Source organism: Cupressus sempervirens, chromosome 6 (genome assembly GCF_028749045.1).
Source record: "Cupressus sempervirens isolate cs-2001-9-10 chromosome 6, ASM2874904v1, whole genome shotgun sequence".
Lineage (NCBI taxonomy): Eukaryota > Viridiplantae > Streptophyta > Pinopsida > Cupressales > Cupressaceae > Cupressus > Cupressus sempervirens.
Genome location: NC_143123.1, coordinates 509,387,689 through 509,459,777, shown reverse-complemented (window position 1 = coordinate 509,459,777; position 72,089 = coordinate 509,387,689).

Sequence of the window (72,089 nt, the reverse complement as noted above, 5' to 3'; positions counted from 1 at the left end):
AATGATGGAGATTATAGAGAAAATTCAAGAGCAAACATCCATACATTGCTCTGGTATAAAGGGGAAGAAAACCGAGAACCTAGAAATTCAGTTTTGACACTTGGGGAAAATTTTAGATTTTTTTGGACTTGCTACATAGGTGCAGAGGTGTGCAGGTGCATTGCTCCAAAGGTGTACTATTTCAAAGGTGCACCAGAAATTTTGAAGAAGTCAGAGGTGCGCCAATAGTTAATTGCTAGTTCAAAATTTAGAGCTTTCCGTGCACCAGAAACACATTTTGACGACAGTTTAACTCCTAGAAACATTCAAGAGAAGGCCAAGCTTCCATTTTTAGAGCTTCTAGTGGCTCCTAGATCCTCTTACAAATTCCTTCTTCTTATCTACTGCTTCTTTCTTTGTTTTAAGACATGTAAAGGCTCATGCACCCATTAATTGATATAAACAAGGGTGGTTTCCTATTTTAGCACCATTTAGAGAGTCAATTTGTACATAATTAGATTTGTTTTATTAGTTTTAAGCATATATTTGCATGAAGAGATCTCTCACTGTCAACACAAATTGAGGAGCTGATTTCTTATAGATTGAGGAATGTAACATGTATTCCAGGCTTTTATTTTGATGCAATAATATATGCTATTGGTGCTCTCATTTTGAGTGTAGTTATTCTTGTCGGAGTGTGTTACTTTTGTGGATTCTTGTTCATGATAATAATGGAGCCAATAGTTTTGTTGTGTTGATTTGATTGCAATATTTTAGTTCTAGTGTTTGCCACGTGTTGACGAATTTTTTTGACGTACCGAGTTGGAGAAGAGATCACCCTATTGTTTCTACATAGCTTCTCATCTCACATGAGCGCACTCTCCATGGCCTTGCGATTTGATAAGAAATGAAAAATCTTTTGGTTTTACTAAGTTTCCATTGACGATTGCATCAGTAGATTTGAGGAAGCACTTTTTCATTGGTTTCCTACCCAATCTTTTCAACAATTTAACTCACAGATGTGTTGTTATTGTGGTTTATGTCTATTAGAAATTTTCCTTTTATGCTATTTACTTTCATCTCTCGTTACCTTATCTTTGTTATTTTCTTTGCTAACCATTGGTTAAATTAGGAATTCATATAGTTGCATTGTTAGATTGCATTCATTCAAAAACATAAAATACTAAAAATATCTCTTTTTGTGGTTAATTTTGAAATAGCAAGCAGATTGATCATCTTGTCCAAAATTGGTTTGAACCAATAAAGACCTCTTTGTGAACAAATACATTTATCTTCAACTAAGCAGATTCCAGTAGGTTACAAGATCGCTCAGAACCTTAGAGTTGATCCCATATTAGCTTTTCAAGAGAGGAGTTTGAAAGGATTCTTGTTGTTAAGCATCATGCAAAATGACAACTCAACACCACTCTATCAAATAAATTCCAACCTGTGATAGCTGAACTAAATGTGTTAACACTTTCATAAAATGGCTAGATCGTTATAACCTATAACATAAATATCATCCAACATATTTGTAAGGGGTTTTCTTTTGAAGGCATGGCCTATTGAACAATAAAAGAGATGGATAATTAAAGGGAACTAAAGGATTTTTGTTCTTACAACTCTAAAAATACATAATACAAGAAGTTGAATATTCTCTGCAGTGGCAACTGCACCAAACCTACCTTATTTCATGTAGGTTTCTAAGGCCAACCCAAATGGCAATAAAATCTCTCTAGATTCACACTTTATGGATGAAAAACAAATTTCCCTGTATCACTACCAAGTCAGGAAAATACAAACAATTACTATATACAATCACAATTAATAGCTTTCTATTGGCACTCCAACACAAAAAATAACAATCAATCTTTCACTATTTTGAAGAAAATAATATAAGGTTAGATCATCGAGAGGAGAACTTAGTATCCTTCATGTTACTAAAATGAGTCCAAATCACTATCTAAAATTTCGATTGACTTCAGTCCCCTTGGTTTCTGCAGAGTATAAGAAGCAATACAAATAGTGCCATCACTTCAACAAATTTGTAAAGATGATGGATTCAATCAAAGTAAAGCATTCTGAAGCAAGGAAAAGTAACAATAAATAAGGGACATACTAAATGTAGAGAAAGATATACTTTCTCAGTGAAAGTGTTTCCAAAAAGGCTCCACAATTTGGGGAAAAAGAAAACAAACCTTCGTAGTACACTTCTTCTCTCTAACTTCATATCATCCCCTTCTTAAATCAAAAAGCCTGCAAATAGGAAAGCAATTCAATAAATACAAAATGATAAGCATGTTAAGGACAATTATATCTTGATTTTATAGATCTACAAAAAACAAAGCAAGAAAAACATGAGAGCATTTTGTTAATACTTGTAAAACCCTCTCAACATTCTTTGATCATTTTTTAGGTCTCTGGAATAGTTTGGCACCTTTCATGGCAATAAAATCATCTTTTATTTCATTGCTAGATAATGATAAAAAAATTCTTGACCATTCTAATGTTTCCATATGGACTTTCTTGGAGTTGCATGAGCCTTTCCTTTTGATGATGTAGATGTAAACCATTGAATTAGTTAATGTACCATTCCCAAAAGCATTAAGATTGAAGCAAGAAAATATTTTGTTATGATTTTCATGACAATAGGTAAAGATAAGATAATATAAGATAAATTTATTAATGTCCAACAAGAGACCAACGAGGGTCTAAGGGACTGGAAACAATACAAAGGGCAAATGCCAGCAAGAGGGAGCACCAAACGGTGTTCACAAAAAGAACATGAAAGAAAAACAACAAAAGAACCAAGAAATGGGAAGAAATAACAAAAACTAAGAACTCCTCATAGGCAAGAAGTAGTCCATAATGGAAAGGTGGGCATTAGAGAAATCAGGTACTCTGGAAGGAAATGCATATCTATATTTTCACACATAGTACTGTTGAGGTTGGCACCATTCACATCTTCCCAATTCCTTGGAAAATATATTTTCTACAATTAACATCAACCCCCTCAAAAGGTAACTAAGCATGCACAAGAAGAAAAATCTGAAAGTTATAGAACAGATAATCTTATCAGGCTGTGGTCTCCTGTTGGACATTAATAAATTATCTTATCTTATCTCATCAATTTATGTTCAAACCCTCAATTGACCTTTTTTGATGGAGATAGATCTAGGAGTTGTCAATGTCATGGTTCTTAAATTGACATTTACTTGAGATTCTCAAGGGAGTTTATGTTCTTAGGCCTTGTGGCTTGTTAGTTGGTGCAATTTTTTTTTGGTGGGGGAGTGGGGGGCAGGGGGGGGGGGGTTGCCGGGTGGGGCAAGCTAAAGTATTCCTAACACTTCTAGATTTTGGGTTATAATTCCGAGCCCTTTTATTCCATTATAAAAGCATATACACCTTTTAGACCCCTTGGAGCTAAATACCCCTCATTAGACTTCTAGAATGCTTCCAGAAAGGATATTGTTGTTACCACTTCGAGTTTCATATTCTTGCTCTTTAAAAAGATTAATATTATAGAGACACTCATTGGATGAGGATCCTCCTTTGAAGTTGAATCTTTGCAAACTAAATGTAAATTTGCCTTCTTAGGAACCTTTACTAAAATCCATGCCACCATTCTCAAGAGCACTATCCTTCTTATATATTTTTAGATGCGACTTCTTCCCATCGATAGGAAGATGGTGCAAAACTTCAGAATTCAATATTCACATCTTGATACATGCACATATATAAAATGTTCATTTATGTGACTTGTTGAAAATGGAAAATCCCTAGGATGGATCACTTAGAATAGTACAAATTCATAAGTTATACAACTCTAATTCACAACAAATAAAAAAATACCCATAAAACCTAAATAACTTCTTTGTATAAATCCTATATGCAAAACTCATCCTAAGATCTTCTTCTATGCAAGAAAATATTACTTACTTTAATGGTGCTTTAAAAGATTTTGTTCAACAGAAAACCCACAAAGCACATATCCACAAAACTAAAATTTTACCCATACTATTACAAAATTCTAATGTATTGCCATTGGAACGGATGCAAAATTCTAGAGGCCCATATCCAACATAAATGTAGCATAAAAGCTTCTTTCTTCGTTCAATGAGAGTTCCAAGACAAGAATAGGGGTTCAAAATAGGCTCTAAAGGACTTTAAATTAAAAGACCCTCAAATTAAATGTTGGTGAGATCAATCTCATCTATGGTAATAAACCATTACAGACCCATGTCTATACAACCAAGACCCAATAAAAGCCAAGACCCCAAAAAGAGGCCAAAAAATTAATAGCACATTCTAGGAAAATCTCTAAAATGATTACAAGAAAACTAAAAGTTTCATTACTAGTAAAATTAATCTTACACAATATTAAAAAATAGGCAAACAAATAAGTATTTCTAAAAACTTCAAATGAAATAGTTTTGTTGAACGGACTGCTTTATGCACATATCAAGTATTTCCAAATCAAATCAAGCAAAGTTTTGTTAAAGCAATTGTACTGGAAACAATTTTATTTATTTATTTGGCTAATGTTGCCTCTGCACTGCTTCTCCCTTTGTTGGCCATTAGATAACTTTAGAAAACACAAACAAATAAGATAAATGGATATGCATCCAGCCACATGAATTGTTTGGAAGTTTCAAGCTGTTCGTAAAGGTTTCCACATGTCCATGATTCTTAAGTGCGTGGATTGTTAACCTTTTTTCCAATTTTGTTAAGTTAAAAAATAGAAAAGATTACCAAGAAAAGTAGCCATAGCCAATCATAAAATAGGAATAACAATATAAAAATAGTTTTAATAGAATTATTTCCCAAGACCAAAGGCTAAATGAACTGAACACAATTTTCGAAGCATAGATTAATTCTAAAGAAGCATATGAAAACTATAGTCTCCGCCTATATAGGCAGGTTTGATAAAGCTTTTCATATACTAATACATATGTGTAGACACCTGAATTTGACCATTAAACATTTGAAAAAATTAAATGACAATAATCTTTCTTCTAATAAATAATTTATCTATTTAAGTAATTTCTCTTTTTGTCTGTAGTCCTCCCAAGTAAATTAATTAAAATACTTTTCTTGCAATGTTATCCCTTTAAATTAAATAAATACATTCATGCGTTTATTTTAAATCTTTTTTCCTCTATTTTGAATTTAATTTAATTTAAAAAGTCAAATTTCCCTTACCCACTCGTACATTCCTAAAAAGCCCACTTGCATCATTAGTCCTCCATTTGATTAACTATATCACGTTTTTAACTTAATTAATCTCTTTCTCCCACTTCATTTTAAAAAAAAACTCTACTTGTTCTTTTTCCTCCCATCACATCCTTGTACTTTTTAATTGGCTCTTTAACCCACTTCATTAAAGCTAATCACCTCCATAATCACTTGCATATTTCTAATTCCAAATATTAGGTGTAAGACCCCTCCCCTTTGTACTTAATAAAATTCTTTTTTTGCGAATGTGCCCTTGTTAAAGGGGTTAAATGATTAAGTATGCGAGACGAGATGTTTCATTTGAGAGGTAAGTGATGGATTTCCTTGAGAATATTGTTGTGAATCACATATCATTTCTCCATGTGGAAAATTTTCATAGGGATGTCATTAAAAATATTTATAGGATTTCTTGTATGTCATTTCCTTCATCAATTGATAAATTGTTGGGAATCTATTTGAGACTAATATAACTTTTAATCTATTTTCATGATTAGATCTCCCATTTGGTTACAATAGGTTGATGTGTTTAGACTTACTGAACAAAGGATTGATGTGTCATTATATTAGAGAATAACTTAGGTTGAGGGCTTTGTGACACTTCATGCTTTATTAGAGATTATTGATGGTAAGTAGGGTAGAATAATTCAACATTACCTTTGAGAGAATAATTAAGAATTATAGATGAAATTTACATTAGACTAAGAAGTGTTTGCATGATAAGATTATTTAAAAACATAATGTTAGTGTTAATTATTTAGACTATATTGGCAACAAAGGATGTAGTGCTCTCACCTAATGGTTGATTATCAAAATTATGTTGAATTCGTTATGCATACATCCTGATGAGATGACCTAATTATTTCTATGAATTATGCACCTTATTATGTTATGCTTTACCTCCTGATTCTGATTGAATATTTTAGGTGATTTCATGTGATGTGAGGCCCCACTCTGAGCCCATCGTAGGATTCGATACATTTTCATATTAGACACAATTTGTTGATATATCATGTTGATGATTAATGGTTTGGACTACAATGACAAGGATTGACAACATATGATGTGATGTTTTGACATTATGATTGGCTTATATTGACATTATTATCCATGCATCCTAATTAGCTGACATGTTTGATGTTATGGTTATTTATCCTATATTTTGATGCCTACCTCATGATGGTACCATAAGCAATTTCATGATGGTTGATTTGATTGAAAGTGTATAATTTTGTGATGAATATTTTCTATATGATATGATTCCTATAAATAGTGAATTAAGGTAATGTAAGTTGGTTAATCATTTATGTTGTATATCATATATTGGATAACACAAAATTGAATTGAAGTGGTTGAATGATGATTTGAATTATGGGATGTTACGATTTATGTGCATTGTTTATGTATATGTATATGATTTTTTGGGCTGATGATGTTTGAATTGAGATGAGAAACACAGTCCATGGAATTAATTTTAGAGAACTAGGATGATACGTTTGTGAAACAGTCAGCCTAGGTTGTGGCTATTAAAGAGACAAAACCTCGTTCGTAAGAATGTTTTATTCGTAAATGTGTTGCTTACATGTATGTGTAATTGTTATTTGCTATGTGTAAATGTGTAATTTCTTTGTGGACATGCTATGTTTGCTTTGATGTGTCTTTGTGGTGTCACTTGACATATGTGACGTGTATATGTGGCACTGACATGTCTACTTAGAAACATGTGAATCCTACCTTGACCATAGTACCTTTCTGGAATTCCCATGCAACCCATTGGTTAAAGAGCCTTAGGTTGGGTCAAATCACTTAGAACCTGTATGTAAATTTTAGGTGGTTTTTGGGGGATCAAATGAGCATTTAGGGTTGAGTTTAGATCACTTTTAGCAAGTCCACTTGATATACCTATGAGTAAGGGTCATTTTTATCCCTAGGACATTCCATAGTTGACTTGGGAGACCTTCCAAAAATTGGTTTTCTAAATGGGCGAAAATCAACTTTTGGAAGCATGACCTTGGAAAGGCAACCTTCCACTTTGATACAAAAGACTCTTTTCCCATTTCAAAGCCACATTTTTAGTTTCTAGTTTTGAAAATCTATAAGGGGTTGGGAAGAGGGACCAATAAAGCTCATAATTTTCCCAAGAGGATTGTGGAAAATGTGTCCATGGTTGGCAAGGTGTTCATCCACTCTCCCACTTTGGAGACATTCTAGGTGTTAGAGAATTTTGGAGGATTTAGAAGGAGGTTCTTCGTCAACTTCCTTTTCCATAGCTTGGATCAAGGTTGGTTTTCCTCTCACCTTGTGTAATTTATTTCTTGTTGAAATTGTAAATGAAAAGAGTGTTGTACATGTTTTGTTGTCTTGAGAATATGTAGTATTGCAACAAATTGTTGCGAGTTATATTTGTTATCGTGATTTTTTTTCTTCTTGTTGTTTTTCTATTTTTATGAGTGTTTCTAGTTTTATCTCCTCCTTGAGAGGTTGCGATGGCCTTGAGGGTGAATGGAGGTGACTCCATTAGAGTGTAGAGTTTTCCTCAAAGAGGAGAAGGATGCAACTAGTATGTAATGGGATCCTTGTACCACTTTGCAAATGGGGGGCATGAGGGGAATTTATGGCTAGCAAGCCTTATTGGGGGTCATAACGGTTTTGGGAAAATATATGAGATAGTATTGTGACATTGGTGCCTTGTGAAGACATGTTTCTACTTGGTATTTCATGAAATTCTCCTCAATGAGATGTCTAAGTTCATCCCTTATGTTTACCATTGAAGGTCTTTGCAAAGCTTGAGAAAAGGGTGTTATTTGTTTGTAAGAAATATAGCTTTGTTGTTTTATATTTTGTAGAATGTGTGTGAAACCCATTCGGGGTCTAGTTCTCCTAGTTTGAGGGTGGCCTAGTACAAGCCTATGACTGGGAGGTGAGCTTTACATGGCTAGTATGATTTTATTGGAGGTTATATGCGAGGTTTCATTAAACTAGAAGTGGAGAAAGTGGTTGTTGTTGATGTTTATATTTTCCTTGTACAAGAAAAATACCTTGTTGTAAAAAGTGTGGGAGAGTCTCCCCTCTAAATCTACTTTCTGTTTTATGTTAAATGTTAAGGGAAAAGTTCAAATTTCAAGGATTGTTGTAAATGAAGAGAAATTTGTTGTTTTATTTATAGATATGTGTAAGTAAGAAGTAAACAAAAAATCAGTTTTAAAAGTTGTAAAAGTAGAGTTTGAGAAAAATTGATGTTAGAAAGTATTAAGAAGTATTCTTACTACTAATTTAGTATAAAATGAAGGATATAAAGCATTAAAATTTCCTTTAATAGTACCCATATTTTTCTATTCATAAAAGTTTGACAATAGCTCCTATGCATTTTGTGTTATAAAAAGAAATAGAAGTTTTGTTTATGTTTCTTGCTAAAACATTGTTGTTAGCTAATTAAAATCTGAACTTGAAATGTGAAAAGTTATTGTGAATTCAATAAATGCAAGTAATACACTCGGCATTTTCATTTTAAAAAAATGAGGTTATGACATAAATTTTGGGGCATGACATTAGTCACTCAAAACCAGCTTTTCCATCACATCATACATATGGGCCTATGTACTGTCACATGGGCTTGTCCCTTCATGTTCCCTAAAGAAGATCTTAATTTCTTTTATTAGTCCCTACCTATCTATAGGCAAGGAACTAATATTTTTAGTGATGGTCTAAAATTAATTTTTACAAATCAAAATTTAATATTTTCTAAAGTTTAAAATCGTTTATTTTTTAATTTAATTTTAATAAACAATTCTTAATTTTTGAATGGACAATAGCATTTTTTCCAGGGGTAAAATTATATTTTCATTCAAAAATTAGAAGAAAAATGTCACATCTCCTACATCCTTCTACAATCTTCCACCTTCTACAATCTTCCATGAAGCATCTAGTAGTTGCTTATGTTGTTATGCAGCTTGTTGTTCCCAGAAGAAATGTTGATCCTATTGTCTCACGCAATCACCCCATGCTTATCGAGGCTTGAAACAAAATCTATACAGAAATAGTATGCGTACTCACAAAAAAATCCATGCACTCACTCTAGAAAACAGTGGCAGAGAACAAAATAGTAGTAATAATAGTGTGACAGTGAGCATTATTATTAACTATATTGAAGGAGGCACATGGCTAAACTAGATTTGTGGCAGGGTTGGCCTTTCATGTCATTGGACATGTATTATCATAGCTACTTCTTCCACTAACATGATATCATTACTAGTTGCCAGGGCTCAAATTTGTTTATATACATCTATTGTGATCTTGGGCAAGATAATTTGTGCACAATAATTTCTATCTTTTTGTCTTTTTCGGTGCTAATCAGACCCCAAATTCGAGATATATTGCTAAATATCGTAACTTCCAAAACACATATTAATATTATATAACAGATTTAATAAGTAATCAAGTCTTGTCATTAAATTTTCTTTATTAGATATATTTCTTGACATATAGTTTTGCATATAGTGTATGATTGTGATTACAACATTGATTGATTAAATAGAAAAATATATAAATAGTAAGAACATAATTCATCATTTTATATGACTCACCCTCCATGCATAGTAGCAATAGGAAAAGCTTGGTGAAAGATACTAGATATCTTAAGTTTGACAACAAACAATTTATATTTTTACAAGGTTTTGTTTCTATTTGTTTAATTCAAATTTTTAGAACTATTATTTTAGATGTTTCTGAATTTTAAATAAATCATTATATATATAAAATTATCTTGTACAAAATTTGAGATTTAAAATAGATAGTTAATGGTAACACAATGTAAGAAGAAAGCTTATTAATTAAGTCGATAATCTTGTATGTGAAAACTTTGCTCCCTGATTTTACAATTTATTACCGAAAATTGTCAACCCAGATATTTTCGATTATCATATGCTGCTTTTTGATTATTTTATAATTTTAAAAAATTTAGAACATTTATTTTTATTTGCATGAGATTTATTTTTATTTCATATCTCTAATTTTCCCTCTTCCATTGGATTCCCTGTATCAAAACATTTCCTTAAACTTGATCTTTCCTTCCTAATGCAAAATCTTTTTAGGGTGCCAAAATATTTGTTGAGTTTGCAACATTTATGTTTTAGTAAATAGTTTTAGATCAATTTGTTTAAATGGTGATTTAACTCAATGCCTTTTTCTTGAACTGAGTAGTTCATTTGTTGCAGATGTGTGATATTCAATGTGAGTTTTTGGCCAGATCTCTTTTAGGTTCTTAGTTTGCAGGATAGATTTTTTTGGGATAAGATAGATTTGTTATTTTCATTGATTAGTTTGTTAGCAAATAAATGGGCCTTTGAGGTATAATTGTTACATATCCGTTATCTGTTAAAAAATATATATAATAAAATTCTTCTTAGAAAAATAATAGTTATTTGGTAAAAAATATATACAATAATATTCTTCTTAGAAAAATAACGACGTTTGTTACATTTTTAATGGTCTTGTGGTAGAAATTCAGCATATATGCACTTTTTAATAGTGTACAGGTATTAGATTCACCAAATCTACCAAGTTCTTTATTTGGGTATTTGTAGAATTGTTGTTTTTGAATTTGAAGTAAAAAGTTGCATATCAAGAGTTTATGGATTGTTGTTTACTGAACTATGAATGGCCATTTTAGAATGATTTTTGTGTATTGATAGTTCTTATTGTGTTGATTGAGACCTCTCTAGGCACCCAATGAAGGTTAGTTTGATCCTCAAAAGAAGTATTTGAAATCTCTAATATAAGCTCACTACCATTTTGATATTTACTAATATCCATGCATAGTTCTAAATCTCGTATAAAGGTTGTAGAGTTTGATTCCAAGGGATTGACACCACAAAAAAAATGACGGGGTAACTCATCTTTGTTGCACACCGATTATGTTCAACATAGTTCTCAACTAGGAGTCACCATCGGTGTTGTTGTGTCTAGTTCATGTTTTGATTGGCAGTGCTCCATGGGCTCTAGTAGTTGCAATAAAATGGAGCCCATCGGTTATATTGCAACTCATGCCTACGGGCTTACTGAAACCATCAGTCTTGTGTTGGTCTATGAGTGGAAGCCTGAATGGGATGGGTTGGATGCTTAAGCTTGAATTCAATTTTTAATTAACACATACCTGCCAACTGAAACTAGCACTTGTACCTAATAGGTCCAAGGGTCATGCCGATTGTTCAGCCTCTTTGCTGACTTCAACAAAAAAGCCAAGAAAAAGCAGTCATACAAACTTGGCATAAACTTGGATCTAAAATAGAATGATAAGGACATCTAGTTTACAAAGCACAAGCATCACACTACAGACAACAATTAAAAAGTAATTACAATTTAAAAATATTAAAATTAAAATATCCTATCCATTTATCCATGAAGTCATTATAGTTTCATATTTGCAACCCAGAATCACCCAAGGAATGTCAAACATGATGAGAAAAATCCAAGGTCATGTTGACACAATGTTCAATAATTTATGTGAGTTTGTGTGTCTCTATGTTTATTAGATTCTCTCTTGCCCCATCCCCCTCTCCTACTATTTCTCCCCTTCATCCTCCTCCTCTTTCAAAAGATCATTCACTCAATATTACTTCCCAAACTACTATGAACACAAACAAACAAATCACAAATGTCACACTAGATACAATAAAGGTAAATAACTACCAAATCTGACTAGCAACACATAGCAACCACAAAACTTGTATAGAAAGATGTATAAAAAGTTGAGCATTATTATTTCTAAGATATTAATGTGAAATCTTCAATTTCTTAAAGGAATACTTATGTAAATACTTTAAATCACTATTAGATTTAAATTATTTAAATAAATAATGATTATGATAGAGTATTGTCTTACCATAATATGTTCTAACCTAATATCTCTTTAATGAAATAAACATTAGTTATTTCTTCGCTTTAAATGATATACTACAACTAATCAAATTAACATCAGTTATTTTTGGGCTCTAAATGATATACTGCAGCTAATCTCTTAGATGCCAATGATGAAATGAAGTGACCAGTTGTGGAAAAAAGATTTCATCTTTGAGTGGAAATGAGAAGAAAGTGAATTTGAGGGAAAAATTATGAAACTTGTCGAATTTTGGGTAAACCATTTGATCTGTTCTTCTTCATTGCCATTTAGAGGAGGTTTATCTAAGCTCACAATTGGATCTCTTAGACTCTTGTATTCAATGTTGCTTCTCTTCTTATGGAGCTCCATTTTCAATGAATCTCGTATTTCCCTTTGTTTTCCCTTTTCTTTTTCAATTTCTTCTTGATATTTTCTCACTTCTAAATCTTTCTCCACATAGAGAATGAAATTAGTGTGATTATTGCCCAAGCTCACAATGTGATCTCTTAAAACATTATATCCAATCTCATTGCCCTTCCTTGTTTTAGAATAAATCCCATCTCTCTTGTTTTCCCTATTGCTTCTTCAATTTGTTCTTGTTGTTTTCTGGCTTCGAAAACTTTCCCAGAGGAACTAGAATTATTGTGATTTGTTGAGGAAGAGTGATGATATAAAGATTCTTTTCTCTAATAACCCAATGATGGGATGTTGTTGCTTCCTTTTGAGAATTTTTTTTTGAGGATCTTTGGTTGAGAAACTTAAAGATTTTCTTATTGATTATGACATTGGGTGAAGCAAAGTTGGGGATGAAATCTTAGCTAACACAAAGAGGCTCTTGTGAACTTCTTGAAATTCTTTTTCGAAATAAAGATTTTGTAAAATAACACAATCCGAACATGCAATCATCTTACCTTCAACTTATGGCACCAAACCATGTGTATTTTATATTTACTCTATAGTGTATGTATTTTATGTTCCATTCCAACTTCTTTAATTTGACTGTGGAAATGTGAGAAATTGACCATAAATTACATCAAGTTCACAAAATGAAAATTCCCTAGCTGTAATTTCTATGATTCTCATCATGGAAAAACCTTGTTCCATTCGCAAACCCCTACAAGCACGAATTCCTATCTTGTCATGCCTTTTTTAGTACAATTTGAAACATTTGTATCCTTCTTAATTTATGATTATCCAACTTGTGTTTGCACGGTTTACGATTTTCATTTTACATCTCATTTGGCCTTTCAACATAGGTTTTACATTTTCAAGTAGCATCACTTGAGTTCACAAATGGTCTTTGAGGATGAGTGAAGTGAGAAAGTAAAGAGTTTCTTGCATTTAAAACCTCTATATTTTTACTATTTTGATTTCATTGGCAAATATTTTGACCATAACAACTAGAGGCTTCTAGAATATGTACTCCTCAATAGTTCATTTGTCAATGCTATTAGCCTATTCAAAAATTTGATATCATTACCTATAAATCCATTTGGGTATTACATATAGTTGCTTCAACCCCATATACCACCATTAGTATTGTAGTGGACCATCCAAAAAATGATATAAAATGCCTATCTAGCTCACAAATATGGGAGAATGGAAGGCATAGTGACAAAATAATAGTTGTAGATCAATCTTCAAATCTAACAATCATGATGAAGCTGAGACATCTACATAATTTAAGACTCTCGACCAATCAGGGCTGGCCACCTGTTCACTTTTGACACACAGGACCTACAGCCCTACGATCACTATCATTTCATAACTTCAAGGGCTTTACAATACAACTCCACGATCCCACAATCATTGACCATATCGTAGCATCGACATGTTCTCTTTTTGGTTCATGATCCTGTGATCATTATGATGTTACAACCATATGATCACATGATAATCTGATGGTATGACAACACTATATTTTGTGATATCTCAAGCCATCAGCATAGCCTTTATGATCTTACGAGGCTCCTCATTATTTGCACCTGTGATCGCTCAACCTTTCAATGCTTCGATAACTCGATGCTACGACCACCCTTTAAGTCCTTCATATCTTCAAAACCACTGGTGTCTTACCTAATGATCTCACGAGCAACAGTTATCATCTGGTCAGGAGCCTAATGAACTACTTTATATGATCACCCGTCTCTACGATGTTACGACAACACTGACCATCGTAACATCAAGAGACCCTAAATTTGACACCATGTTCCTCTACCTTGAAGATGCCATGAGAACCCAATACTACGACCACAAAGAAAATCATAGGATCGTAACCTTGAAAGCTCATACTGGTGATACCACACAAAAAAAAGATCAAGAGATTGAGAGACTCAGCACTTGAACTTACAATAACCCAATAACATTATACTTCATAACATCGGGAGAGGTAGGAAGAAAGCTTATGACTGGACAATGAAACCCTCGATCGTAAGAGTAGGACTCTTGACAAGGAATATGAAAATTTGAAATATGGTGCGAAAAGCTAGGGTTTAGCAGATTTTGACCAACAAGACAATTTTGATGCCATGAAAGGTATCTCTTATTGGATTTTTATGATAATGTCAAACAATGAAGGGTGGGGGGGGGGGGGGAATGGAATTGGCTAATAGCTTCATTTAAGAACCTTTGGAGATACAAGCCTATTCTTCTTGGAGAACCAATATGTGACACCTCCTAATCCTTTGACTATGGATTAGATGGTGGATAAAAAGAATCACAACACAATGATGATTGATATTTGTTTTTGCTCTCAATTATTCTAAATTTGATGAAGTCAAAGATTTTCCCACTACCTATGATATGTGGAACAAACTAGAAATAGATATATGAAGGAGATGATAATGCGAAAATAACTGAAGTAGAGAGTCTAAGAGGCTAGTTTGATTAGATGAGAATGCAAGAAGATGAAAACATTGCAAAATATAATGAAAGGGGAATCAAAAGACAAGTATCTGCACCTAGCACACCTCAATAGAATGACATAGCAGAAAGAAGGAATAGATCCATCATGGATTGTGCAAGAACATTAATGATAGATACAAATATTGCATCCAAATATTGGAAAGAAGCAAACAACACATCAGTTCATACCTTGAATCAAGTTCAACTAAAGAAAGAAAAGAGTGAAGAACAAAGCAACAAGGAACCTAAAGACTACAAAAAGTTTGTTTACCTTGAGCCTAATACTTTTCCAAAGGTACAAAAAAATGTGATTGGTCAACAAATGTCGCTACCTAAGTCATCTAAGTCTACAATGCAACCTGAGTTGTAGTCAGTACAACCCGAGTTGGAGACATGTTGAACTAAGTCCCATAAAGAGGAACCTGAGTCACAATCAAAGGAAATTGAGTCTTAGATAGTAGGACAAGAGAAGAGTTAAGAATTTTACAGAACCTTTGGGCATGGTGAACTAAGTGAAACAAGTCGAGAATCTAGAAGAAAGGAACCTATACTTGCTATATATGATAGAAGGCATCATACACCTAAAAAAAAAATTAGAGATCAGACAAGAGGCATAATGACAAGGAAAAACTAAAAGGTACATGTTTTCTTATCGAATTTGAACCTAGAATTGTTAAAGATGCATTGAATAATGAAAGTTGGATAGAGGCAATGAATGAAGAGATTGAGAAAATTGAAAGGAGTAATACCTGGACTGTTGTTCCTAGATGCAAGGAAAAAAATGTAATTGGGACAAAGTGGGTATTAAAAAACAAATTGAATAAAAATGGCAAAGTATCAAGGAATAATGAAATGCTAGTATGTAAAGGATATGCTCAAGAAGAAGGTATAGACTATGGAGAAATATTTTCTCCTATTGCTAGACTTGAAGGAGTTACCACTTGCATATGTTGCATTTAAAAGATTCAAAGTATATCAAATGGATGCAAAATCATCTTTCTTGAATGGAATTCTAGAGGAAGAAGTTTACATTGATCAACCTGAAGGGTTCATTGATCCAAATAAAAGAGACATGGTCTGAAAGTTACAATTTTTTTTGTATGGTTTGAAATAAGCTCCAACAACATGGTATGAGAGGCTACATGGATATCTGGTAAGTGGTTTACAGAGAACCAATGATAATAGTAGTTTGTATGTTAAAGAAGGAACACAAATAAGATATTGTTAGCAGAAATATTTGTAGATGATATACTATTTATAGGTCATGATGACTTATGCAAGTCATTTTCTGAAGAAATGAGGAAAGAATTTAAAATGTCAATGTTTGGAGAGATAAAATTATTTGTTCATTTGTGAGTTCCTCAAATGAAGGATGACATCTACCTTACTCAGTCAAAATATATCAAGGAGATACTAAAGACCTTTGGAATGGAAGATTATAAACCAGTTGGAACACCTATGTCTATTGGACATAAACTATCAAAGAATGATGATCCAGAAAAGGTAAATTAGATTGCGTACAAATCCATGATTGGGAAAATTTAGTACATTGTTCACATAAGACCTAATATTGCATTAGCATCTAGTATAGTTGCAAGGTTTTCTACAAATCCTAGAGAAAATCATATGATGGTAGTCAAAACAATTATGAGATATCTAAAAGCAACTTAAGACTATGGGGTATGGTAAAAGCAAGGAGGAAAAATTTAGTTAAAAGTATTTACTAATGCATATTGGGCTGGAAGCATTGATGACAGAAAAAGCACCAGTGGAGGAGTATTCTTTCTTGAAAAGAGGCTAGTGTCATGGACTAGTAAGAAAAAAAATTGCATCTCTTGGTCTACAGTAGAGGCAAAATATGTTGTTGCAATAGTTAATTGTTCAAACACAGTTTGGATCAAGCAACTATTGTCAGGAATAAAGGAAGAAGTCAAGGACCCAATGGTTATCTACTATGATAACACAAGTGCAATCAACATATCCAAAAATATAGTGATGCACTCTAAGACAAAACACATTGAAATCAAGTATAATTTTCTGAGAGAATTAGTTCAAGATAATGAGGTTGGATTGGAATATGTGAACAAAAAGGAGTAGGTTGCTGACATATTTACTAAACCATTACCTAAGGATTCACTTTTGTATCTTAGAGGAAAGCTAGGGGTCATTCCCCTATTTTGTGCTCACTAGAGTATAGATTAGTGATGCATCAACTACATTGAAGATCTATCAAGTTGATACAAAGAAGTTAGAGCTCATTACATATCAATCAGTACATTAGGTACATTATAAACTCATTGTATAAAGTCTTTGGCATTTGATTTCAAAGAGGGAGAGATTGAATATGTCATATCAAAAGAATTGAGGGAGATTGATTTCATCAATCAGAGGGAGATTAGTTAGAACTTGATTAGATGGAGTTTGAAGATAAGATTTTAGAGGGAGAATCTCAAAGAGAATTCTCATGGATAAAGAATTAGAATGAAATTAAGGATATTATTAAATATTATAAATCATTTTGATAGCTCTAAGATTCATTTGCTTATGACATGTTGGGTTGTCATCAATGCCAAAGAGGGAGATTTTTGAAAACAATGATTCAATTGTATATTGTCATTGATGTTACACAAATGATACATTCTAACTGAGCACTACCAGTAGTAATGAGCTTAGAAGACTCCAGTATTAGTCAAGAAAAAGTTCAAAAGAAGCCAAGTTCAGTGATCAAGTGTTAATCGAGCTAGTTTGGTCATTAAAGGATTCTAGTATAAACCAAGTCAAGTCGATTACCAAAGGGGTTTAGTGTAAACCAAATCAGGTCGATTACCAAGGAACTTAGTGGTAACTAAGTGACCCAATTTCAATGTTAGCTGACCTACAACAGAACAACTTTGTTTATTATTTGGTTTATGCTAGTGGATTTTAACTATTTATTTGTAAAGGTATTCAAGTTGACTTGACATTGGTTTTTATATATATGAAAGGTCAAGTTATGGATTGAAATATGGAAGTTGTGGAAGAAGATAAGATGTGAATAAATAAAGATATCTTATTAAGAGTAGAATATCCAAGGAGCTACGAATAATATTTTGATTAGGAAGAATCCATAGGATATGCTAGAACAATTATCTAAATCAGCAATTCATTTACTTCATTAATTAGGTCAATCATTTTTACTCTCTAACAATTGTAGCAATGAAGAAATCTCTCAACAGATTTGACTTCACAGTCATTTTTGTAAATCCTCTAACAAGGTAGAATTTCTAGCTTAAAGTGTTTTAATACCTCTAACAAAGCCAATCCTATCAGGGTGATTCAAATCCTTTAACAGGGTCACACCTAACAATGTGTTTTGTAACCTTTAACAAGGTTGTCTCCTAACAAGGCTCACTTCAAAAGAGTGAAAAGTTGTAACTAGTTGCATTGGTGATTTTCCCAAATTGGGTTTCCATGTTAAATCTTAGTGTCTCTTCTGTTCATGTTATTTTCTGACTGTTTTATCTTTCTGCAACTAAGTTACTAAAGGTTAATACATATTAATATCTCAAGATTTCTTTGTTAACTGAGTTACAATGAATATCTTGTTCTAACCGAGCTGTGCAAGGATCTAAGTTAATAAGAAGTCTGTATTGATATCTAAGGGATTTGGAATTGTTTTAGTGGTAACTAATTCACCCCTCCCCTCTTAGTTACTCCTCTTATATTTCCAACAACTTCATACATGGGAGAGCATGTACACATGTCACATTTTCATTTGATAATCACAACTTGTTACATATAAGACAAAATGTCAACATCCATGACTTTGTAAAGAAGAAATAAAAGAAAAAGATAGTTAGAAGAATTATAGCTGGTAGTTCGAGTCTTCATGAGAAGTTCCTTGTTTCTTATGTAGGTGTATCCATAGTGAGTGAACCAAAAAAGTAAGAGACCCTATTTAGATAACTACTTACCCTTTTTGGAATTTACTATTTGTCTCCATTTTGATGTCTAACTGTCTTTTGCTTCTGCTTGGGTAACATCCATTGGTGGAGATATAACCTCTTACGTTTTATCCTAACCTTGTTCTTGATCACTAATTGCCACCAATAGATTTTATTCTTTAGAATTTTTTCTTTTTACCCATTCATAAAAGAACTGTATCAATGGGAAATTAAATTCAATAATCTCTTGTTCCTTTACAACAATATCCTTCCGCCTCGCCCTCAACTATTTTATTTCAAGGGTGAAGGAATTTAAAAATATCTTCTCTCATAATATCTTCCATAGTTGTTGTGAACATAAAATTATCCTCATTATTTATTATATCATTCATCCTAATATTGAAGATAGCACTCAATTCTTCTTCCCATTCTCCATGAATTTTTATGCTATGTTAATCTTTTATGATAAAAGGGAAAAGGTCAAAACCTTTATTCTCATACTTAGAAAAATTGAATATTACCCTTCTCTGCAAAAAATCCTTTGTAATATCAAATTCTAACAATTATTCCACTTAATTATATGTTTTTTCTATTAGCTCCTCATCCTATGATCCATCTTTGGTTATTTTATAAATCTTACCTAACTCTTGTTCTTTCTTGATCCACTTATCTAAGACTTTTCTTAACATATTTTTACTCTTATTAAAAGAGTTCCTAATACTTATGAGATTTGATATCCAATAATGAAGAGGCATAGTTTCAACAACATATGCTACCTATAATATTGTGTCTTTTACTTTCTCTTCTGTTAATCTCAGATTGGTTTTGATGTATGAGTGACAATATACTTAAGTCATTTACTCAGTTCATGTTGAACAAGTAATATATGCTGAGCATAAGTTGTCAGATAAGTATATGTCGAGCAACAAATATTTAGTATGTGTAGAGTAATTAGTAAGTGACGAGTCACTCAAGTGCCGAGTAGATAGTATGTGCAAAGTTATTCAGATTCTGAGTGAGTAATGGATGTTGAGTCATTCAGAGGTCAAGTTACAACATTGAAGTTACAGTTGATGCCAAGCATCAGGGACTTCAAGTGCCAAGTAAGACAATTTTGACATAGTTGTTTGTAATGGCACAAACTTCTATGTAAATAGTTTTTTAGCAGACTTAAGGATTTTTTTGTGATCTTAGATGATATAGATGAATCTTAATTGATGATCCCTATGCAGCACATGCATCCAATCATAAAAAGGGAAGGATTAAGTGGAAATATGGGTGAATCACAATTGTTGATTCATACCTAACCCTAAGTCACTTAGGCCTTCTTAAGGAGAAAAACCCTAAAAAAATTATGAATGTTTAAGGAGAATTGAAGAGAAGCTTTCATGTGCAAACAGAGCATTCATGGTGACTAATGAGTTATGATTTGAGATACATAAAAAAATTAGTTAGAGGAGAATAGAGGAAAGGAATTAGAAGAAAATAGAGATACATCTGATCAAGAAGCATCAAGTACACATTAGGAAAGAGGTGATCTAACATCAAGCAACAAAGTGCTAACTAAAGGATCATTTTTGAAACATTCTAACAAGTGAATCAATTAAATCTCTTAATAGATTAGTCTTAACAGGTTGTTGTAAATCCTTTAGTGGGTTGCTTACTTCATTGTCAGTCAAAGTCCTTTTACCAGGCACACTTCTAACAGGGTGTTGAAATCCTTCAACAAGGTAAGATCTAACAATCTCGTAAGCCTTTAATAGGGTAGACTAGGGTAGATCATGTTTCATGATCAAAACATTGTAACCTTCATTAGATACACTTTATTACTGCAATAGTGGAGATTTGTGGGTGTCATCCCCACCCCAATTTTACCTTCTCATTGGAGGGTTTCTGGGTAACCAAATATCTTGTGTCATAAATGTGTTGAATGTTTTTACTTTCACACTATGGATGTATATGCTTGATTTGGTATTTCAGCTTACATATATGAATTGTGAGATGGATGTGTGGTGAATGAATTTGAGGTTGAAGTTTTAAGTGCTGATTCACCCCCCCCCCCCCCCCCCTTAGATTTTTCTTTCCTATTGTATTTCCAACAATTGGTATCAGAGCTCAGTTCTCTAAAAGTAAAGCTTTGTAGCTTCAATGAAAGATCTTGAAGATGGAGGTCTACAAGTTGGGAAAGACTATTGAGAACCAGAAGATTGAAATACAACTTTCCCTACATCAGCTAAATGAAGCAAGAGATGAGTTAAAGCAATCATTGAAAAGAAGGAAGGAAATAGCTATTTAAGAGAATGACACACACTACCAAGATATTGACAATATTGAATTATTTACAGATGGAAACACAAGTGAATTTGATGCAGCAGTTACATATCTAATGGAAAAGAATGGAATCCTAATTGAAGAGGTTAGAAATCTCAATATAGAACAAGAAGTCCAATCAATATTGCTATGTGAAGTGACCAATTAGAAAAAGAAAGTTGAAGAGGAAAAATTCATGATTGGAGATGACAAAAGAATACTGACCAATAGACTAGAAGAGAAAACATTAGAGGTGAATACAATTGCTCACATGCAATTGGAAACATTGAATCAAATGATGATTGCAAATCATGAATTGAATGGAAAAGATACTGAGATCATAAAACTAAAGTTGCAAAATCAACAAATTAGAAGAGATCTAAAAAGAGAAAAAGAATTTTTTTAAAGCTTCAACAAACTTAATGAAGCTATCAAGTACTTTGAGAAATTGATGAGATCTCCTAGATCCAATAGTGATACTACAGAAACGGGTTACACTAGTATTGAAGAAGGAGAATCGTTTAAAAGTGGTGAACAAAGAAGTAAGAAAGGTAAGAACTCCAAACCTACTTGTCATAATTGTGGTGAGATAGGTCATACTGCTAATGTTTGTAGAAGCAATACTGCAAATTAGAATCCTAAGCAGAAGTTCATGGGTCATTGCCACAAATGCAACAAACAAGGACATCAGGCACATGAATGCAAAACCAAGACCATAAGCACACAAAGATTTGAAGGATATTTCTATAACTATCAAAAGTATGGACATAGAGCATATGAGTGCAAACCCAAGCCTAAATGGTTATCAAACAAGTAGACAAAGGCAATGCATAGTGACAACTCTTATAATTAGGATTATAATACTAGGTATAGTGGTCACTATTGTAAAGAGTATGGACATGTTGCTAAAAATTGCATATGAACACATTTTAGAATTGACTACAAAAGATGGTTGAGTCAAACCACATGTTTTAGCTATTTAAAGATTGGTCAAATAAGTAGGAATTGTAGCACATCAGGTTCAAATGAGCTCAGTTCACCCAATGAGTCAAGTGATCACACCACCTCCAATTAAGAAATCAAGAGGTATGTGTGGGAATAATATTTAAAAGACATATTATACACCAGTTCCAAGGATTTGGTTCTTAAAATATTATATTTGCATGAAGAAAGATGCAAAGTGTTGTTAAAAATCTAGAAGAAATCTTTAAATTTTGTTAGTTTTCATGTTACTGTCGTGCATGAAAAGTTTCACTATTGCTACTGAGTGAAATGTTAGTTGATGCTAAGCTATTGCAAAGTGTTAGTGTTGGCTAAGCTCATAGTGATTGTTGAGCATGAGGAAACTTCATGGAAGCCAAGTGAGTTGAAATTTCTATTGAAGCAGATCTTACAACTGTGTAAGCACTGAGCATTAAATGTGAGGTTTTAAGGTCTATATGATTGATTTCTAATCATTTGACATCATTCCAATTTGAAGAAAAGCATGAAGAGCTAAAGGAAAATTGAAGGGATCATTCCAAGCATTTGCAAATAGGATTCAACAATTGTTCGACACCATCTCAACAAATTTACAAAGGTATTTATCGTATGCCAAGCTATGCAATTTGAATTTTTGAAAACCCTAGTTTTTGTAATGGTGTCTAGTTCTTTAATTGCTAAGGTTAAAGAGGTTAAAGAAGATTTGAATGTACAATTGATAAAAAATGAGATCAACCAACCAAACTTTAGAGCTATTCCTAATATTGCTTACAAGCAAGATCCATTTGGTGTGTTATCAATGATACCACCACAAGTTTTGATGATTCAAGATGTGATATGTTGCTACACATGAAAGGTGGGTAGCATAGGAGACATGGAGATTAGAGAAACCTATGGAAAACTATGTGAAAATGGAGTATTGAAAGATGAATTCAAAATTGTAGAGAGAAAAGGGTTAACCTGTGCCCTAGATTTCCCTAACATCTTAAAAATATAATGGATAAAGATAGTTTTGAGTAGAATTCATGATAATTATATATGGTCAGAGAATGGACTAGTGCAAACCACAAAGAAGATTGTACATAGAGTAATAGGGTATCCAACCCTAGATTGACCTAAAACAATGAGTGAAGTAAAAGAAGTTATTGAGAAGAATACAAAGGTAGTGTGGAACAAAAAAGAATGACAATCGACACTATCTCAAATCCCCTAATTTCTTTTGTAGTGAGGATTATAGCACACAAATTCTATCAATCCAACAGGCTCGATAGTGTACCTTGTATTGCTATTGACATAGGCTACAAGATAGTTAAGAAGGATCATACTTATGACCTTGCTAAGTTGTAGTTGTGACAGTTGTCAAAAAATTCAATAGCAATAAGGAAGACCAAGAGTGCACAATGTAAATTTGGTTCAATTCTTGTATGTATATTATTCTATGTACAAAATACAATCCCTACTTTTGGTAAAGTTGCATGGAAAAAAAATAGATCTATTACACTGCAAATAGGTAAATAAAGATGGCAAAAAATAGATCTATTAAAGTGCAAATAGGTAAATTTATTTAACAAGTTGGAGAGAATTTTGAGTCTATAATGACTAGCTACTTTGAAAATTTTAAGCAGGAAATGAAGAAAAGACTGAGGATACTAGTTTCACTAGTTGAGAAACATTTCAATGATGTTTTCTTTCTAGTTGACACTAATTTCACATATGTTCAAGCGGCTATTCCAAGGGTAAGATGGTTAAGGCCATTAGGATATGAGAACAATGTGGATGAAGCCTCTACAACTATTACAACATTACTTGTAGAAGATGTAGATCCTAAGGCCACTGCCTTTGGAAATTATGATGTGGCTAAATCTAAAATTAAAATGGATTTAAAGACTGCCTCAGTTATGATAAAGAAGAATAAAATGGTCAAGAAACTCAAGGAGAAATTTGGTGAAGGAGCAGAAGAAGAAGATGATGATGATGATGATGAAGATGAAAATGTACCTGCTCAAGCACCATTGGCCATTACTTAAGGTCAAGGTGAAGACCAAGAAGAAGAGGTAGAAATTGAAGAAGGTTCCAAGGGAGAAGAAGATAGTGAAACACCTACAACCACTAAGACAAAGAAGAGAAAAGTCAAGGCTCTAACAGTGAGCAAGAAAAAAAAGGTTGCAAAACCCACATAGCCTAAGCCTACAGTTCCTACTACTAGGGTGAGCACAAGGGATGCTGCTAAAAAGGCTCAGGAAGTAGAAAAGCCAAAAGAGAGGAGAGTTAGATCAGCTAGTAAAGAAGAAAAGTCTGAAAAGAGATAGAGGAGAAAGTATTTAGCTCCAGTTGAATTTGTTGAAGAGAGGACAAAATCTAATGGCAACAACCAATTCCAAGTGGTAAGTCACAATCCTTCTTCAGATTTAGACAATATATGTGAAAACATAATCTGGTTTTACACATATTGAATTTGATAAACTTTGTGAAATTGAGATGAACCAAGTAGAGAACTCAATCTATACCATGATGGCAACATTCAAACAAACTCTGATTGAGATTTCCAACTCATTACCAAAAGATCTATATGATAGAGTTGAGAAAAAGTGGCAATATAGTCTCAATATAGAAAGACAAACCAATGAACCAAGTAGAGAACTCAATCTATCCCATGATGGCAACATTCAAACAAACTCCAATTGAGATTTCCAACTCATTACCAAAAAATCTATATGATAGAGTTGAGAAAAAGTGGCAATATAGTCTGAATATAGAAAGACAAACCAAAGAGACTAGACTTGCACAAGTGATGCCAGAATTGGATAGGGCATCAATGAAAAAGTCAATAAAGAAATTTGTATGGGAATTTGCACCTAAGTACAGGGAATTCATCATATTGCAGAATAATATTGAGGATGTTGTACAGAAGACCACCTAGTTGCGGAAGTCATTATATGGTTTGACAACACCCAAGGAAAAAGAACAGACACCTATTGAGCTAGGAGAGGACAAAGATGAACAACAACAAGTAACTAAGGCTATACAAGTAGAAACTAAAAAGATACAATTGTGGAAGGCACTGAAATAGACATAGACACATAGGCACCAACTAATATTGAGTAGCAAACATAATAGAGTGCACTAGATACACTAGTGCTGAGTGCCAATCCTCAACATGAGTTGAATACAAACACTGGCATTGTAAAGATTAAGGATTTTTTTGATACTATCACTCAAAAGATCAACTCCCTTATAGAGGAAGAATTGAAGAAGATACTGATAGAATCCACTACCTAGGAAAAACTTTGTGAAAATCCTATACTAGTAAGTGTTGATGAGATTGAGAAGGTAGACACGGCATCTGCAGGGGAGAAAATTTAGACACAAGAGACATCTACAACCCCTCCTCAATTCACCATAGTACAAGCTACATTACCTATTGTAGTATATCAAAGGAAGGAGACAACAACTTCTACTGTTAGTAGATTGGTACAAAGTACTCCAATCTCTGTCAATGTAAAGGAAAAAGAAAATGACAAGGATGAGACAAAGGGAGAGCAAAAAGATGAAACATAAGAGAATGAAGAAACACAAGCACAAATAGGATAGGATGCTACTCTTTCACCTACAACACAAGATCAAGGTGCAATTGAGAATGTAGAGAAAGCACAAGATAGGACTAAAGAAGTAGGATTGACTACAAAACTTGAGGAGCAATTAGCAATACAAACACTAGCGACTTTGCTAGAAACTGCTAATCCTCCAAGTCAAGCTCTTCATAGGCCAAGTATAGAAGCTATACCTTTACAATCATCAAGGCTGAGTCCAAGCACATCCAAGGTAGATGAAGTTATATCATTTGGTGATATCAACTAGGATAAAGTGATTGAGTTACCAAAGTTTGATCTTGAAACCATCACTATTGAACAAATAGGCATACTTTAGGATGCACTTGCAAGGAAAAAGGAACAAGAACTACTCAGAAGGGAGCTTAGGTAGAAGCAAGCATTACAAGAAATCAAGGATATCTTTCTTGATGCATTTAGCCTACTAGCACCAGAAGAAACCAAGCATATCATAGAATAGTTAACCAACATTGTTGAAAAGGTTAATGACACAAACCTAGATTCAAATTTGAAATTACTTGAATGGTTAATCTTAGATTGGTTTTGACATATGAGTGACAATATACTTAAGTCATTTACTTAGTTCATGCCAAACAAGTAATACATGTTGAGGATAAGTTGTTAGATAAGTATATGTTGAGCGATAGATATTTAATATGTGTCAAGTAACTAGTAAGTGTCAAGTCACTCAAGTGCCGAGCAAATAGTATGTGTTGAGTTATTTAGATGCCAAGTCATTTAGAGGCTAAGTTACAACATTGAAGTTACAGTTGATGCCAAGCATTAGGGACTTCAAGTGTTGAGTAAGACAGTTTTGACATAGTTGTTTGTAATGGAAAAAACTTCTTTGTAAATAGTTTTTGAGCTAACTTAATGATTTTTTTGAAAACTTAGATGATAAGGACAAATCTTAATTGATGATCCTTATGTAGTACATGCATCTAATCATGAAAAAGGGAAGGATTAAGCAAAAATATGGGTGAATCACAATTGTTGATTCATACCTAACCCTAAGTCACCTAGGTCTTCTTAAGGAGGAAAAAGTGTAAAATTTTTATGAATGCTTAAGGAGAATTGAAGAGAAGTTTGCATGTGGAAAATAGAGTATTCATGGTGACTAAAGAGTTATGATTTGAGATACATAGCAGAATTAGTTAGAGGAGAATAGAGGAAAGAATTAGAAGACATCAAAGATACATCTGATCAAGAAGGGTCAAGTACACATCAAGAAAGAGGTGATTTGACATCAAGCAACATAGTGCTAATTTAATGATCATTGCTGAAACATTCTAATATGTGAATCAATTAAATCTCTTAACAGGCTATTGTAAATCCTTTAACATGGTGCTTACTTCATTGTAAGTCAAAGTCCTTTTCCCAGGCACACTTCTAACAGGGTGTTGAAATCCTTTAACAGGGTAAGATCTAACAATCATGTACGCCTTTAATAGGGCAGACCTTTCACAAGGTAGATAATGTTTCATGATAAAAATATTGTAACCTTCATTGGATACATCGTATTACTACAGTAGTGGAGATTTGTGAGTGTCATCACCACCCAAGTTTTACCTTCTCATTGGAGGGTTTCTGGGTAACCAAATATCTTGTTTCATATATGTGTTGAATGTTTTTACTTTCATGCTATGGATGTATATGCTTGATTTGGTATTTCAGTTTACATATATGAATTGTGAGATGGATGTGTGGTGAATGAATTTGAGGTTGAATTTTTAAGTGCTGATTCACCCTCCCCCCCTCTCAAAGTTTACTTTCCTATTGTATTTCCAACACTCTTCATACCTTTACACCACCTCTGTTTGCATAACTCTAATTTTGGCCTTTTCATTCTCAATTTATTCCTAGAATTGTTCTTCAACATGCAAAGGAGTCTAAGGAAGCTCAATTATGCGACCAATAGGAGGTGATGGAGCTGGTGATGATCCAATAATTCCCTGAGAAGATTCTCTCACCTCAACTTTTCCCCTTAGTTTCATTTCATACATGGCCATTGCAATCCACATCTTGTTGATCTTTCTTCTTTGTTCATCCTATGCTTCTAAACCCTTCTAAACTTAGTACTTTTTTGTTTCCTAATTGCATAAAAAAGCATGGCATCTGCAATATCCTATTCGGGAAGAATTAGGACTCTTGATTCCTTTATCATCAGTTTTCCTTCTTCTAGGGTGGTTTTACTAAGTTATTCCATCATTTTCTCTTTTATTTCATCATTACTAATAGATTCCTCTTTGCTAGGTTTCTCTGCCTATTTCTTTCTACATCCAACCTCAAAATTTGGTATGCTTGATCTCCATGCAAATTGAATTAAAGCCCTTGATTTGACAAAATTTTCATTTGATAAAATATTCTTGCAGGCTTTCTCAACCATAGCATACATTTTCTTTCCCCTAAAATCTTCTATGGTGAGGTCCATGGTTGGCATTGGGGGGCTCTTCTAGAATCCCCTCCTCTAACTATGTTCTAGTAATAATGATGTCACCTTGATTACCCAATTGCACTAATTTCTTAGCTATTCCTTCTTCACTTTCAAAGGGAATTGGGGATTGTGAGGGAGAGTATATTTCTTCGCCTTATGGAATACCTTCATCCACTATGTTTCTTTGAGGTAGACTCCATAGGTGGAATTTTTGATAAGGGTCTTTTATATGTTGGGGAAGGGGGAGCATTTTTGCATGGGAATGTGAGGGTCTACCTTGTATTTCTTTACTTGTCCTGGCTATATCCTCATTTTTTCTCACCACTATATACCCATCCCTCTTTTGAAGAGTGTATTGTCCAGAATTCACATCAAGGACAAGTGCAAGCCTCTACATTACTTCTCTTTCTTTATCGAGATATGTGTTAACCAATGCAACTCTTTTCTCTTTTAAAACTTCAATAATTTTAGTAAAATATGTCATTAAGTTATGCAACTTGTCACTCCATATGTTCACATCCTTGAAAGTATCATAATCATTATTAAAAGCATTTATAAAATCTAGGGCCTTCTTGTAAACCCTCCACTTTTCTTTTTTAACCTCTTGCTCTTACAAGGAAAATCAATTCCTAATTATGTCCTCAAGGTAGTAGATATGGTTTTTATGCTTCTTAACCTTAGTCCTTTTCTGAAACATTTCATAAAACCCTTCCAATTTTGAAAACATGGCATGAGACACAATCATCTTGTAGGGATCTAATGCTTTATTTAGATATATCCATCCTTTGTTTGTGATCAAAAATTTGTGTGCAATGGAAAAGGAAGGAAAAATTGTACCTCTCGATCTATTTGCTAGCTCTTTCTCCTCCATTCCTCCAATTTTTCATAGCACTTCTACAACACCAACATTTAGGGGAACTTGGTAAGGTAACATATGGGGAGTCCCTTAAAAATCATATACTTCAAAAACTACTGAAATTGGGTAAAATGTCTCCCCAATTATGGACAACCTTCAAATCTGTAGAAAACTCCTTTGGTTTAATTAACTCCAACAATGCCTTGGGAATTCTGGGGTTATCAGGGGATAACAATGCTCTCATCTTAGAGACAGAATATCTGTCAAATCTTACAAAACTAGCATCATCCCTATCCCATGACATATATGTACTCCATATCTAGACAAACAACACCTCTCCATTCCATTCCCTTATCAATTTCATTCCTTTCTCAAAATAAGAAGATCTCTTAAACAAACACATGTGCATGAGCATCGAATACCATCCAAAATGTTTTTCAACTTTTCCATTCTCAACTCTAATCAAACCATTATGGATTTCTTTAGAAATGGAAGAAGTAAAATCAAATATCACATCAACACCATGATAGAGAATCTAGACGATCATGTACATGAAATGTACATGCATATAATCTTGTTCATCATTGCCAAAAACTCTACAAAAGGACATATACACCGCTAATGGATGAGAGTTGAAATACGTCTTCAAGAAAGTTTCAAGATTTGAGGGTACAAATAGAGATAAGTTCCCAAAAATGACAAAATATTCCTTCAAAGGACCATTTCTTGGATAAATCCTTTAGGCATGATACACCTCTTGTAACTTCTAAAAAATGATGGCATCATTAAAATCAAAAGGTGGATCCAACATAAAAGCCTCACAAATTTCCTCTATTGTGATCTTACCTAGGCCAACTCCATAATGATTTCTCACTAATCTAAGCAATGGACCATATCTTTTTGCAATTAGGGTTAGCAAATCCAAATCCATAAAAACCTCAAGTACAATTAATTTCCCTAAGTCAAAACTCAAAACATTAGCATGTGGGGCACTTAGGTTTCTCTAAGAAAACCAATGTTTAAATAATTTCCATCCACTCATTGTTGTTTTGGCATCCCATATCCAATTTCCCTTGTCATATAAACCCTCTAAAATCTGGAGGCATGGTGAATTTGGAACCAATTTTTTACCCTTCACATATTCATTTACCTATCTAATTGTTCTAAAAGGTCATCACACACATTTTCATCTTGGTAATTTATTTTTCCTATGAAATCCCGTCTTGGTGGAATTTTTCTAGGGTTTATGAAAATAATTCTCCCATATGAAATTAACCACAATTTTTCTTTCAAAATTAATCTTTGTAACTTGGTTAAAAAATACGTACCAATTTTCTGCTCCCTTTGTCTTCAACGTCCTTCACAAAAACCCTAGTTCTCTACAACTTTTTTTGGAACTATATATTCTCATCTTCTATGCTTGTACTTGAATCAATATCAATTTTGATAAGACAAATTTCAAAAATACCAACATGTTCATGTCATTTAAGTTTGTATAAGTTTTTAATTAATTGCCATCAATTTTGCAGACAATGGGTCAAAAAAGGTGTGAATCAAAATTTGAACCTAGACCATAGATTGGAAATTTATAGAATCATGAATCAATGACTCAAATTTGATCCATGAATAATGAGTTAAGTTTCTTGTGATAACAAGGAAGTCAAAAAAAATTTGGATGATAATTGTGTTGGAAACTACAATTGGAACAAATGTTATGTTGTCATTGATGTAAAACCTATTGGTGAGACAATTTTCTATCTAATCTGAGTGTCATTTCTAGTTGATTAATGAAGAGTATTTGAGAGGTTGTTCATAAAAAAAGTATCTAGAGGATAGGTTGAGTTATGAAGAGGAAACTACAAATGGAAACTTGATTAGTTGGACTTTGACAAGATAGATAGATAGTTTAAATCATGTTACAAGTGGAGAAGAGAACACTACTCAAGTCTTGAAAGTGTGAATAAAGACATATCAAATGCATAGGCTTGATTGAGAAAAAGAATAGAATATATAATAATTTGAAGTACATGTCGAGTGCTGCTAGTGTTGACCGAGTGCCAGAACAAGCTGAGCAGAATTAGTGTTGACCGAGGTGTTGGAAACTACAATTGGAATGATTATTGTGTTGTTATTGATGTCAAATATATTGGTGAGATAGTTTTCTATCTGATCTAAATGTCATATCTATTTGATCCATGAAGAGGATTTGAAAATTCATTCATAAGAAAAGCATCTAGAGAAAATGTTTAGTTATGAAGAGGAAACTACAAGTGGACATTTGATTAGTTAGAGTTTGACAAGATAAAGTGATTGTTTAAAGCATGTTGATAGAGGAGAAGATAGTAATGTTCAAGTCTTTAAAGTGCAAGATAAGCTAGATCACTTATGTAGGCTTGACTGAGAAATAGAATAAAAGGCTAAGAAATTTTGATGTACATGTCGAGTGATGCTAGTGTCGAATGAGCCATAGTAAGTGGTGAGAAAATTTAGTCTTGAATAGGCATCAATATTGACCAAGCGACAGTGTTGATGCCAAGCAAGAAATTCTTTAGCAACCAAGTAATTTAGTGTTGACTAAGTGTTAGAACTTAGTTTTGACTGAGGAACAACTTTTTAATTGTTTGAAAGGAATCATAATTTCCAACTAAGTTAATTTCCTAAGATATGGAAAACATGTTGAGAATAAGGATCGATGAGTTGGACCATTTAATTCCAGAGGAATATTAGGTAAACAATCTAAGAGATGAATTCAAGGAGAAGTTTTTAGAAAAAGAGAGATAAACTAAATGAAGATTAGATACATTGTATTGGATGGATCAAATCAGGAACCCTAAGATATACGTTGTTGATTAACTGGAAAAAATATTAGAACTGCATATTTAAGGATTTACAAAGATGAACTTTAGGGGTATGCATGCGTGGAAGAGTATATAGTGTAGAGTAGTTGTACATATGTGAAGGAGTTCCAGAGAGTTGGAGTTTTTATTGATGTTTTTGACTAGTGAATCTAAGCATAGGACTTAATTGAGTGGAGAAGAAGTGAAGGGTGATTGCTTGAAGGGTTGCCAAGTGAATCTGAGATTGAGATGAAAATTGAGGCTAGACAGTGAATTATTATGAAGAGCTAAACATGCAAAGTGAGTTGTACTTAATAGATCAAACTTGCTATGACTTTCTAATCATTGTGAACAATATTTGAAATCCTTTAATCAAGGTTGACCTAATATTCATAAGCAATTAATAGTCTATGTAAATCTTTTAACCAGGAGACATTCTAATGGAATGTTTTAAAGTCCTCTAACAAGGCCACTCCTAACAGGGTGATTAAATCCTTTAACAATGTCACAATTAACAATGTGTATTGTAACCTTTAACATGTTTGGCTCTTAATAGGGCTCACTTAAGAAGAAAAAAAGAAAATTTGTGACATGTTGTTGGTGGGTTTCTCAAATTGGGTTTCCATGTTAAATTGTAGTGTTAAACTTGTGTGAATGTTATTCTGATGCTTTATTGATTTAAGTTTACATTCTGCAAGTCTGTTACTTTTTAGAATAGTGAATAATCAACTAATGTTGAAAATAGTTTATAGTAGAGGTCGATCAATGGAATGATAAGATCTAAAATTGTTTGAGTGTTCATTTGCTCAATTGGTACATCTAGACCTTGAATAGCTAATTCACCCTCCTCTCAGTTATTTTAAATATTCTAACACAAGAATTAGTATCGACCAAGTGACATTGTATGTGCCAAGAAAGAAATTTAGTAGCAACCGAGTGACCCAATGATGACCGAGTGTCAAAACATAGTGTTGGTCGAGGAACATTATTTTAACAATTTATAAGAAATCATAATTTCTAGCTAACTAAGTTGATTTCTTGGAATATGGAAAACATGTTGAAGATAAATATTGATGAGTTGGATCATTTAATATGAGGAGAGAATAGGTAAATGAAATAAGGAATGGATTCCAAGGGAAGTTTTTAGAAAAGAAGAGGATAAACAAAATGGTGATCAGATTCATTATATGTGATGAATATAATCATAAACCCTAAGATCTACATTGATGTGTAAGTGGAAAAAGATCAGAATTACCTATTTAAGGAGGTACAAGGGAAAACTTTGAATATGTTCCAAAAAGAGTATAGAGTTAGAGTACTTGCTGATGTTATTGACTGGTGAATCTAAGAAGAAGGCTAAGAAGAGATGAAGAAGAGAAGAGGGATTTTTTGAAGAGTTTCCAAGTGAATAAGAGATTGAGATTATAATGGAGGCTAGACAATGAATTAGTTTATGAGCTGAACTAAGATCTGTACATGTAAAGTGAGTTGTACTTAACATATCAAAAACCTATTGTTAGTTTCTAACCATTGTAAACAAAATTTGAAATCCCTAGAGAGGGGGGTGGGGTGAATCAGTTATCCAAGGTCCAAATCTACAAATAAAACTTTTTAGTACTTCAACTTATACTTATGCATGCATTGATAATTCAAACTCTTAAATATATACATATTGTTGTCCTAGATCAAAATAACTTTGCAGAAATGTAAACATGTAATACCACAAAATCAATCACACATTCTAACACAAGGATTTTATGTGGAAACCCAATTTGGGAAAAACTACTAGTAACATGCTACCAATTTTCACTCTTCTAAAGTGAGCTCTGTGAGGAGCCAACTTTATTAAAGGTTACAATGCACACTATTAAATGTGAACTGGTTAAAGGATTTAAATAACCCTATTAGGAGTGAGCCTTGTTAAAGGACTTTTAGAAAATTCCATGAGAATGTCACCCTATTAAAGGATGTACTAATGACTGTTAGGTCAACCTTAAACCAAAGGATTTATCCAAACATATACAATTGTTATAGAGTAACAACATGACTTGATCTAATAATAAAACAACTCATTTGCAGATTACATGTCTCACATTCAGTCCTCCAATCTACTCAGCATTCATCCTCTTCATCTCTGACAACTTGTTCACCCTTCAAGCATTCATCTCCTTAAGCCTTCTTTCTTAGTATGCCATCTACAAACTCTTCCCTTTAGCCACGATGTGAAACAACACCCTAGAATTCTTGTCTTTTTTAGGTTCTTGCACATGTCATAGTTACTTCTGGCCCACTATCTCGTTATATACAAAATTTAGATCTTTTACCACTTAACCACAATCGTCCATTCTAGGATTAGGTCAAATTCATTGAATCTACCCACTTTCCCATTTTATGCCCTTCTAGAAACTTCCTCTACAATCCTCTTTGAATTAATCTCAAAATGGTTTATCTTGAATTTTGTGCCACTAACTCATCCTAGTTATCTTCCACACACTTCACAAAATTCAAGAAATCAACTTTTTTGACTCAGATTCATTAAATCTTTGATCTAACTCATTTTATAGTTACTCAACAATAACTCTCTATTTTCTTGGCAAACACTATCTTTTGATGCTCGGCCAACACTGGGTTGCTCAACATACATTAAGTATTTACTAGTGCTCAACACATATTAACTTTCTTCACTCAGCACCAACTTTTCTTGGCACATACTAAACTTATTGCTTGGCTTTAAATAACTTTTCACTCAACCTACATTGACTCTCTTGGCTTCCACTTTTTTCTCAGTCAGGATTGATAAACACATTTCTTTACTTAGCCTCCTTCTAGTCTTTTCTCAAGTATCCTTTCATTATAGCCTTAAGTAGATAAAAAATGCACTACATCATCAATGTCTTGCTTAGTCTTAGTTCTCCTTTTATACACCAAATAACTCAACCTTTCTCTAGGCTCTCTTGTTATCCTTTCTTTTCAAATCCTCTTCATCAATCAATCAAATGATAGCATCCAAACCAAAGTAAGCAATTGTCTTACCAACAAGTAGCAGGTTTGACATCAATGACAAAATAATGATTGTTCCATGATAGGTTTCATCATTCTTCTTCACTTCAAAAATCTCCCTCTTTGGCATTGATGGAAAAAAAATACCAAAAATAAACTCAATACCTTTTATTGAAATATCTCCCTCTATCAGTATTTGTGCCTTCCTTAGATTTCTCCTCATCTAGTCTTGTCCCTCTTTGACAATATTTCTCCTTCCTTATCTGATCTGATATCTTTGATATCTCCCTCATTCTGATATCTCTATCTCCCTCTTTGAAAATAATGTCAAAGATGTGTCATCTATACATATAGATATAATCAATTTAGGTTCTCCCTCTATCACCTTGCATGTGACTATATAAAGCTCCTTCCATACTTTAGGCGGGTCCTAAAGTAAGATCCATTGCATCAAGTTGTAAAATATGTCATTCAACTCAATTGATGCAAGGCACTACTCTTACTTCTTAAGTAGATTTGGATAGGGGTATGACCCTCAATTTAACTCTAAAATATTCATGTGCATCCTTAGGTAAAACCTTTGTGAATATATCAACTATCTTTTCTTTTGTATTCACATATTTCATTCTTACATCTTTGTCCTAAACCAACTCTCTCAAGTAATGATACTTGATTGCAATGTGCTTTGTCTTTGTATGCATCACATGGTTCTTAGAGATGTTTATAGCACTTGTATTATCATAGTAGAGTACCAGAGGTTTAGTTATTTCCTCCTTCATTCCTTTGAGTAACTATTTGATCCATACCACATTTGTGCAATTTACAAAAACAACTACATATTTAGCTTCAGTAGTAGACCATGAAATACAATTTTGTTTCTTGTTGGTCCAAGTAACCAATCTTTTTCCTAAGAAAAAAGCTAGACCACTTGTACTTTTTCTGTCATCAATGCTTCTAGCCCAATCAACATCTATGTAGGCTCTCAATTCAATTTTGTCATTTTTTGTGTAGTATAGACCATAGTCTTCTATTCCTTTCAAGTATCTCATAATTATTTTAATAGCCATCAAATGATTCTCCTTTGGATTTGTAGAAAACCTTGCAACAATCTTTACAACTAGTGCAACGTCAGGTCTGCTATGAACTACATATTGCAATTTGCCATTCATAGACCTATGTAATGTTTGATTTACTTTAAATAAATAATCAGTTTTGGATAGTTTGTGTCCTATCACCATAGGAGTACTAACTATTTTTGAATCCTCCATACCATAAATTTTCAAGATTTTGTTCACATACTTGGACTAAGTGATATAAATACCATATTTCATCTGATATACTTGCAATCCAACAAAGAATTTTATTTCTCCAAACATAGACATATTAAACTCTTTCATAATTTAATTTGCAAATGTCTTACAGAATGCATTTTTTCGTCCAAATATGATATCATCAACAAGTATTTCAGCTAGTAAGATCCCTTTACCTCCTTCTATCTTCAAGTACAGATTGTTGTTGTCATCAATCTTCTCAAAACTAATCTTCACAAGATATTTATGTAATCTTTTATACTATGCTCTAGGAGCTTGCTTCAAACCATATAAAGCTTTGTGTAATCTACACACCATGTTCTTATTGTTTTGATCAACAAATCATTTAGGTTGTTCTATGTAAACCTCCTCTTCTAGTATATCATTCAAAAATGTTGACTTAACATCCATTTCAAAAACTTTAAAACCTTTGTAAGTAGAGTAAGCAAGCAGAGTTCTTATTCCAACCAATCTTGCAACCAGGGAAAATGTCTCTCCATAGTCAATTACCTCTTCTTGTGCATATCCTTTTCAAACTAATCCTACCTTATTCCTTGTGACTTCACCATTCCATCCAGTTTGTTTCTGTATGCTCACTTGGTTCCAATAACATTTGTGTTCTCTAGTTTGCATACTAGTGTCCATGTTTTGATCTTCTCAATCTGATCAATTTCTTCTATCATGGCTTGATTCCATTCTTTATTCTCTAATACATCTTTCACTGACTTAGGCTCAAGCATGCTTAACAAACATGTGTCATTTCTCAACCTATTCCTTGTCATTGGTCTATCTTCTTTATCTCCAATAATTTATCCAAAAGGGTGATGTCTTATGACAGACTTTGCCAACCTAGGTTCAGCTCTTCTTTCCACAATGGGTCTTTCATAAAGTTTAATTTCATATTCACTATGTACTTCTCTATCAGGTAACTCAACATTCCTCTCACGTAATCTAATCTTAGTATCATAATATACCTTGGCTTCTGATTGCAAATTGGCTTCTAAATGTAACTTGGTATCCATTTGAATAGGAAGAAAATATGACCTATCTTGAACCCAAATTTCCAAAAGGAATGATCCAAATTGATTAACCACAAGGAAGTAATCAATGCAAAAATGGATCAAGCAATGGAGAATAGGGAGAAAAGAGATCCTATGGTCTTTCTATTTGAGAATTAAGTACTTTAAATCTAAAATAAATAGAAGAGAAATACTTACCTTGAAGTAGGGAGAATTTGGAAAATGTTGATTTATGTTGTCTCTGTATAGTTTCAGGGATCTCTACAACCTGTTCCAAACTTGAAATGTCAAGATGGAGAAACCTCAGATTTTTTTTGTCCTTTTGAAGGGAGGTTGACCTTGACTCTGATAGTGGGGCACAATCTTACCCCAGGGCATAATTGTACCCCAAAAAGTTGACCTTGACTTGCATTATTTCAACAAAAAATTTGTTCACAGATCCCACAAGTTTGATGAAGTAGAGATGCTCCAAATAAAAGTAGAAATGTATGTAAGATGTCTCAAATCAATGGCATTAGATCTTCAAAACCAATCTTGAATATATCTTTGTATAGGAAAAGGATTGAATGAATGTGGATGGAGAAATCTTCAACAAGAGGGCTCCATAGAGATTGAATCCTTCAATAGATAACAATGGACCTCCTTGATGAATTGGATGCTTGAACACTTGAACACTTGAATGCTTCATAGATAGCAGATCTTCACTCCATAGAATAATTGTTTTTCTGATATCTCTTGTGTGTGTAAATTTCATAATAGGTGGATGCCAAAATGAGGGAGGAAGGCTTCCTTATATAGAGATCTAGGGCACAAACTCCTAGAGAAGGATGACATGGGAGAATTAAATCCTAATTAACCTTAAACCCTAGAAATGGACATAGATTAAATGCAATTTAAGAGTCTACCATTCTGAAACCCGAAATAGCCAACCCAAAAACTGGAAAAAGAAACTTTCTGAAGTCTGATGTCCCAAAATTCGTAGAAATTGAAAATTGGACCTGGGGTTAGGGACAAGGTCGACCCTACCCTAGGTCAAGTTTGAGGTTGTCCTTGACCTAGGTCAGGGTCAAGGTTGACCTTGACCTAAAAGGTTTTCCTTGACCCAAAAAGTCAAAATCCTCAGTTTTACAGAAAAAGTTGTCATAAATAGGCTGGAAATGGAAGGAGAGAAGTAGAATAGGGGGAAAATAGCCAGATCCATGCCAAGACCCATTCAAGGTGCTTGACATGATCCTAGATCACTTACTCAAAGGGATAAACACTATTAATATGGAAGTGATTCCATTTTAAGATGATATATTTAGCTCCAACTTTAGCAAGAATATGGAATCGATGCAAACTCTTGGTAAAGTAGGTCATAATGAAAAGATAATGTTATTAAAATGAAAGGGACAAAGAGATCCTCAAGCCCCTAGAGACTCAAGTATTTTTCAACTCTAAGATCAAAATAGCAATGAAATCTCTAGAAAAAGAGAAAAGAAAAAGAGTGTGATTATCTTGCCCAATGAAAACTTATGTCTCATTGTGAAGCACACAAGGAAACTGTGCAACTAGAAAGATGGAATTGAACTGCCTAGTGAATGTGGCTACTCACTAGTCAACCTATCAAGGATTTACTCTTAAGAGAATTCTATTCTATAAGAGTAAAACCAAAAAACAAAAGAGATCCAATCTTAACGACACCTTCGACCTTAAGGGATCAAAATATATTTGAAACTGGAGGGATCAAGAGATCCTAAAATATAAGTGCATGCTTTAAGGATTAATCATTGATCCAAAAAGGGAGAAAAAGTATCTTGAAAAATAATATATATGTAAATTAAAAAGTGTCTGTATGTGCAATAAGTGAGAAGAGCATATGGCCCCATGTTAAAGTCATTGCTAACACTTTAACAAGAGCAATGGATTTGACAGAAACATAAACAACTCCATTGATTATGTTTTCACTATGAGATGCCCCAAGATAAAGACAAATCAAGGGAAACAATACATAAACATAAAGAGAACATAGAAGGGATCTACCTACTCTAGAGTCAATATGATCATAAGATAATATATATGATATTATTGCAAATGAATTGACATCATTCACCAAAGAAAGTAGAACTACAATCACAAAGGAGGAAAGATCACATAAGAAATACAAAGGAGAATCTTTTTAGACCATGACCTAGAGGCCAAAAAGAATCAGTGCTACCAAATCATGAATCCAAGCATATTTACATAAGGAAACATGTATGAAAAATAGTACAAGTACACCATAACATTAAACAACATATGTAAGAATAAAGATACATATAGAAGAATGGTACAAAAAGTTTGATTCTTCATCACCTTGTACCAATAGAGAAAAAAAGATCATATAAAAGAATCTAACAACATTTAGAAAACACATCATGGGAGAAATACAATACAATAGACAAACACACAAAATAGGCTACCATGAAGGACTACCTAATCAAGCACATTGCCTACTCTCCCCATCTCATTGTATATCATTTAGGGAAGGTGGGTAACTCACAAGAGGGACTATATCCAACATAGTAGGAATGATAGTCAGTTCCAAACAAGGATCCTCGTGAGAATCACAATGTTTAATTCTAGGTGTAAGTGTCAATTGTAAGGAAAGCATATTAGGTAAATCAATGTCAATGCCAATGTCAATAGTGTCATATTCATCATTAACATCATTAAAATTATCAAGAGGATCTCTTCATCTAGATTAATCAAAATAGGATCTAAGATATCAATAGAATCATTAGAATCATGCATCTTAACATCATTATTTGCAACAACTTCTTCTAACACATCATGCATAGTTTTATCCAAAGAAGGTAAAGATTTTTGAAGAATATAATTATGAGCTTTAGCTTGAGCATGATGCTTTTTAAAACATTTTTTAGTAGATCTATTACATTTTGTTTTTCTTGAAATTTGTTGGGAACTAGGAGGAATAATTACTAGATCCTTTACAAGTTCTATAGGAGGATTAATAGGATTATTAGCAGACTGATGAGAAAAAGGAAGAGCTTGATAAATAGTTATAGAAGCCATAGATAAAGGAGGTATGGAAGGTATAGGAAAAATACCAATGTTAAAATCCATAGGAGGTAAACTTAACTCAAGAATCTTGTAATGTGTATAAGATTGATATGAGCAGGAAAGATGATCAGATCTAAAAGGACATATATTAGGTAATGAAGGCCAAAATAAGTTGATGTTAATAGAATCCCTGGGCCTAGAAGTGTGATATAAACTATGATTAACCATCTTTACTTCATCATCATAAATTTTTTTAAGACATTTATGAATAGGTAAAGCAACAACATGCATGGCATTTAACCATGGTAAACCAAGCTTAATTTGAAACTGATTAGAAGTAGGAATAAAAAAAAAGGTAGTGTTCACAATTTTTTTTCCCAAAGTTCAACCGGTAAATCAATAGAACCAAATGATGGATAAAGAAAACTATTACAATTTTGAATCCACACATCTGATGTATCATAAAAATCACAATGCAAACCTTTCATAAAAATATTTTCTTCTATAATAACATTGACTGAGGTAGGATCAAAGACAACCATGTGTGGGTATCTTAGTAATCTTAGCATAAGTATAAGGGGGACCCTCAGGAGCTTTAATAGTCTCAGAATCATCAAAGGTAATCAAAAGTTTCCAAGGTCATTGTTCCTTAGGTTGTTGTCGAGGTTTATATTGAGGCTTCAATTTAGGCTTATGTTTCCATTGACAGAGAGCTAAAACTTGAGATTGACGTAGAGATTGAGATTGAGGTGCAGCTCGATTGAACCACATGCTCCACTTGATTAACAACATGATTAAGAACACCCTTCTTTGAATCATACACAATATCCATAGAAGATGACTGAGCAATACTATTAGTATCATGTGTTGGTAAATGATTCATATAGATTTGCAGATTTTGATTAGGAGGAAAAACAAATTTATTCCCACTACCATCAAAATTATCAATAGATAAAGCATTAGAATCAATTAAGTCCTTAACCTTATGTTTTAAAGAATAACATTTCTTAGTATCATGACCATTCTAGTGATGATATTTTTTGGAAATATAAGAGGAGTAACTGAGAGGGGAGAGGTGAATAAATTATCACTAAAATAAATCCCAGATCCCTTAGATGTCAGTACAAAACAAACCCTGTGAAAACTCAACTCTGCTGAAGCTCAACAAACACATAGACAAAATATTGTAACTTGGTAAATATTGAAATAGCTCAGTAAATGCCTAACATAAAAATCTTAATATATTATCTATGATTAATGTTACTTTAACTTAGTTTTCACACATAAGATAAATAGTGTGAATACACTTGATGCCAAGATTTAACGTGGTAACCCAATTTGGGAAAAACCACCAATTATTGATTTTCACTCTTCTAAAGTGGGTTCTATTAGGAGCCAAACTTGTTAAAGGTTAAAAAACACACTATTAGGTGTGACCCTATTAGAGGATTTAATCACCGTGTTAGGAGTGGCCTTGTTAGAGGTCTTTAGATAATTGAATAGAAATGCCACATTGTTAGAGGATTTAAAAATAATTGTTAAGCCAACTTTTATAATGGTTAGAGAGTAACAATGAGATTACCTAATTCCTGATGTAACTGAATTTTTGATTATAGATCTCAATTCTGGCTTATATACTTGATCCTTCTTGATCAAATGTATCTTTGCATCTCAAAAAGATATTCTTCTTATCCATCTAATTTTCTTCCTCTTAGCATCACCAAATCTTCAATTATGTTCCAGTATGCTTCATTATCTAATCCTCAACTTGAACTTATATTTATATCTTTCATATTTTCAAGTTGGCTTGAATGCAACTTATAATAATTAAAATTCATCTTCTCAATCGGCTAGAACCAATAGACAAATCAATTGAACTTAATATGCCAAAAAAAGAAAATATTTCATTAGCCAACCCTGCTCGGTAGACACTAACTTATAAATGATTTTCCTGTGTTAACCAAGTGAACTCAGTTAACATTGCATATTCACAAAGTTCCTTTGGTAATCGAGTGAGCTCAGTCAACACTAGTTCCATCCTACATTTTTTTCATTAACAGAGTGAGCTTGGTTAATACTCAACTTTCACAAACTTTCCTTTGACACTCGAGTGAACTTGGTAGACACTGTCTTCTGAAGTAAGCAAACTCTGAAAAGCTCGGTAGACATAGGAAACTATCTTCAATGCCTAAGTGAGCTAAACATACACTGACTAGAAATGATATGACATGTTGTTTAACATTAAAGACAATACACAATTAATCAATTGTATTCAACAATCTCCCTCTTTGGCATTGATGGAAACACAAAATGTCATAATGCAATAAAATTTTAGAGAAAGAATAAAGTAAGGAACATATCCTTAGTTTCATTCTAATTCTCATCCATGAGAACTCCCTTTATAAGTGTGAACTCCTTCTATCTTCATTTTCTCCCTCTGTTAGAAAACTTTTTTTCTTCAACATCTTCTTCTAATAGCAAACTCTATCTTTGATATCAGACCAAGTTCATTCTCCCTTATTGACATCTCTTTCTTTTTTTCTTTATAAAATTTCTATGAGATATGAAATCAAACTTCTCCCTCTTTAACTCTCATGCCAAAGACAATATTTAGTGAATATTAATGTACCTTATGTACCGATTCATTTGAATTATGCCCTTTGTCAATACTGCACCAATTGATCAATCTACAACATGCTCTAGATGATGCATCACTAGACTTCATTTTGTGAGCTTCAGATAGGGGAATGACCCCTAGCTTACCTCTTAGATATAGAAATGCATCCTTAGGTAATGGTTTCATGAATATGTCTGCAATTTGTTCTTTATCTTGTACCATTTCTCTCAAAAAATAATATTTTAAAGAAATATGTTTTGTTCTAGTATGAATCATTGGATTCTTAATTATATTAATTACACTGGTGTTATCACAGTATAGAGCCATTGGATCCTTGATCTCTATCTTCATATCTGCCAACAATTGTTTGAACCAAACAATATTAGAATAATTAACTATTGTTGCCACATATTCTGCCTTTTTTGTGGATTGAGAAATACAATTATGTTTCTTGCTTGTCCAAGACACTAGTCTTTTATCGAGAAAGAATGCTGCACCACTAGTGCTCTTTCTATCATCAATACTTCCTGCCCAAATCAACATCTGTGAATACTTTTAAATCCAAATTGCCTCCTATTTTGTACCATTAACCATATTCTTCAGTACCTTTTAGATATCTCATGATTCTTTTGATTGCCATCATGTGATTTTCTTTGGGATTTGTTGAGAATCTTGCCACCATACTGACTTCTAATGCAATATTAGGCCTTTAATGCATTACGTACTATAGTTTTCCAATCATTGATCTATATGTGGTCTAAGCTACCTCTTTGGAATCATCATTTTTGGAAAGCTTATGTCTAGTAGACATAGGAGTTCCAATTGGTCTTGAGTCTTCCATTCCAAATTTCTTTAGTATCTCCCTAATATATTTAGATTGATTAATGTAGCTACCATCTTTCTTCTACTGGATATGTAATCCAACAAAGAATTTTATTTCTCCAAACATAGCCATCCCAAATTTTTTACTCATTTCTTTTGAAAATGCCTTGCACAAGTCATCATTTCTATGAATAAAGTGTCATCTAGGAATATTTCTACCAACACAATCTTCTTATCTAGTCCTTCTTTGATATGCAGACTACTATTATCATTTGTTCTTTGAAAACCAAGCTATATCAACTAGTTGTGAAGTCTTTCATACCAATCTTTGGGAGCTTGTTTTAGACCATATAATACTTTGTGTAATTTTTAGATCATATCTCTTTTGCTAGGATCTGCAATACCTTCGAGTTGTTCTATGTAGACTTCCTCATCAAATTTCCATTCAAGAATGCATATTTTACATCCATTTGATAAACTTGAAATCCGTTGTGTGCTACATATGCTAGTAAAGTTCTAACACCTTCTAATCTTGTAACAAGAGCAAAAGTTTCACCATAATCAATACCTCCTTCTTGAGAATAACCTTTACATACTAACCTTATTTTATTTCTGGAAACTTCTCCATCTTCATTTAGCTTATTTTTGAATACCCACTTAGTGCCAATTACATTTTTATCCTTGGGTCTAAGAAAAAGATTCCAAGTTTTGCTCTTCTCTATTTGTTATATTTCTTTATTCATTACTTCAATCCAACTTTCATTATCCAAAGCATCTTTAATATTTCAAAGTTCAAACTCAGCAAGTAAACATGTACCTTTCAATTTGTTTCTTGTCATTTTTCCATCTGATCTGTCTCCAATGATTTAGTTAGGTGCATGATACCTTCTGACATATCTTGCTAGCATAGGTACTTTGAATTTGGAGTTTGTTTCACTGATTTCTTCATTATCTTATGTGATAATCTTAGGTCCCACTATCTATGACTCAAGTCCATCAGACTTGGTTTTCTCTAGTAACAACTCGGTAGCTTATGACTACGACTTGGGTCCTTCAGATTATGACTTGGGTTGCACTAATTGAAACTCGATAGCTTTTGAAGATTTTGGGGACTTGGGAGGTGAGGTCTCCTTTCTTCCAGATAGATTTGGTAGAGTATCAGGTCTATAGTAAATAAATCTTTTGTAATTTTTAGGCTCTTTGTTTCTTTCTTCTTCACTCTTTTCTGCAAACTCGTCAATTCTCACATGTGCGCTTTCTATGATTTTATAAGTAGACAAATTCAAACATGTGTATGCTTTACTTGTATAGGAGTATACTAGGAATGTGCCTTCATCACCTTTGACATCAAATTACCCTTCCTAGATTCTTTCAGGATATAACATTTGTTGCCAAATACTTTCAAGTAACTTACATTTGGTTTGTAGCCATACCATATTTCATAAGGAGTTTGATTTGAGTCTTTCTTCAATTGTACTATGTTCAAGGTATGCACTACAATATCGATTGCTTCCTTCCAATATTTGATTGCAATATTCTTTTCTATCATCATTGTTCTTACACAATCCATGATGGATTTGTTCCTTCTTTCAACTATATCATTCTGTTGAGGTGTACCAAGGGTTAATACCTAGCTCTTAATTCATTTTTCAATGTAGAATTCATTGGAAATAAATTCACCACCTCTATCTAATCTCAAATATTTTAGCTTCTTTCTAGTTTCTTTTTCTACTTTTGCTAGATAACACTTGAATTTTTTGAAAAGCTTTAGATTTTTCTTTTAGATACATTACAGTCATCATTCTAGAATAGTCATCAACAACAAGAATAAAAAACTTATCTCCACTATAACTTTCTATTCCAATAGGTCCACATAACTTTGTATGTACAAGCTTTAAGACTTCTTCAGAATGACAGTTCTTGCTTTTGAAACTAGTTTTTCCCATCTTACCAATTTGACAATTTTTGTATAGACCCATATCAAGTTTCCTCAAGCTAGGAATACCTCTTAATCTTTTGTATTTTCTTATCTTAACCAGGTTATCAAAGTTCACATGACATAATCTTTTATGCCATAAGCAACTTTCTTCTACTTGAGTAATAAAACATTAACTTTTACTGAGATCTAGATAGAATAGATTACCTTTTGTTTGTTTGCCACATCCAACTAGATTTCCTTTTCCATCTAGTAGTTTGGCCTTCCCATTCATAAATTATACCTTGAATCCAATATTATTCAATTGTTCCACACTCAATAGATTATGTTTTAGGCCATCAACCCAATAAGCATTGTGACATCTAAGTTCATTGGTCAATGAGATACATCATTTTCCCTTTATGCAACAAGGTTCATTGTTTCCAAATCTCACACCACCACCATCATAATATTCCATGTGCTCAAACTTTTTTTTGTCTCCAATCATAATCCATGTGTCATTTTTTCTAACATGAGAGATAAGTGCCATTTTATCTCCTTCATCAATCAGATTCATCTTTTACAACAATATATACCATTTCATCTTCACTGTTATCAAAATCTTTAGCCATAAAACAAGATTTCTTACCTTTGTCCTTGTAGTTTTTAAGTTCCTTCTTTCCTTTGTACTTATTGTTTTTCTTTTCATCCTTGTCTTCTTTTCTTGGGCACCTTGCAGTAATGTGATCAACTTCTTCACAAGAAAAATTGATTAGAGGAATCTTACCTTTGTACTTTCCTCTACCTTTGGAATATTTCCTTGCAAGTAGGGCACTTCAAGATCATTTTCTAAACTTTTTTCTTCTTCATCACTTTTAGATTGATTGGCCTTTGATTTCTTACCCTTTCTTTAAGTGAAAGCTTGGCTTCAAATGTAGACTTAATGCCTTTGGAACTAGGGACATAGTTATCATAGTTATCTAACTCAAAAGTTGTCAATCTTCCAACTAGAACATCCAAAGTTATTTTTCTATTTGGATCACATCTCATCTCTTTAATCGTAGGCACTCTAGTTGCATAGATAGGAAGAAGGGTTCTGAGTACCATGCTTAAAATTGTTTTGTCATCAATGTCTCCTTCAAATGATTTGGTTGTGCTCACACTTGCTTTAATTCTCTCAACATATTTTGCAATATTTTCATCTTCTCACATCTTCATTTGATCATATTTCCCTCTGAGACTTCTAGCTCTAGCTCTTCTTGCATTATCATCTCCTCCATAGATGTCTTTTAGTTTGATCCACATATCATAAGTTGTAGTACAATTTTTTACTTCATCAAATTCAACATAATTAAGAGTAGAAGCTATGCCAATCATCATGATGTTATGATTTTTCTTTTTAGCAATATCTTCAACTAATAATGTTCTAGTAGGAGTCTTGTATTCATTATCAAGATACTTACAACCTAAATCACTAATAGTTACCAAATGTAACCTCATAAATCCTTGCCATGTTGTAAAGTTATCTTGGTTTAACTTGGGAATCTTTCTTCTGTAAGGCATCCTAATCTTTAGCTTTGGTCCATAAAACCTTCTATGCAAGCACCAAACACTCTGCTACCAATTGTTGAAAATATAAGAGGAGTAACTGAGAGGAGAGGGATGAATCAATTATCACTAAAATAAATCCCAGATCCCTTAAATGTCAGTACAAAATAAACTATGTGAAAACTCAACTCTGTTGAAGCTTGGCAAACACAAAGAAAAAATGTTGTAACTCAGTAAATACTAAAATAGCTTAGTAACTGCTTAACATAAAAATATTAAGATATTATCTATGATTAATATTACTTTAACTTAGTTACACACACATAAGATAAATAGCATGAACACACTTGATACCAAGATTTAACGTGGAAATCCAATTTGAGAAAAACTACCAATTGCAACTAGTTATTGATTTTCACTCTTCTAAAGTGAGCCCTAATAGGAGCAAACCCTATTAAAGGTTACAAAACACGCTGTAAGGTGTGACCCTGTTAGAGGATTTAATCACCCTATTTGAAGTGGCCTTGTTAGAGGTCTTTAGACAATTCAATAGAAATGCCACCTTGTTAGATGATTTACAAATAGTTGTTAAGCCAACTCTGTTAAGAGATTTAGATCACTACTACAATGGTTAGATAGTAACAATGAGATGACTTGATTCCTGATGCAACTGAATTGCCAATTACAAATCTCAATTCTAGCTTGTATAATTGATCCTTCTTGATCTAATGTATCTTTGCATCTCAACAAGGATATTCTGCTTATCCTTCTAATTCACTTCCTCTTGGCATCATCAAATCTTCAATTATGTTCCACTATTCTACATTATCTAATCCTCAACTTGACCTTATATTTATATCTTTTATATTGTCAAGTTATCTTGAATAGAACTTAGAATAATTAATATTCATCTTCTCATCCGGCTAAACCAATAGACAAATCAATTGAATTTAATATGCCAAAACAAGAAAATCCTTCATTAGCCGACCCTGCTTGATAGACACTAATTCAGAAATAATTTTCCTATGTTAACCAAGTGAACTCAGTTAACATTGCATATTCACAAATTTCCTTTGGTAACCGAGTGAGCTTGGTTAACACTAGGTCCATCCAACATTTTCTTCATTAACCAAGTGAGCTTAGTTAACACTCAACTTTTGCAAACTTTCTTTTGATGCCTAAGTGAAGTTGGTAGACACTATCTTTTGAACTAGGAAAACTCTAGAATGCTCAGCAGACATAGGAAACTATCTTTAATGCACTAGTGAGCTTGGCATACATTGACTGGAAATGATATGACATTTTGTGTAACATCAAAGACAATACATAATTAACCAATTGTATTCAATAGATATTGGCAAAAATCTTTCAGATCAAAAGATTTGGACGTCATTGTAGTAGGTAAAAGGGGTCGAATAGGAGCTAAAGTGATCACATTAGCATTTAACAACCTATTCATAATAGAATGTGATGATTCAGAAAGAGGAGTAAATGTATGATTCAATTGAAAAGAAGTGGATGCAGAAGTGGCATTATGAGATGCAACATCAACTTAACAAAAACATTTGCTTGTTTATTTATCTTGACATAGTTATTGAATTTTTGAACTTTATTTGGATTAGGAGTAGTATTTCTTTTATCAACTAAAACACAAGTCATTAGAGTGATTCTCTCAAATTGAATCACTTGTAATTGATAATGATAAAGTGTTGCACAAAGTTGTTGAAAATAAGTAATTTTAGTAAGCATACTCTTATCTCTAATATCATTTTCAAATTTAAAATAAGCATATGTTGAATATCAATATTAGGAACATGATAGGAATTATGAGCATGCAAATGCTTAAATCTACCAATAAATTCAATCAATTTTTCTTTTGAATTTTTTGTAGAATGCATCAAATCAATCAAAGACACTTACAGGCCAATGTTGTTTTGAAATTATTGAATAAATGCATTGGCAAGTTTTTGAAATGAATTAATAGAATAATGTGTCAAAGAACAAAACCATTGTAAATCCTTGTCACAAAAATTTTGAACAAACAACTTAGCTAAAATCCTATGATCATGAGCATAATCACTTAAAAGGATTTGAAATGTTTTTACTTGATGAATTGGGTCTACCGTACCATTGTAATTCTCAAGACGAGGCATATTGCCTTGCTAAGGAACAAGAGTACAGACGATATCTTGAGACAAAGGACTTCCCATGTAAAGATGACATAGTTTGAGCTAAACTGATAATAGTTGAATCATGAATAGAAATAAGAGAACTATAAATATTAGAAACACTAGGTAAAGTGTATGAAGCTACATGAATGGATGACACAATTGGAGGAACACTAGGGACCTAAAATTGGCAGAGGATTGGAATAATTAAAAGGAAAATTATGATAAGAAGGTTGTGATATAGGAAGGGACACAAGAGGAACACTCATAGAGGGAACCGTTGCAGTCACAAAAGATGGAGTATAAGTAAAAACACTAGGGAAAGGAATAGAATAATGTTCTACTCTAATGATAGGAGGAAACAACCCTAAATCTTGAGCTTCTTGAGCTAAAGGTTTAACATTGGAATGCACAAGGTGAGTAATACCACATAAGAGATTAGCACCTTGGTCACTATCATGAAGAACTTTCTTAAGAGCATCTATAGCTTGAATAGAATCTTGATTATGGTTTTCTTGAAGAAGCCAATTACCCATTTTATCAAATTCAGTTGAAAGTTTTTGGACTTGTTTAGGAGGAACTCTTAAAGCATCATCCTCATCATTAGATGAGTGAGAAGATTTTTGATTCATAAGAGGAATAGAATTAGGAAGAATCAAAGTCTCATCTAGAATCCTAAGGAAAGGAGAAGAAGACTCAGGCTCAAAGATACTCATAAGCCTACGATTGCATCAAATCTTAAGATTAGAAGTAGGACTAGAAGTTATAAAGATCATAAACCAATGCAATGAACTCAACTAATAAAACATAAAGCATACATATTTTTGTATTTTGAAAGAGATTTTGTAATTTTGTATTTTTTTTTGTATTTGTAATGTTAAAATGCAAGAGCATAAACTAAATCTAATCTTAATGCAAGAAAATACCTAATAAATATGAAATGAAATTTAACACCACAAAACACAATAGGGCATCTAATTCCACAAAAGAAAAGAGGGTAAGTGTTTCAGGTTCACCAAAATGAATAGAAAGAAAATAGGACCTATCTTGAACTCGAATTCCCAAAAGGATTGATCCAAATTGATTAACTAGAAGGAAATGATCAATGCACAAGTGGATCAAGCAATGGAGAATAGGGAGAAAAGAGATCCTATGGTCTTGCCATTTGAAATTTAAAATAAATAGAAGAAAAATACTTACCTTGAAGTAGGAAAAATTTGAAAAATGTTGATTTTTGATGTGTACAATTTTGGGGATCTCTACAACCTATTTCGGACTTGAAATGTCAAGAGGGAGAAACCTCAAAAAAAATTGTCCTTTTGAAGGGATGTTTACCTTAACCCTGATAGTGAGGCACAATCTTACCTTGGGACACAATTATACCCTGAAAAGTCTACCTTGAGCTACACCATTCTTACGAAATTTATGTTCTCAAATCCCATAAGTTCGACGAAAAGGGTATCCAAATATGCTCTTTAATTCATTGTTCCACACTTGTATCTTCAAGAAATATGGTTTGTTTGTTTGGATGGGGGGTTTTCCTTGGTCAAACCTTAGTTTGGAATGAACCTTGAAATAAAACTGAAATTTCAATATGTATAAACAAAGTAAATGAAACTATTCACCTTGCTTATATAGAAATCCTCGTGGAGGATTTAAATCCTTTAATCCACAAGTATAGATGCTCCAAATGAATGTAGAAATGTATGTAGGATGTCTCAAATCAATGACATTATGCCTTCAAGACCAATCTTGAGTGTACCTTTTCATAGGAAGAGGATTGAATGAATGTGGATGGAGAAATATTCAACAAGAGGGCTCCATAGAGATTGAATCCTTCAATAGCTAACAATGGACCTCCTTGATGAATTGGATGCTTGAACACTTGAACACTTGTACACTTGAATTCTTGATATATAGTATATCTTCACTTCATAGAATAATTGTTTGTTCGATATCTCTGGTGTGCGTAAATTTCATAATAGGTGTATGTCACAATGAGGGAAGAAGGCTTCCTTATATAGAGATCTAGGGCACAAACTCCTAAAGAAGGATGACATGGGAGCATTAAATCCCAACTAATCTTAACCCCTAGAAGTGGACCTAGATTAAATACAATTTAAGAGTCTACCATTCTAAATCCTAAAACAACCAACCCGGAAGCAAGAAAAAGAAACTTTCTGAAGCCTGATGTCCCAAAACTCCCAGAAATTAAAAATTGGACTTGGAGTCAAGGAAAAGGTCGACCCTGCCCTAGGTCAGGGTCAAGGTTTTCCTTGACCTAAGTTAGGTCAAGGTCAAACTTGACCTAAAAGGTCATCCTTGACCAAAAATTCAAAGTCCTTAGTTTCATAGATAAAGTTGTCAAAAATAGGCTGGAAATGGAGGGAGAGAAGAAAAACAAGGGAAAATAGCCAAATCCATGTAAAGACCCATTCAAGGTGCTTGACATGAGCCTAAATCACTTATTTGGAGGGCTAAACACTATTAACATGGAAGTGATTCCATTTTAAGATGATACATTTAGCCCCCACTTTAGCAAGAATATGGACTTGATGCAAACTCTTGGTAAAGTAGATCATAATAAAAAGATAATCTTATTAAAATGAAAGGGACAAAGAGATCCTTATGCCCCCAGAGACTCAAGTCTTTGACAACTCTAAGATCACAATAAGAGAGACATCTCTAGAAAAATAGAAAATAAAAAGAGTGATTATCTCACCCAATGAGAACTTCTGTCTCTTTGTGAACCACATAAGGAAACTATGCAACCAAAAAGATGGAATTGAACTACCTAGTGAATGTGGCTACTCACTAGTCAACCCATCAAGGATTTACTCTTAAAAATATTCTATTCTATAAGAGTAAAACAAAAAAATAAAAGAGATCCAATCTTAAGGACACCTTCGACCTTAAGGGATCGAAATATATTTGAAACTAGAGGGATCAAGAGAACCTAAAATATAAATCCATGCTTTAAGGATTAATCATTAATCCAAAAAGGTAGAAAATGTATCTTGAAAAATAATATATATGTTTTAAAAAGTGTGTGTGTGCAATAAGTGAGTAGAGTGTATGCCCCCATGTTAAAGTCTTTGATAAAACTTTAACATGAGCAATGACTTTGACAAAAACATAAACAACTCTATTGATTATGTTTCCAATACGAGATGCCCCCAGATGAAGATAAATCAAGGGAAACAATACATAAACATACAATAAACACATAAGGGATCTATCTACTGTGGGATTAGTATGATCATAAGATAATATATATATGATATTATTGCAAATGAATTTACATCATTCCCCAAAGAAAGTAGAACTACAATCACAAAGGAGGAAAGATCACATAAGAAATACAAAGGATAATCTTTTCAAACCATGACCTAGAGAAAAAAAAGAAACAGTGCTGCCAAGTTGCAAATCCAAGCAAATTCACACAAGGAAAAATGTACGAACAATAGTACAAGTAAAACAGAACATTAAACAACATATGTAAGAATAAAGATACATATAGAAAAATAGTACAATAAGTTTGATTCTTTTATTACCTTATACCAATAGAGAAAAAAGATCATATAAAATAATCTAACAATATTTAGCAAACACATCATGGGAGAAATACAATACAACAGACAAACAAACAAAAAAGGCTACAAGGAAGGACTAGCCAATCAAGCATGCCACCTACTTTCCCCATCTCATTGTATATCATTTTGGGAAGTAGCCGACATGGTAGCCGACATATGGCCGACATGTTATAACCCTAAAGTGGTTTAATACTTGTATAAAAAGGGCTTAGGGTTGGGTATTTTTCATGTGTGGTGATACGAAATTGGTTCTTGCGGTGGTATTGAGCTGTAAGGGATTACGGATTGTAATCAGGTTGTAATCACTGGATTGTAATAAGATCAGACTTGCTGTTTGGTGGACATAGCCCAGGGATTGGGTGAACCACGTTAAATCTTGGTGCCTTGTGTTCATTTCTGTGTGTTCTATTATTTTCTGTTATTGGTTATATTTGCATGTAGTTTTTATTTCTGTCCGTGGTTTATCCTAACACTCTTGCCATATACCATTAAAACATTTGAAAAATATCAAATTTTTCTTTTAAAAAAATCATTGTCGTCATTCTTGAGTAATCATTAACAAATAGGGTAACGTACTTGTCACCTTTTTAGCTTTGCAAATCAATCAGTCCACATAAATCAGTATGAACTAATTCTAGAATTTCTTTAGAAGTATAAGTCTTACTTTTAAAACTAGACTTTTTCATCTTGCCTAACTGACATTGTTTGCAAATCACATTATCAGGTTTCTTTAGATTTGGCAAACCTCTGACTATTTTAATCTTATTGATATTGACCAAATTGTCACAATTTACATGACATAACCTTTTGATCAAAATTTACAACAAGAAAAGTAGCATCATTCATGTCAAGATAAAATAGATTACCTCTAGTCCAATCTCCACTTCCAATTAGTTTTCCATCAGTGTCATATATCTTAGCCTTTCTATTATCAAATTCAACTTTGCAACCTAAACTATTCAATTGTGGCATAATCAATAGATTATAGTTAAGTCCTTCAGCATAGTAAGCATTGCCACACATGATCTTTTCTGTCAATTTTTTTGATCCTTTTTCATTTTATTAGACAAGGTGCATCATTACTAAATCTAACTCTATTTCCATTGTAATAATTAAGGGTAATGAACCTACTTTTGTCTCTACGTATGTGATGTGAACATCCAATGTCAATGATCCATCTATCATGATTGTTCACATAATATATCAATGCAATTACCTCATCTTCATCGGAATCATCTTTCATAGAAACATAAACAACTTCACGATCATGATCATCATATTCTTTTTCAACAATGTAACAAGCCCTCTTTCCTTTGTCCTTTGTTACTATCATCTTTTCTACCTCTATATTTGTCTTCATTCTTGTTGTTTGACTTATCAAGACATCTTGCTACAATATGACCAACCTCATTACAATTAAAGCATATAATGGGTAACTTACCTTTTTATTTTCCTTTGCCTCTATGAAATTTTCTAGCCAGTAGTGCTTTTATTTCTTCTAGCTCTTCATCATGTGTATTACTGTCACTAGCAGTAGGTTTGACTTTTTTCTTTTTCTTATCTTTTGGTTCTTTTAGTGTCAGCTTAGCTTTGAAATCAAACTCAACATTCTCAAATTGTAAATTATCAAAATTTGAAAGTTCAAAAGTAGTGAGTCTACCAACCAGTCCTTCAAGGGTCAGATTACTACTAGGAGTACACCTCAGTTCTTGTATAATAGAGACTCTAATAGCATAGATAGGTAGTAGGGCTCTCAATACTTTGCTGATCATAGTCTCATCTTCAATCTATCCATCAAATCCTTGAATTGCATTAAAAACATCTTTGATCCTTGCATAATACTAGACTATAGTCTCACCTTCTTGCATCCTCATTTCATCAAATTTCCCTCTTAAAATTTGAACTTTGGCTCTCAGCACATTCTTATCTCCTCCATATATCTTTTGTAGGGCATCCCACATCTTCTTAGTAGAATCATGTCATCAAACCCTGAATAGCTTAGGGAAGATGTAATCTTTATTATTGTCTAATTGTGTTCCTTCTTCTCTTTCAATTGTTCAACACTTGGGGGCTCCATTTGGATTAACATGCTCAGTGGTGATGGTTGACTGTGCATAATCTCCAAGACCTCCTAGATGTAGCTTCATCAAAATTTTCCATGCAGGATTTTTTTCCTTGTTTAGCTTGTTCACCTCCTTTCTGTACATCTTGTTCTTTAGCTTTAAGTACCTTCAAACTTTCTCTTCATAAGCACTTGGTGCTCTGACACCAATTGTTGGAATGTTTATAATAATCGAGAAGGGTCGAAGGGGGGCATGAATTAGTTATCCAAGGTCCAAATGTACAAATAAAACTTTTCAATCCTTCAACTTATACTTATGCATGCATTGATCATTCAATATCTTAAACATATGCATATTGTTATCCTAAGTCAAAATAAATATGAAGAAATTTAAACATGTAATACCAAAAAACCAATCACACATTTTACACAAGGATTTTATGTGAAAACCCAATTTGGGAAAAACCACTAGTAACATGCTGCAAATTTTTACTCTTCCAAAGTGAGCCCTATGAGGAGCCAACTAACTAGTCAGTATATTATCTTAGTAATGAAGGATTGGACATCTATTTACAATAATACTATGGTTAAACAACATTAGGTGTCTGACTCAAAATAGCATACTGAACTCATTTGATTAATCAATTTGGGAGTGTAAACTTGAAATGGTGACTGCAAAGTATATGCTCTAATTTTCCTTTAAAGTCATTACAACTAAAGAAAAGACGATGCTGAAGGAAATCTATACTAGAAATGGAAATAACAACTTAACTTAGAACTTAAGATAATGCTACAAATGGTAAACCTAGTTGTGCATCTATGTTGTAGGAAACAACCAATGGTTCTATTACCAAGTGGCTACAGGAGCAAAAAAGTATAGCTACTTCAAGAAATCTTAATTCCAATTACTACTTAAATCATGAGCTAAGTTCACCTTTTGCATGGGGCCCCATAGAAGAATGATTGAATTAGAAACTCAAAGACTAAGATCTGAAAATATCATTCATTCATTCATGGAAACATAAGTACAAGATGAAGATATCAAAGTTGTATTTACTACTTGTTGGATAACAAAAAGGATTTCCTGAACATCTCCCTTTTTAGGAATCATGAACTCCAACTTATTTATAAACAACTAGAAAACATAACTCCTAAGAACTAGGATGCTCCCATTTAGGAATACAACAACTTTTAGTTATAAGAGAAACAACAACATTTAATGTAGGAGTAAACTACATTCAAATACACAGAAATATAGGAACACATGACCGTTGGATTTCCTCCAAAATAACTATTGAATGAATTGATTCGGTCTGCAACAAAAATAGCCACTGATTGGAAATAATGGAGCCATTATGAATCTTGAAAGTAGTTTATTGTCTTGATGATGCCATTTCAATGTCGAGTCTTCTTTTCCTGTTGACCTATCCTTTTCTACAAGATATTAGTGCACACAAAAATTGCAACACTACCCAAGATAAAGATTCATAATAAAATTTTCCCTACTTTAGCATTATCCTCATCACATGGCTACAAGAATGCTACCCCATTAATGCAAAATGTAAAGAAAACCAAATTTCATCATACATAGCCACGCAATCCATATATTCAACATATTCATTTAGTCTTAAAAGTATTAAATACACACATAAGCATAACATAAAAACATAGAGAGTCTAAATATTGTTTATGAGAAACTCATGAAATACCAAGTCTTAAATGGGCTCATCATTTCCCCCTAGCTTGACCTTTTGTTGGTCCCATAAAAAACATAAAGTTCTTGAGTCTAGTTGTCATCCTCTAGTCAGTAGGTGATTTCTATCCAACACCTCCCTTGTCAAAACTTTAGTAAATCCTTTGGTTTCCCTATGCCTTTCCCACCTATTCATTTCACCCACCATATCATAATTGTCTAAGTTCTCTAAATTCACTAATAGAGGAGAAATAACCAAAGGCAGATGAGATGTAAGTGGAATCCAAAAACTTTGTCTTACTCTTACCATGGAGATATACCATGGTGCACGCCTATTTCCCATGCTAAAATTAAGAGGTAAATGTGGCTCCTTATCTCTTATTTCCTTGGTTAAACTGATCCAATGCCACTAGATGAAGTTCATGGCTTCAAGAAACTCAAAATTAGCTAACTGATTATACTCATCAAATGTTGCATTCTAAAGTGGGTAAATGGTCTTACTACCTAAGTTTGAAGGTGCAATCCTTAACCAATTGTAATAACAAGTTTTAGGTTCCTTAGCTTCTGGTTTCAGATAGAGGGGAATTTCTTCCTCCAATTCCCTATATATCTTGTCTTGGGATTCATGACTAATTTCATTTTGAATCGATGACATAAGAGATCTCAATTAGATATCCCCAATGTGCAATAAAGGATTCTAGACTCTATCATTCATGATTGTTAAGTTATGGAGAAAGAACTCACATAAATAAAATATAATGGTTGCAGGAGAATTATGAAAAGCCTAGGAAAACTAAAGAGTTTCTTGCAGTGATGGGGACCTATCTTACATGATTTAAGTCATCTATTAATTCAACAACTATTCCTTAAGAAATAGGGTATATACAAGAGACAAGGACCAATAGCTCATTAACTCAGGAATAAGGGATATTACCTTGTTGAGTTTCACATGTAGTTGTTATACTTTATTTTCCTATTCAAGGGCCTCCTAATAATGATGATTTATGACCCTACTCAACTCTTTCTTTCATTGTTTCCATTTTTCTCTCTTTAAAACTAATTGATTGGACAACTGAAAAATAATATACAACAAGGACATAAAACCAAACTTATCTGCCATAGAAATGATACAAAAAAATTCTGCTGAATGAAAAACAAGTGACTTGCCATTTTTGAAACTTATCCCTTTCATGGGATCCATTCATAACACCATGGATGTCTTAGTGTTACTGCATTGTTGTGCAACAGAGGCCAATGCATCCAACCCTTCACTTAAAATCTTATCTACTACTTTGTTAACAAGATCCCAGTTAACATCAAGGTTTTCTTCAAATAAATTCTTCTTTGCTACCGCAAGAGATAGTTTTGGTTCATCTTCTTCCATTGTAAAAAATTCATTAGAAATCTCATCATTTTATGAGTCAATACAATTATCAATTATTTGAGGACCCTTCAAGGATGAACCTCTTCTCTAGAATCCAAATGATAGCTCTTCAGGGCTAGAGTTATCAACAATTATTATAAATTCTTCAGTCATTTGTTTCATAGCAAACTATTCTTTTTCTATCTCAGGAAACTTCTTGAATGATTCCTGCTAAATATACGTAGGTTCTTCCTTTTGCTTGGAGGTTTTAGGTTCAACAGTTAATCTTTCTAGTGATCTGTCCATAGTCACATTTTATTTTCTTATATTACTCCTCAACAAAGTTTCTTCCTTTTTCTCTGGAACTTTCTACTTCCTAGAAGTGTTTGTAGCTGTAGGAGATTGTTCCTTTGTATGCTAACAAAGACTAGGAATAGTTTTTCTTTATTTATATACATTTCTTTGAGAAACCCTTTTTGACACAAGAGTAGACTTTTCTACAAAAGTATTTCTCTCTTCCTTATTTTGGGCTGACCCAAAAGTAGAGAGATGAGGGGAACCTTGAGGAGTCCTAACCATAGACTTTTTCTTAGAGGAAGGTCCTAGCTTAAGTTCTACAATAATTTTCTTAACCCCTTGTTTAGTTTGAGTTCTCTAACCAACTCTTCACCCTATACACTTTAGGGTTTTTTCTTTAAATCCTTGTGATAGAAATTCTTCCCATGATATTTTTGATTATTCTCTCAAAGCCTTTTCAACAATTAAGTTAACTAAACAATGATGTGAAATAGAGTTAAGTTTACCCTCTTGTACCAAAGTAACCTTCTTCTTCAAAATGTTGAACATAAAGTTGGGAACATTTATGGGCCAATCTTCATGCCATAAAAACTTAAAAGCTTGAAATGAACAAAATGCAACACTAGTAAATTTGGACCTATTTTTCAACACGTGGATGTTGAAATCCAAATTGTGACTCACAAATGTCGAAAAAGATTGCCACTAGACTAGCGTTGCAATTTTGACACTGACCACGACTATCAATTTGTCGATGGTAATCTTCGTCAAAAATTATTGTCATCTATGTCACATGGTAGCATCAGACAACTAGTTCAGAATGTTGAAATATGAATGACAACCAGAGATGATTCGACGGGTTTTTCATACCATCAATAATAGGATGCATCAAAATAATGGTGATTGCTAGAGATGATTCAACAGGTTAGTCATACTATCAATGGAAGGACGCGTTGAAATATCGACACTAATTATTGTTTTAAAAAAAAAATCTCATTATATATCACGAGGCTAATAACAGTCATATCAAGTCAATAATATATCAAATTAAGACTCCATGTCTCATTGTATATCAGGCTTGAGATAAAGATCATAATTATAGGTTTAAAATTTTATCCACAACCATGAGGAAGAAATCTTGAATTGAATTCCTGGAGAGAAGTCATGGCTTGTTTCAGTCTTTGTATACATTTTCTTCTTCATAACTAGATGTAATTTTTCTTGATGAAAATTAGTCATTAGAGAGATAATAATACGAACATGGTTCCCCTTGAAATATATACAAAATAATGTGAGTTTAAATGATTATTTTAGGACCAAGCATTTAAGCAACACCTTAATTCGATTGAAATCCTTATTATCTAGCAAAGTTGTGATTTCTACACCTGCAATTTGAGTTGATATTCTTGGGTTACCTAGATAAGGTGTTGATAGTCTTGGGATGCTATCCACTTCTAGATTAAAAACTTTAAATCCCTCTAAAGATATTCATTATGGTTATTTAGAAAATAATTAAAATGCCAATGATATGGTGTTGAAAGTGAAACCCTAGCTCAACATCAAACAATTTCATTACAAAAAATCTCAAATAATCAACTTATTGTCTTTGTACTCTAAAAAACTATGTGCCAAATATTTGCAACAAACTTACACCAAAAATATAAATAAGGCCAAAGCTCGCCAACAATATCAATTTATCTCCATGACAACAATATCATACCATGATAACACATAAGCTTTAGATAAAACACTGCAAAAAATAGGATAAAATAGAATATGGCTTACTTCTCAACATGTACAGTCCAAACCCTCATATATAACTTCAATGTATGATTGCATAACTCTTATTGTACACAGCCAAAAAGTAATAATGTCAATCAAAGCAATTTTGTAATTTCAAAAAGATAATGCAAGAACAAGTCTGAATATGCTTGATTATACCCACCTCTTCCCAAGCCTTTTAAATTGTAAACCCATGACATAATAGACTCATTCTCATATGACACAAAGAAGAGAACTACTCATTATATATGTATATTGAAAATCAAATACTTTATCCTCCTTGGTGGACAAGTGTGATACACAATCTCTTGTGAGAATAGCTCCATGTTTGCATTCAACTTATAGAGAAAGAAGCATGTTGTTCATTTCTACCAAAGAAGCAATGGTAATCAGCAATAAATCATAATCTACATACAACTTATAGAGAAAGAAACATGTTGTAATTCATAGTACTTATGCTAAGGCCATTTTAAGGCATTCACATGGAACCTGCTATGTTCACTTACTAAAAGTAAGTACCATTTTGGAGACTTCAAAGTTTGAGCATCCCCATCTACAATAATGACAATAATGCATATGAGAGACAATAATGACATGATAGAAAAATAAGTTGTAACTAAAATTATTTTAATAGGGAAATTAAAACCACTAATTTTTTAACTGGATCATAAATTAATAAAAGGGATTGTTAGTGCAGCAACAAACCTCAAGTATCACTGTCAAACTCAGGCACTCCAGCTTAAGTTTTTTAGTTTTTCTGCTCAGTACCTTGCAACCAAATACAATGAAATCATGATCAATTAGAAATACATGACACATTTCTTTTAATAACATCAAAATGTAGAATGTAGCAATAGTCAAAAAAAGGAACTCAACGATAGAATGTAAATAGTGAAGAATCATTGTTTGTAGCTAGCTAAGCATTCATATGTTTTTGGTTTCTCTCCCTCCCATCTAAAATAAGATTCAATAACCACTCTAAATTGAGAATGTGCATGCAACAACATTCCATATGCATGGATAGTAGGGGGAGCTGAAAAGACACAACATGTTTACATTTATGACTTGTATAAAAAATGCAAACATGTTGCATTTTTCAGCTCTGCTTATTATCCTATGCATATAAATTGAGATTTCATATTGAACTAGGGCCTCCTTCTACATTACCTGAAACCAAGATGAATGAAACAAATAAATCCAAAATACATATTTAGTCCAAATCTTAGAAGAATACTTTCATTACTGTAAGCTGAAATATATGAATGGAACCATCCTTCGAAAAAACCTACACATAAAAAAGGCCTCACACAAGAGTACCCTCCATAAATCATATATTTCATTCCTAATTTTTTTCATTTAAGTCACTAAGGAATTTGATTCTAGAGGAAATTACACTTATCATCAGCATTTAAAGCATATTTATATATTTTGACTAATATAACAACACATTGAAGGGATAGTTGAGTAATGGAAAGAAGAAATGAGAACAAGATGAGAAGAGGAAAAAATTGTGTGAGGAAAGGAGGTAGAGCTTTACTACCAAGAAAGAGATAGATAATGAGGCGTGATGCCATGGAAAGGAAGATGAGGTTGAAGTAGAAAAAGGACGAAAAACTTGAAAATGAGCTAGTTCAATATAGGTATGGTTCAAGATTTGTACGGTTCAAGTGCATCAAGGTTATTTATTTGGTTTTAAGTGTGCATTGGGAAGGTTTGGATCCTTTCATGTGTCACTATTATGCCATAGTCACAATATGACATTCAAATCAGATTGTGATGGAAATGGCAAAGCTTCCATTGGGAGTTTGTTCATAAAACCTTTGAAATCAAAAAATGAGTATGATCCATCTAATCATATTTAGAAGGTGTTATGATGAGATTTATGCAAGGTTTATTTGAGTGTCACTTTGATTAGGCATTTGGGAAGAATTGATGGGACCATATATTGTTGTTTAGTTTTGATAGGATTAGTTTGAGCTTCACTTGGTTTCGAGAATCCTTTCATATTCTCTACTTAACAAGGGAAACCACATGAAGGTGGAAGCTCATTTGGCCTCTCCCCCTGATAATCACTCTAAAATCCTCACTAAAAAATAAGTAGATATTCTATTCATTCATTTTAGAAGTATATCGTTGAATCATTATAATCACACAACATGCAATTAATTAATGAGTATAAACATTCATCAATAATTTGTGAACACATCAATCATTATATTCACATAACATTCATTAACATGATATATAATTCATTAATACCTATAAACATTCATAAATAATTCATGAACACATTAATCATTATAATCACATAACAATATTCAATAATATGACATAAAATTCATTAATAAGAAACATTCATAAAAATCCATCAACACATTCATCATCAAGCAAGGTTTTTAACATTCATTTCTTCTTCTTCTTCTTCTTCTTTGAAGATAAAGGCTAATAGGCACATTGTGACTATCTTCAACATCATGTGGCTCTTTTGGTTCTGATCTTACAACATGAGGCTTCCTCTTCTTTTGTGAAGGATAAGGCTGATGCACCCCTGCAATAAGAAATAAATGGGTTTAATTCTAAACATTTTTTTAATGTTATAAGTATTTCATTAATCTAAAGAATAGAATAGGAATTTTTCTTTACCTGATAGCGCCAATCTCAACATGCTCAACACTAACATCATGATATGCATACTCAAAAATTATCACATAATGGTTACACCAATTACAATTTAAGATGTTAAATTTTATTAATAATTGCATGATTAATTTTCAATAGAAATTGAATATGTACCTGTATCATTGTGATGCACATAGAGGTCTTCATCATGTGTAGGATCCTTGCCTTCATCATCATGAGTAAGATCTGTGCAGGGAGTAGTAGGCTGCAGTGAAATGTCATGTGCACATTGTTATCATTGTTCAAAATTAATATCTAATAGATTACTTCTCATGAAGTTCTCAATTATTACTATTATTCATTAGGCCTATTTACCTATGTGCCAACCATTGCACCAAAATCTTCTACACCTATTTGGCCACTAGAATCTATGCGGTGGCGGGAAACCACTACTTTGTAGACTTGCTTGAAGCCAATTTGTTTGTCCTCTTCTATGGGCTCTAGATTAAATTCAATGCCCTATATTTTTTGCATAATATCATCAATAATTAATGTATTTCTTATTTGTAATTTTATATAAAAATTGATATGAAATTTCATTTACTACTACTTATAAGGCATGAGAGAATTTTCATATATCCACCAGAGCCAAAATTTTGTTGACCAAGCTTCTCTTTCCTAGCTTGTGTTGCCTTCAATGTGTCCTACACACTGTATATGTAAAATTTGAAATATGTTAGATTATATAAATTCACAATCACACTTCTAGAAATATGTTAGATTACATAAATCCACAAATGAATTAAACATGTAAATCATAAAAAAAGAAGTTGGTGTCAGCATCTTTTGCAAAAATGACAAGTTTTGGAAGATGTAAAGTCATCCATCTTGGATGAGCTCTTAGAGGAGGTGAAATGTCATTTTTTTGTATTAAAAATGTAATCTGATCATATAGAAGAGAGGAGAGGAGATGGGGAGTTAGAAAGATGAAGAGCAAGGTGTAAGAGTTTGTATAATAAATCAATCATTTTTTGTGAAATATTGCTAATATACTAGAATTTTGATTACAGTCTTATTATCTCCTCCTTTGTCTCAAGGTTATGGTGATTATTAAGTTTCTTATATGTGGAAATGAATATCTAGAGCGATTGTTGATATTATAAGTGTGCATAACATTTTTGGGTTATGTCAAAAGGCCTCACTGCTCACTATTAGATAGTAAATATTGTGCAAATTCAGAATGAAGAATACATTGATTGTATGATTCTCATTGTATGGGGATTAAGGAAAGTATTAATTTTTTATTGCTTTTCTTGATAGTTATCTTATGGGTTTGAATCATAATGACTACTCCTTGTGAAGAGTTGACCACAAATCAACATGTTAACTATTGTTGCAAGCAAAATAGTGAATCAACATTCTTGAAAAAAAAATGTGACAGAGACTTGATTATGGTGTGCATATGTGTTTGAAGGTTGGTATGCATTTGTGAGATGTTGAATATTCTCTTGGAAGGATGGAATAAACTAGAGAATAAATTTTATGAGATAGTTATCATATTCAGTAATGCAACCCTCATTATAACAAGGGTTTGAAGGTTTGGTTATCTCCTTAATGACTAGGAGCCCGAAAGTTAGTAGTTTAGAAGGTTATGAAATGGTAATGGTGTATTGAAGGTTGTTTTTTCTAGTTCTTGAAGGTTGTGAGAGGTTATAGGTTGAGTGTGTTCTTTAGGCCTATTAACCTAGATTAGGGACAATTAGTTATGTGCCTTAATGAACAAGTTAGAACCTAAGTTTTTGGAATTTAAGAGAGTTCAGTAATGGGTGTTTGAATCTGCCTTTAGTTTTGGTAGATGTTTGGAAGATTTTTCCTAAATCTCTTTTGGTGGATGGTGTAAAGCTCTTGGTAATGTAAATGTTAGATATATAACTATAATATTTTTTAAAGGCATATATCTAACATAAAATATTATACATGTTAGATATATGACAGTTATTGTAATTAAGTCAAGCATTTTAATGAATAACTAGAGATCACTAATTTGTGCATAATTATATTAATACTATCACATGATGGGATCCTAAATTATCCATCTTTCTCACCACTTTTTATCCTCCTTCTAAGACATTTGATTGCATATAGGCATACATTTATGGTTTTAAGCATGTGAACTTATGGTTTCTATGTATATGATTATATATGTGTGTGAACCAATCCTTGTTATGAATTAATCATAGGTTTAGGAATTAGTGGTAGTTTCCTTTTAAATAATTGATTGTTGTGACTCTTTCAGAGTTAGTCAAACAAAGTGGTTTTTAATACAGAACTCTTGCATATTGTGTCAATCAAGTGTAATTATTTTTATGGATGAATAGAATGTTCAACTCGAGTTTGCAACTTTAATCTTGATTGTACTTTTCATTCACTCATTCAAGAGGGGCCCACTTGATGAGTGAATTGCTTTGATAGTATAGAGTTTGTTTTCTATTCATTTATATGTTTTAGAACTATGTTGTTCCTGCAGCCATTGATACCAAAATTAGTAACCTGTTTTTGCAGCACAGTCAATTGGGATAGTTCCTAACTATAATTTCCTACTTTGATTAGAATACAATTGCTTATTAGTTTTAGTTTAGTTTTCCAGAAGCATAAGCATTTAAATTCCTTAAATAGGCTTAGAATAGGAAGTTTGAAGCATATACTTTGTAGATGTCATTCCAATTTTACGTCTCTAGTCAATAATTAAATGAGACTAAATAGTGCATTAGGAATCATTTGGGGTGTCCAATCCTAAATTAAGAAGTCTATTACTTTGGGTTTCTAATACCATTGTTTGGCCAAGCATTTTTGGCACCGTTGTCGGGGATGGTGTTAATTCAACTAGTCCTTGTTGTTACAGTCTTAGTTTCAATTTAGTACTTTAGTGAGCATTTTATGCATAGAAGAAGAGATCACCTCGGGATATTTCTTCCCTGTAACTATCAAGGAGAACCATTTGATTTATCTAATCATCAATTGGAAGAGCCACAAAGTGAGAACGAAGAAGAACCCCTTGAAAATCCATTTGTTGATGCTCAAGAAGACATATCCTCTTCATCATCTGAAGAAGCACTACATTTGAATGACCTATTTGTTGAACCTGAATATCAAGATAATTTGCTTGCTCTTGTTGTATATTAGCCACCACCACAAGGTCCTCCTCCTAGAATGGCTACTCAAGCTCTCTTTCTTTTTCCTATACCTCAACAGCAAGGCAACCAAAATCTAAAAAATATACCTTCTATTGCACTTCGCAATTTTATGGCCTCCTAATTGAAGACCCTAAGACCTTTCTCTTTGAATTTGATATTCTTTGCAGGAGTCATGACTATACCACTGATGCCCACAAGCTAAAGTTTTTCCCATCAACTCTAAAATAAGGTACTTTGAGATGGTTCATGGGGTTGGGTGCTAATGCTACAGCAGATTGGGATGCCATGCATACATTATTTCTTATAAAGTACAACGAGTACTATAGAGGTCAATATTTGAAAGGTGATGAAATTTTTAAAATGTCTTAGAAGGAGGATGAAACACTAGAGGATTATGTATCTAGATTTATGTTTAACCTATAGTGTGATCCTCAACACCAGCTAAATGAGGCATCTCAAAAGCACCTTTTCTTAAAAGGTGCGAATGATGGAAGCTTTGAGACTTTAGACCTGATGGCAAGAGGTGATATCACACAAAAAGCATGGGTTGACATAAGGAATATATGTGAAAATTACTCAAGGGTCACTTTGAAGAAGGGTAGGGGACTCAGAAACCTACCACATAAGTCCAATAGTGGTTCTAGAGTATCTAAAATGGAGTTGTTTAATCTACTATCTAATTTCAAGAAAGACATCATTAATGATGTTGCCACTCAATTGGATAGTATGCAAGCAAGAAGGAAGAAGGAAGAGTCAGATGTTGTGCTTGCCGAGTATTGTTCTCATTGCAGAGAGAGGAAAAGAAATTGTAAACATAAGACGGTTGCATCTATAGATGTTAACTCAATGTCCACTGAGTTCAAAGCTATAGATGAGAAAAATGGAAACATTTTTTACGTTGCTCAAAGGTGTCCATAGGCCCCGAGACAAGACATGCCTTTGGACCCACTGAATAATTTTGGTAATAATAATAGTAGCTATTGACCAAACCAAAACCCAAAAATTTTACTCCTCAAGGTCAAAATTGGAATCACAATTGGTCTAATCAATAGCCATACTATAACCAAGCCTATCAGCAGTAACCACGATTTAACCCACACCAACAACAATATAACTCTTACCAACAGTCACAGCAAAATAACCAATGGCCACTTCAGGGTAACTGGCAACCACAACCTCAGTGAGGACCTAACCAATCTAATTAGCGACAAGCACTAATGCCTCCACCTCAACAGTGAGCTATTACGCCACCACCTCCTATAGAAAATAGCACTCCTCAAAAGCCAACTTAGCTTCCAGCTCAACCAACTCCAAATCCTAATAGTAATCAACAGGCCTATTCCTTGCATATAAATGATATTCATCTTAGATTAGGAACTACACTACCTACACCCAAAGATCCAATAATAACCGAAGTCACTGATACTGAGGATATACCCATGATCCAGCCTATTAATGTTCCACTTGTTGCTCAAACTACACCAATACCTAAGACTCCTCCTTATCCACAGAGGTTGTCTCAGGATGTGCTTCCAAAAGAAAATTTTGTCACCACTAATTTGATTGATCAGGTCAAACAAATGACAGTGCAAATTCCCTTGTTGGATGCACTTAAAGAAATTCTAGTATATACCAAAGCAATTAAAGAAGTCTGTATCAAGCAACCTAGAAGGAAAAAGAAAGACCCTAATACTATCCATGTCTTAGGCTAACTCTCTGATCTCATGTTAAGTAAAGTTGTCATGCCTAAGTATTCAAATCCAAGAAGTCTAGTTGTAACCATCTTCATTAATGGTATCCAAATTCATAATGTTTTAATTGACTTAGGAGCATCAATTAATGTTATGACCAGAGAAGTTTTGTTGAATCTTAGTATCATTAGTTTGCAGGATACACTGATAATATTGCAGTTAGTTGATTATTCTATAGTCAAGCTTGATGGTATGGTTGAAGATATTGTTGTTACTCTAGATTCTTTAGAGAACCCTTCATATTTTATAGTCCTAACACCCAAAACCACTCTTGGAGGTTACCCGTTAATCCTAGGAAGGCCTTGGTTAGCCACAACCGATGCTTGCATTGCATGTCATTCAAGAAAGATGAAAATATCAAATGGAATAAACACCAAAAGGTTAACTTTGTATTCTCTAGCAAAACCCCAAAGTGAACTTGATGGAGCTATCTAGCTTGACTTGGGAGATACTACTTTTGAAGTAAGCTCTATGCAAAAACTCATGGTCATTGAAAGAAATCTGTTCATGGTATCCCAAGAAGAAGATGACATTCTTGCAACAATCCTTACCAAACAATATGATTCTAAGCAATCATCTTGTGATGATCCAAATTGTTCTCTTCAAACAATACTACCCAAGAAAACCACATTTCAGTTTCCTGCAACACTTGATTACCTTCACACTTTGCTACCCCATGAGATAAAGTCTCCATCCATAGTAGAAGTGTTGATGTTAAAAAAAGTAAGGAGAGTTGAAATTGCATCAGGAAGGGAACTAAATGTTAATAAAAACCTCACTAATTCTCAAATGTCTAGTGTTCTCAAGATTTTACAAGATATCCAACAAGCCTTTGCATGGGATTACATTGACATGGCAAGCCTAGACCCTAAACTTTGTACTCATATAATACATATAAGCCCAAAATACAAGCTAGTAAGGCAAGCCCAAAGAAGAATAAACCCTAATTTGAGGGACATAGTCAAAACTAAGTTGTAAAAGCTTCTTAGTGTAGGCTTTATTTATCCTATCTCTGACAATTAGTGGGTTTCTCCTCTTGTTATTTTTCCAAAGAAAGGAGGAAAGTGGAGAGCCTGTGTTGACTATAGAGAACTTAGCAAAGGTACTAAGAAGGATCATTTTCCACTACCTTTCATTGATTAAATGCTTGATAATCTGGCAGGAAAATAAAGTACTTCTCATTTCTAGATGGCTTCAGTGGGTATAATCAAATAAAAATATCACCAAAAGATCAGGACAAAAAAATATTTACATGTCCTTGGGAAACCTTTGCTTATTCAGTCTTTCCATTTGGATTATTTAATGCCCTTGCTACTTTTCAGAGAGTAGTGCTAGGTATTTTCTCTGACATTGCTACTGTTGTGTTGAAATCTATATGGATGACTTTACAACTCATGGATCAACATTTGAAGAAGCACAAGCTAACTTGGAAAAGGTTCTTAATAGATGTCAAGATTATAATCTCTCTCTTAATAGTGAAAAGTGCTACATGATGATGGAGGGAGTAGTCCTGGGACATTATCTTTCACATTTTGGAATTTAGGTTGATCCTACAAAAATTGAAATTATAAACACACTTCCTACACCGACTAAGCAAAAGGATGTCAAAAGTTTCCTCAACCATGCTGGTTACTATAGAAGGTTCATAAAAGAGTTTAGCCAACTTGCAACACCATTGTATAATTTTTTGAAGAAAGAAGCTAAATTTGCATGGACAGAAGAATGTGAAGCATCATTTCAAAAGTTGAAGGAAGCTCTAACAACAACACCTATTCTCAAAGGACCTGATTGGAAGCTTCCATTCCATATCCACATAGATGCATCTAATTATGCTATTGGAGCAATTATGGGACAAAAGGAAGGTATTACTGAACATGCAAATTACTATATTAGTAAAAATGTGCAAGGAGAAGAATTGAATTATATTATTATTGAAAAAGAGTTATTAGCAGTTGTTTATGCACTAAACAAATTTAGGCACTACATTACAAGCTATGAAGTATTTGTATATATTGATCACTCAGCTATCAAATACTTAATAAATAAACCTACCATTAGTGGTAGACTAGTACACTAGTTACTCCTCATGCAGGAGTTCGATGTAAAGATCATAGACAAACTAGGCAAGGCTAATGTAGTGGTTGATTTCTTGTCATGACTGCAGGTCCCAGATGATCCTATAGCAATTGATGATATTTTTCCTGATGGGCACTTTTTTTCTATTGATTCTTTTAACCTATGGTATGTAGACTTGGAAAACTACCTTGCTATAGGGAGAACACCACCTCACTTTTCTCTTAAACAAATTCATCTATTAGTTGAGAAGAGTTTTAACTTCTCTTGAATCTTAGGCTTTATGTTTTATATAGGACCAGACTAGGTCACAAGGATATGTATTCGAGAAGATGAAACTTATGACATCCTTTGGGCATGCCATGATGAGCTATGTGGAGGGCACTGCCACAAAGAGGACAGCCTATAAAATCTTGACAACTAGGTACTACTAGCCTACTTTGCATAAGGATGTAGCAAAGCATACTCGGCATTGTGATAGGTGTCAACATATGGGACATCCCACAAAGACTGATGAAATGCCTCTACAGCCACAAGTAATTGTCACACCCTTTGACAAGTGGGGTATTGACTTTGTTGGACCTATTGAGCCCTCTTCTTATGGAAAGTCTTACATCTTAGAATGTATGGATTATGAAACAAAATGGGTTGAAGCCAAAAGTATGGGACATGCAATAGATCACAAGGTTGTCGAGTTCCTTTATGATGCATATTTACTAGATTTGGAGTACCAAGGGAGATTTTTACAGATCAAGGGGTACAATTCACATCTAACCTCATTACTAAGTTGACGTAGGAGTACATGGTGTGTCATGGAAAGTCTTCACCCTATCACCCTCAAGCCAATGGCCAGGTTGAAATCACAAACTAGGAGATTGAATCCATTCTCACTAAAATAGTAGTTGTGCATAAAAAGAATTGGGCTACTTGCCTTCTTGAAGCCATATGGGCTTACTGTACCACATGGAAAACCACCACAGGGTTTATTCCTTTTGATTTGGTATATGGAAAATCTTCCTCTATGCTGATTGAGTTCCAACATAAAACACTCTGCACTACTTTAGATCTAGATATAGATATCACTAGAGCACAACAAGACCGATTATTACAATTAAATAGATTGGATGAATACAGGAAGTTTGCTTTACATAAAATAGAGTTGATACAAAAACAATGGAAAAAGTGGCATGATAAGTTCATCTATGATAAGAAATTTTTTTTTAGGAGATTGGGCACTATTATATGATTCACAATACCAACATACACCAAGGAAATTTCAGACCAAATGGCTTGGGCCTTATGAGATTATATCAATATTCAACAATGGAGTTGTACAACTTTCAATAATAGATCCTATTCAATTCAAGTTACTCATCAATGGGCATCGTCTGGAACTTTACCACAAACCTATAAGCTGTGATGAGTTCCTCAAGCAGTTCCAGAGCACAGTTGCAACAACAACTCCTATAGCCGACGAATGTGGTTCTTCCACCCACGATTTTGTTGATTCTTGATTCCATTCAAGACTGCCATAATAAAAAATTCACATTTCATGGAATACTTTCTCCATAATAATTTTTCATCTCACCTTCTCTCTTTTCCACCCATCCACCCCATCCCATCACTTCACATATGCAGGTGCGATTTTCGAACAACTCTTCCTGCATTGTCTTTAGGCTAGTCCCACATATACTCATACATAAATTGTTTCTACTCATAAATTTTTAGGATTTTGTGTCATTTTATTTTTTCACTCTTGCTTAACTTGGCTTGGTGGACCTATGCCATTACTTAGTTGGTGGGGGTGGGCGAGGTGGGGACTATTCCATTTTTCAAAACTATTCTATTTTTCAAAATTTGTCTGCAACATGACATGATGATCTATCCTTTTGTGATTACATCATCACAATCAAAATGAATTAAAGATATTAAAAGATGATCTTGATTTTTAATGATGTGTTGTGACATGTTCAGGGTGGTAGCCTTGGCATGCGTGGTTTTTTATGAGATGTTATGTAAAACTCATATCTTTAGATTTCGTGCAAAACAATCTTTAATTTTATGATCAAGTTGCATTTTGTATGTCATCTTCTTCTGTAGTTTTTTTTTTGTAATTCACTAAGGTCTGTGACTTGCCATCACTAAAACCTAAGATAATTGTGTTCTACGAGTTAGAAATTTGTCTAAGAAAAGCAATGGGAGGTGACCTCCAAAGGCATGAACCAGTGGACCGCACAATTTTGTTAAATGACATGCCCACCTTTGAAATGTTTAGAAGGAGAG